Below are 69,057 nucleotides of genomic sequence, written 5' to 3'. Positions count from 1 at the left end.
TTGCACCAGGGGCTGGTCCTAACTCCTCGGGAGCGTCTTCTCCCTCGATTCCGGCTTCATTAGCCTCCATCTCCAAGTGGTGCATGTCCAAGTGGTCATTTCATTCTTCGAGTTCCCGCTGCACATCATGAAGCTGGTTCTCCAAGACATCAATAGTGTTGTCTCGGATCTCCACCTGCTACTCCAAGGTGGTGATACGCTGGCTCCGCCTTTCCACCTGTAGATCCTTCTCCACCAACTCGGTGGACAAGTCAACCACAAAATCTTCTCGGCTATCAAGGGTGAGCTTGGTAGTTTGAGCGATGTTAGCAAGATGTGCCATAGCATCGCTCTGAAGGGCCTGAAGGCAGTACAACGCACTCATGCACTGAACAGTGACCCTCCCAACCAAGTCAGGATACATTGCCCACACGTCCTTCGCGTGGCTCACACGGTTACACCACATGGGGTCATCCTTCTTCTCAGCAGGGAAAAGTCCCAAGGGTGCATCACCATCTCCAGGGGATGGTAGCCACAGAAAGTCGTCAGAGTCTTCATGGCTGCTGCTTCAGTGGTGTCGTCCGCCCTGAATCCAATCGTCTCGGAGTCAAGAGAACGCCAATTAGGCTGAAGGGAATGAGCCTCCAAAGTCAGCCAGACTCGACAACGAGGTACTCGATGCTCCTCATACAACTACACCGTGTACAGAGGGGGCGTAGGGTAACCCGTGGAGTTAAGCACTTCCCACAAGATGGAAGGGAAGCCATCATGAGAAAGGAAGTCAGAGCTAAAACGAGTGTCTCCTCCGCTGGCGGGGGTGGGTGAATTCATCTGCGGAAGGGTATCAGATGTAAAGATTATGGTGGAAGGAAGAAAATAAAAGAGCCTGGATGGTTTGAAAAGAAGTGGGTTAGCTTAAAAAAATCACTTCTTTAATTCTTAATCCTTCAAATTTTATAATGCATGCATGCTGAAAAGAATAATGACTCCTCTCCGAAATAAAGGGTGCTCCTAAGGCATCCTTCAAGAATCTAAGTACCAGCCCACAGGGCCTACTTACTTAGCCACCTATTTCTCCCACTATCCCTAAGGCCTTTCGTCCTAGGTCTAGCGGTCTAGTCCTGACGATTCTTAGCAGTTTTCTAAGCAAGTTTTAGATTTTGAAAATTGGTATTCATGGTTTATTGTCCTTCTCTATGGTGATATTTGTTCCAATACCAGCTATGGCAGAACCGCCCGAATTATTCCAGCTTAAGTGCCTAAGTCACGCCTCAATGGCCGCAACACACTTAAATCGGAATAACTCGTCAGTCCCTCAGATCTAGTCTGATAAAGCCACTTAACCAGGATCAAATACCACAATCTCACACGAAGGTGAGTCACAACAGAAACACAATAAAACAGGAAACCTCAATTTAAGTACTAAATTATTACATAGATCAGAGTTTTTCGAGTAGCGAATAAAAGTTCACAAAATAAAATGCAGCGGATAATCGATGTCGTCGATAGCGAGGAAATGGGCAAGGCCTAGCCCACTACTCCTCCTGCTCCTCTCCCATGGAAGCAGCATCCCACTCGGCCGTCCAACCCGGTGGCAGGGTGGTAGGCCAAGTCACACCATCAACCATATCCTGCAACATACCTGCAAAATTATGCCACAAGCAAGGCTGAGTATACTAATACTCAGCTAGACTTACCCGGTGTGAGGAAACTACTCCTCTACCTCTAGACCATGCAACTGTTTGGCTGAGGGGTTTGGTTTGCCAAAAGCACTAGCTGTATCTAAAATCAAGTTTTAGCTTTTCAATTTCTAGCATCATTAGCTTTACTAAGTTTGCTCCTTCTAAGCATACATGGTAGCAAGCATTTAGTACAATCAACAAATTATCTCATGTAACCTTCTTTCACTTCTTACTCAATGTAGTACAAGGGGTCAAGTAGTCTCATTAGCTGCGAGAAGCAGACGATTCGAATCGAATTTTTATCCTTGCAAGGTAAACCTAAACACACGATATGTCAGGGTATTCCGACCCCACACATGTCAACCGTCCCCATCGATTCCCCGTTCGCGGCCAGGGCTCACCGCCTTGGCATACAATGCTCCGCTGACCCCGGCTGCCGCCGTGCAGTGATCGCACTTGTACCCACCATAGCTAGCATGGGAGACCCAGTCTCAGGATGAGTGAGGGATAAAGCCTGCACCCGGCTTCACTCAGGTACTAGGTATACCGGTTACCATATTTCTTGACATGTGCTTAGTACGTTCAAACGCTTGACTCAGGTATCCACTCATTAATCCTTAATTCCTTTTTCCCCGTCTCATGGACAAGGCATCCTCCCTGGATCCAAGTCCATAGACCATTATAAATCCCGTTATCAAGATGAATACAATCAATTCCTGACCTCGCGTGAGTGCTAGAAAAATCACTCGACTTCTACCGAGATCCTGATTAGCAAATCAGCTACTCGACCTAGCATACTAGTATCCATCTCAAGAAGGAATCCTAAGATCATGCAACTAGAGGTTCCAAGCAACTCCTACACTTAAGTGCACATTACAATCCTACAAGCATTAAGTGTAGTAAAGTAGCATATAATAATACGGTTATGCATAAAAACCGGGGCTTGCCTTCAATAGCTGGGGCTGCGGGGAGATCCTTAGTGGCAGTCTCGGGAGCTGGCTCCTGGTCTTCCTCTTGGACAGTTCCTTGCTCGGGGATGAGCACGTACTCTCCGTCAGCTAGATTGCAGTCTAATGAATGCAACGAGTAAGATATATACATGATATGATAAGTGCTTTAGTAATTAAACTTGATGGTGAATGATTCACTTAAATTAGATAGAGTTTACTCTTGTTACTTAAAGATTCTTGTGATATATTTAGTAATTTAGATCACACTCAGTTAAATGAAGTGGTAAGTCTATCCTGGTGTTCCACTAAATTCTTTTTAAAGCCTTAGTGAGAATTAATAATATTTCTAGTTGAACTTATTGGAGCGAGGTTTATTATCCTTCTTTCCTCTTCTATTTCCTTTATACTTTTAAAATGGGTTTGAACTACAAGTTATATTAATAAATTTCCAAAAAATTTGAAAACATTACAGTGGCTTCTTACTGGTGTATGAGTCTCTGTCTCAAAATTTGGGGTTTAAAAAGTAAGTAGTTCTCTCTGGATAAAATTATTAAATATTAGGGCAGAAGGGGTGGTTTAAACTACAACTACCATTTAATAGAAGGTTATTGCTTAAGACATATTTTTTCTGGCATCTAGATGTTATAACATGACTTTGCATAAATTTCTAGCCATTAATACTTACCAGTTATTTTATTATGATTTTCCAAGGTTTCTAGCCAAAGGGGTGCTTTCTACTACAACTATATTTGAAAAATATCAAACAACAGATTTCTGATTTTTCCTAGCTTCTATTGTGTGCAAGAGCAATCATTCTGAAGTGTTGCATCTTTTTGCTTAAGGGGAAAGGTGGTAGGAATTATTTGAATTAAATGGTTTTTTATGAATTGTTGGTAATAATTATTATTCTACATCTTTCAAATGGATTTGCATTTTTCTCTGGTGGCCTATCTCATTATTGATCTAGCAAAATTTTGTTTGCCCAAAATTGCATTATTTCAGGGTTGCTCATTACTTATTTGGAATAGGACCCAATATCAAGTTTTATTTGTTTTCCTTACTTAAAATGATGGGCTGGGGTGATTATCATTTTTATAGTGGGGTTCTAGTGGTTACAAGTCCAATGGATTTTTATTAACAATTTTGGATTTATTTCCATGATTCTATTAATTGTTTTCTAGTTGGAATAATGCTAAATAAAACATTTCACTTTAAATCTATTCTGGACTAGTGGTCTTTTTATTTTACCTAGGTTCTCTGTTACTTAAGTAGGCTAGGAAAAATAATTGTTCATTATTTTCTAATGCCATTCTGATTTTCCTAAGTTTTGGGCAAAAATGGCTTTTAATAGATATCCCTACTTAAATTTTTAATACTGGAGTTTCTACTATTTTTAAACAGTGTTTAATTGAGGTTTGAACATCTACAAATTTTCTCAAGCCTAGCACAGAAGTATAAAAAATTTCTTTAATTAAATAGGGTTTGGTTAGTTTCTGTATTTAATTTCAAACTCTAAAAATTATAACAGAAAGCATGGGGTTCAGTATTTTTAATTGATAGTCCATAATATTTAGAATCCAGTAAAATTGGTTTGACAAATTTTGGTTAAGTATTTCTCAAGTTATGAATTTCCTAAGTCTTCTACTGAATAATAAAAGATTAATTCGAAATGGTTTAAATAAAAACAGTTTTGCACTGGGGTCCCTGACGAAAGTTCTTAAAAGAATTACAGACAGGTCCCCGGGGCACTATTCATTTGAGTCTACGGCTCTGCAGAAAACCCCATAGGGTTTCTGGAAATCGAACCCGCGGTCATGTCCCCAATTAAACAGTACCCGCGGCGGAGAAAAGGGCGGAGGGGCTTACCGACAGCGAGGCTGCTCCGGTGAGGTGGTCGAGGACGTAGGGGAGGTCTCGGGGATCACGGTGATGTGCGGGTCGCCGTCGGGGATGGTCGGAGTCGGCCGGTCCACGTGCGCAGGCGGAGATGCTCGTCAACGGCGAGGAATCCGGCCTACTCACGGCGCAATAGGTCAATTGAACGGGTCAGAGAGCTTCACTGGGTGCTAGGGAACACGTGGGTGCAAGAAATTTGAAAATGGCTTACCGGAGAGCTCGGACCACACGCGGCGGCGGGCGACCGAAGTCCGGCGAGGGCGATCTCGGGCTTCCGGTGAAGTTCTGTCGTGTCCGAGGACTTGGAAAGCTTCACGGGCTAATGGTGAAGCTAACCGAGGGGTTGGCGCGGCTTGGACGCGACTGGAGGGAGCTGGCCACGGCGGCCGAGGCTCGAAAAGCTTGGCGGGTGGTGGCGCGGCGTGCTCGGGGCAAATTTCGGTGATCTCTGGCTTGGGCAAGACTTGTGAGCGCGCGGGGAGGTATGGCCGAGGCTCGGGGCTGCTTTATAGGCACGGCGCGGCGCACGGGCGGCCGTGGACCGGCAAGCGCGCGCGGGCGTGCACTGGGGAGCGCGGGTGCGCGAACGGGCGTGAACCGGGGGTGTCAGCCACGGTCGAACACGTGGAACCGTTGCCTCTGCCCAAGTTCTAACGCCGATTGGGCGCAAATCTTTGTGAATTTGGGCAAGATCGCTATGAAGGATTTGTTCTCCTGACATTGCTTTGTCTTTTGTGTATGGACGTTGCACTGTTTTAGGCTAGGGACAGGGAGTTGTAGCGTCACCAAGGTGCCAGTGTCAGAAAGCCTGGTCCCGAGGTCAAACTGCGCCAAAACCGTGTCAAATGAATTTGGTTTGAGTTCAAATTTTTCCAGAGCGTGTTCAAGGAAATTTGGCACAACTTTGATATTTGGACTTCCTAGTTTTGAGTTTTGAAAAACAGAGAACGCAATTGATCTTTGGAAAGGGTTCTGAAATTCAGAATTCAGAATTCTGAATTTCCTCATGGGACCATGGTTCAAGGGCTGATTTGGGGATTTTGGAAAAACCAAATGGCCAAACTTTCTTACTATGATTTGTTAGTTATTTGGTGAACTAAAACTTTGTAATTTGTTCTTTACTAAAATTTGTATTCCCCCCCCCCAAGATTTCTCCCAATTACCCTTTATGCTTAATTTGCTCACTTAGGATTTATTAGGGTTTGAGAGTTTTCTTTCCTTAAGGTTCATGACAAGATTAAAGAGAATTTGAGGAGACTCATTATAAGTCTTTGTTCTTAATCTTTGATGTTCATTCCTTTACTAGGTTTACATGTGATAATAGGTTGGGGTTAGCTTAAGGAAGAAACCCTAGGTGACACTAGGGTGTCACAAAATTGGAGAGCGGTGTGGAGTGACGGCGAAGGATGAATAATTCAATGGAGTGGAGTGGAAGCCTTGTCTTCGCCGAAGACTCCATTTCCCTTTCAATCTATGACTTAGCATGAAATACATTTGAAAACCACATTAGTCATAGCACATGAAAGAGAGGTGATCAAAGGTACAAAAATGAGCTATGTGTGCAAAATATCAATCAAAATTCCTAGAATCAAGAATGTTTAGCTCATGCCTAAGTTTGGTAAAAGTTTTCTCATCTAATGGCTCGGTAAAGATATTGGCTAATTGTTCTTTGGTGCTAACATATGCAATATCGATATCCCCCCTTTGTTGGTGATCCCTCAAAAAGTGATACCGAATGGCTATGTGCTTAGTGCGGCTGTGCTCAACGGGATTATCCGCCATGCGGATAGCACTTTCATTATCACATAGGAGAGGAACTTTGGTTAATTTGTAACCATAATCCCTAAGGGTTTGCCTCATCCAAAGCAATTGCGCGCAACAATGGCCTGTGGTAATGTACTCGGCTTCGGCGGTAGAAAGAGCTACAGAATTTTGTTTCTTTGAAGCCCAAGACACCAGGGATCTTTCCAAGAACTGACAAGTCCCAGATGTGCTCTTCCTATCAATTTTACACCCTGCCCAATCAGCATCTGAATAACCTATTAAATCAAAAGTGGATCCCTTGGGGTACCAAAGGCCAAACTTAGGTGTATGAACTAAATATCTCAAGATTCGTTTTACGACCCTAAGGTGAACTTCCTTAGGATCGGCTTGGAATCTTGCACACATGCATACGGAAAGCATAATATCCGGTTGAGATGCACATAATTAGAGTAAAGATCCTATCATCGACCGGTATACCTTTTGATCTACGGATTTACCTCCCGTGTCGAGGTCGAGATGCCCATTGGTTCCCATGGGTGTCTTGATGGGCTTGGCATCCTTCATTCCAAACTTGGTGAGTATGTCTTGAATGTACTTCGTTTGGCTCATGAAGGTGCCCTCTTGGAGTTGCTTGACTTGAAATCCTAAGAAATACTTCAACTCCCCCATCATAGACATCTCGAATTTTTGTACCATTATCCTACTAAACTCTTCACATGTTGATTTGTTAGTAGACCCAAATATAATATCATCAACATAAACTTGGCATACAAACAAATCATTTGCAATTGTTTTAGTAAAGAGAGTAGGATCGACTTTTCTGACTTTGAAGCCATTAGCGATAAGAAAATCTCTTAGGCATTCATACCATGCTCTTGGGGCTTGCTTGAGCCCATAAAGCGCCTTAGAGAGTTTATATACATGGTTAGGGTACTCACTATCTTCAAAGCCGGGAGGTTGCTCAACATAGACCTCCTCCTTGATTGGTCCATTGAGGAAGGCACTTTTCACGTCCATTTGGTAAAGCTTAAAGCCATGGTAAGTAGCATAGGCAAATAATATACGAATTGACTCAAGCCTAGCTACGGGTGCATAGGTTTCACCGAAATCCAAACCTTCGACTTGTGAATATCCCTTGGCCACAAGTCGGGCTTTGTTCCTTGTCACCACAACATGCTCATCTTGCTTGTTGCGGAAGACCCACTTGGTTCCTACAGCATTTTGATTAGAACGTGGAACAAGATGCCATACCTCATTCCTCATGAAGTTGTTAAGTTCCTCTTGCATAGCCAACACCCAATCTGAATCCCTTAATGCGTCTTCCACCCTGTATGGCTCAATAGAAGACACAAAGGAGTAATGTTCACAAAAATGAGTGACACGAGATCGAGTGGTTACCACCTTATGAATATCGCCGAGGATGGAGTTCACGGGGTGATCTCGTTGTATCGCTTGGTGGACTCTTGGGTGTGGTGGTCTTGGACCCTCATCATCTTCCTTGTCTTGATTATTAGTATCTCTCCCTTGATCATTGTCCTCCTCTTGAGGTGGCTCCTCTTGATATTCATTTTCATCATCTTGAGCTTGATCCTCATCTTGGGTTGGTGGAGATGCTTGCATGGAGGAAGATGGTTGATCTTGTGCATGTGGAGGCTCTTCGGATTCCTTAGGACACACATCCCCAATGGACATGTTCCTTAGCGCGACACACGGAGCCTCTTCATCATCTAGCTCATCAAGATCAATTTGCTCTACTTGAGAGCCGTTAGTCTCATCAAACACAATGTCACAAGAAACTTCAACTAGTCCAGTGGACTTGTTAAAGACCCTATATGCCCTTGTGTTTGAGTCATAACCAACTAAAAAGCCTTCTACAGCCTTAGGAGCAAATTTAGATTTTCTACCTCTTTTAACAAGAATAAAACATTTGCTACCAAAGACTCTAAAATATGAAACATTGGGCTTTTTACCTGTTAGGAGTTCATATGATGTTTTCTTGAGGATTCGATGAAGGTAGAGACGGTTGATGGCGTAGCAAGCGGTGTTGATTGTGAAAGGATCACGATGCCCAAGAGGGGGGGTGAATTGGGCTTTTCTAAAAATCAACACTAATTAAAGCCTAAGCAAGAGCTAAACAAGAGCCCAACTTCACCCCAACAACTAGCACTAAGAAAATAATACTAGAAATGTAACAAGGCTAAAACAATGCTTCAAATACTTGCTAAACAAATACACAAAGTAAATAGCTTGAATTAAGTGCGGAATGTAAAGCAAAGTTTAGAAGACTCCTCCAATTTTTTCCGAGGTATCGAAGAGTCGGCACTCTCCACTAGTCCTCGTTGGAGCACCCGCGCAAGGGTATCGCTCCCCCTTGGTCCTCGCAAGAACCAAGTGCTCACTACGAGATGATCCTTTGCCACTCCGGCGCGGTGGATCCCTCGAGACCGCTTACAAACTTGAGTCGGGTCACCAACAAGATCTTCACGGTGATCACCGAGCTCCCAACGCCACCAAGCCGTCTAGGTGATGCCGATCACCAAGAGTAACAAGCCATAGACTTTCGCTTGACCAAGAGAAGCCTAATGCAAGTGGTGTGTGCTCTAGGTGGCTCTCACTAGCGCTAATGAGGAACAAACGCGGATTATGATTCTCTAATCTCCTCACTAGGCTTTTGGTGCTTGCAATGCTCTACCAAAGTGCTGGAATAAATGTGGAGTGCAAGGCATTGAATATGGTGGGTGGAAGGGGTATAAATAGCCCTCACCCACCAACTAGCCGTTACAGGAAACTTGCTGCGCGATGGCGCACCGGACAGTCCGGTGCGCCACCGGTGCGCCAACGGTGCGCCACCGGTGCGCCAACGGTCACTTCCAACGGCTAGTTCTGACACGGAGCCGTTGGACTCATGGCGCACCGGACAGTGAACAGTCCACTGTCCGGTGCACACCGGACAGTCCGGTCCGATGTCCGGTGTGCCACTAAAATTCATCTCCGAAGGCAGCGCTCTCGGGTTTCTGCGACTGGGAAGGCTCTGCTGTGAACCAGCCTGGTCCCACCTGGCAGAGGGTGCACCGGACAGTCCGGTGCACACCGGACAGTCCGGTGCCCCAAAGCCAGAAACCCTAAGTCTTGTTTTTCAGCTGATTTTCAAATCGGTTTTCGCTCTAACTTGTGTGTGAGTTCTAGAGTGACACCTAGCACTGTGTATGAGTGTGATTGTGCACCAACACTACACTAGAACTCTCTTGGTCAAACTACTCATCGACAACCCCTCTTTATAGTACGGCTAAAAGAGAATAAAAGACCTAACTAAATCGCGAGTGTCCACATCTCCTTGACACTCGGACTCCGTAGACCTTCACCTTTTGTTCCGTCGTTTTAGCCGTCGCTTCGAGTTCTTATCTCCGGGATTGCTTTCACATTGTAGTGCTTTTACCTGTCATGTGACCTAACTTACCATTTGTCTCTGCAAAACACACGTTAGTCACATATAATATTACGTTGTCATTAATCACTAAAACCAACCAGGGGCCTAGATGCTTTCAATCTCCCCCTTTTTGGTGATTGATGACAACCCTACAAGTTTTGTGAGAGTAGTTTGTTTTGAAGATTCTGTCAATAGAAAGAATGGTTAGTTATACTCAGTAATTTTTGACAGAAGGAATGTGTACCATAATAATAAGAGTGAGCGCATACACATCATAAGATTCTTGTTCATATAAAAGAGAAAGTAAATTAATGAAACAAGAGCTAGAAGACTGGTGATTTGAAATAAGGTGAAAACGTAATACACACAGTCAACCAAAAGCAACGAGAGTATATGACGAGTTTGTGAGCCAAAAACATAAAGCTAGTACAGAGAGTAGCAGGCACAAATATTACATCAAAAGAACACTGACTCTCTCTCTAACTCCCCCTAGCTCTCACAACTCATATCTCTCCCCCTTTGGCGTCAAACACCAAAAGGGACCTGAACCTAAACACCTGATGCAGGAGGAGGCGGCGGGGGCGCATCCGGTCGAGGTCGAGGTAGCAGAGCAAACGCCGACGGAAGGTCAGAGTCAGTCTCGGATCCAGGATCTGCGGTAGAGGCTGGAGCTGGTACTGACTCGGACGCAGGCAGCGCTGCAGGAGCTACCGGAGCAGAAGCAGTCACAGATACTGCCACAGCAGTAGTGGAAACAGCAGATGCTGGTGGCACTGGCGGCTGCGGGCAGACAGAGCTGAGAACTGGTGAAGTGAACGCCAAGGTGACCGGCCGGAGCGGAGAGGTAACAGCAGGGGGTGCAGACAAGATCGAAGGCACTACTGGAGCGTGAAGCGAAGAAGGCGGAGCAGACTGAACTGGAGACGCTGAGATACCAGAATGCTGAAGCATGAGGGCCATGAATGCCCTATTCTCTGCCCTATCCTGAATAAGCTGCTGCTGAAGTGAATCCTGCCTGTCCTGCATAGTCTGAAACATTGAGAGCATTCTCTCAGACATACGGGCCTGCTCGGCTGCCAGCTGAGCCTGCTGCTGAGTGAGAGTCTGAAGAATCGAAGCTAGAGCAGGGTCCATAGCCTGAGTGGTAGCAGGGGCAGCACTAGAGCTCCCAGCCTCATGATCATGAGAGCGTGGAGGCATAGGAGGCGGAGGTGGAGGAGGAATCCCAAAATCATCATCATCATCATCATCATCTGCTGCACCCTGGGTGTCAAACTGACGAAGTGCTGCATCCTCAGCCTGAGTGTCAAACACAGGAGCATAAGCTGGCACTGGAATCTCTGGAGCAGGACGGTAAGATCCAAACACAAGGCGAGAGGCCTCAAGGGTGCTCTGAAAGCGAGGTGGCTGGATCAGCTGCGCAAATATGTGGCATAAGTAGTGAGCATAGGGTAGCTGCCGCCGAGCACGAATCCCATCCAGAACAGTGTCCTCAATCTCACAGATCAGAAAGTCAACAACATCAAACTCAGAGTGGGATACCAGGGCACCAAGGAGCCAAAGCTGGATATGAGTGGTGGCCTCCCTGTATCCCATCCTAGGCAGGAGTGTCCGTCTGACGAGCTCATATAAGCACTTCGCTGCAGTAGTGAAGTCTGCTGGAGAACGTCGCGACCCATCTGAAAAAGGCGGGCGGAACAGAGCCGCGACGTGAGCTGTCCCTGGAGCTACACCACCGTGAGGGCGACGTGGAGGATCTGAAGTGCCATAGCAGAGACTGTGCAGGCGAGTCGTCGAATCAGGGAATCCAAAAAGCTGTCTGATCTGACTGGCAGTGATCGTGACATCCTCGCGCTCAAAGCGGAACCTCATCCACTGATGATCCGGGTCAATCCAAACAGAGGCATAGAAGACGCGGACCCACTCCTCAACGTATCTGCCGCTGATAGTCAGAAAGGACAGAAGACCTGGCAGATAGGTGAGATGTGCCTCAGACTCAGCACCGGCTGCTAGCAAGAAGGCTGGAAGATCCAAGAGGCGGTGAACTCGTAGCGCAATCTGAGCTGACATCTGAGCCCTGAAGAAAGACTCCTGAATCCGAGTGCTGAAAAGAACTCCTGCTGCTGGGTCTCTCTGAGCTGGCAGCCAAGACTCCACGGGTACGTACCTGAACCGACGTACCCGGGCTGCAGTGGCACGCTGAAGATCAAATAGACGAGGATCCGAACCCAGTGGACGGACCTCAGTCTCATCGCGCTCCCGGAAGCGAGGTGGAGGGACAGGTGGAGCTGAAGCGGGAGCGGGGGCAGGGGAAGCAGTGGAAGCTGGCGTGGTGCTGGTAGTGGGTATGGCGGTGGAGGTGGATGGAGCAATAGGAGTGACTGGAGCAGGCAGAGTGGGTGGCGGAGTGGAAGCGGAGGTGTGAGTGGAGGAGCGAGACCGGGAGGCGAGACGACGAGCACGGAAAGCAATCTGATCTGATGGAATATCCGGCTGATCTCCAAGTGCTGCCTGTGCAGCGGCTGCGGCAGCTGCGGCTGCTGCGCGAGCCTCTCTGTCTGAACGCCGCTTCTTGCGGCCTTCCTGCTGCTCCAGATACACAGTCTTGCCCTTCACCTGCCTGAAGGGGCGACGAGGGCCCTCATCGTCGCCACCCCCTGATGCCGACGCATTCTTCGTGCGCGGCATCCTGAACTAAAGTCTGCAAACGAGATAGAGAGACTAAGCACAGAGCAAAAAATGACTGATAGAATTAGCAAAGAGTGAGATGTCTACCTGGAAAGCGCACACTGGAGGTGACGATCCAGGCAGAACGGAAGACGGCACACACAAAGTCACTGAAATGACAGAAGAGGTGAGCACGTATTAGTCACATAGTCATAAGCATATGAAATGTGAAAAAATACATACACAAAGAGATATGGCACGAGACGGAAAGATCGATAAGTCAAAAGCCGTGAAAACGACGTTTTGACGGACAAATAGAGACATAGGATGATTGGAATTCAAATTGAGGCATAAAACGACATGGGATTGAGCCGATACTTCACGAATAGGTTTATATAGGTCAATATGAGTGAAGTGTGTGCTTGGTTTGAATTTAGGCGAAGAAATAGGGTTTTGGGCACTCGGCTCGGAAACGATCGTGCAAAACGAGAATTTTGGTTAAATTTAAGCCTGGGATCTCGGATTGGCGTGAAATTTGGCAAGTAGGTTACTGGAAGTGTGGTGAAGGTGCCTGAAAAATTTTGGTTCAATTGGAGCAAGTTTGGCTGGTTTGGGCATTTCACCGAACACTTGGTGGGCGGAGATTTAGGGTTTTAGGTATATGGCCATTTGAGGTGTGAATGCCCCCCCGAAGGAGCTAGGAACTTGCAAGGATACTCAAGAGAGATACTGAAACTCATACCACCAATTGGATTCACAGGAATTGACAGGAATTCAAAAGGATTTGGAAATGCATCAAAGGGTGGTGAACTGCTAAGAACACAGAGAGAAAGAGAGACAGGGAAGAAGCTGACCGAGAGAGAGAGGGAAGGACGAGCCCAAGCCGCAAGAGATCGCCGGAGCGCGGCCGGAGACGGAGGACGCCGGTGGAGATCGCCGGCGGGGGAGTCGGAGTCGCCAGGAGCAGAGAGAGGGCCGTGAGACAGAGAGCAGTTGTGCCTCTGGCTCGGTCGGGCTGGGGGCGATTTTTTTAAAACGCGAGATGGGCACACCGGACAGTCTACAGTGGCTGTCCGGTGCACACCGGACAGCGCACAGTAGATGTCCGGTGAACCACCGGACAGCGCACAGGAAAAGAGGAACTTCGCGCGCGGCTGCCGGTGCACCGGACATTGCACAGTGCAGTGTCCGGTGCACACCGGACTGTCCGGTGAGCCCAGACAGAGGGGAGTTTGGAAAATTTTGAGTTTTTCTATCTAACTCCTAACCAAACCAAATCCCAACTTATAATCACACAAAAGAACACTTGTTGGGACAGGTATTGGCACCCTCATATACTTTTCAAAATATTTTGCCATAGGCTAGATAATTTTTAGAGAAAATAGGCAAATGGTGAAATTTGCATTTGGGCTTGCGCTAGGGGTTTTCAAGAGTGATTTGAGTTTTGAATACTCCCCCTAAGTGCAGTACCTCATGCATATTTCAAGAACCAATAATTGCATGAAAGTAAGAATTTAAGTGCCAAAAGCTTAAAACTAAGACTTGTCAAGTTTGACCCGAGTTAAGCTTTTTCACTCGCTTTATTGGCGGTTATCTCAACTAGGTTAGACAAGCCCTAGATGCAATACAAGAAATTTAAATATGCGATGCAAGTGACAACACCATTTGACATTTCACATAAAATTTCTGAGATCAAGGATATTTAGTTCATTCCTCAACATGCAAAAGCGGGTCTTATCAAGTGGCTTAGTGAAAATATCCGCTAATTGATCTTCCGACCTCACTCCTTCTAAAATAATATCTCCTTTAGCAACATGATCTCTAAGGAAGTGATGACGGATATCAATGTGCTTGGTGCGAGAGTGTTGTACAGGATTATTAGCAATTTTAACAGCACTCTCATTATCACACAACAAAGGTACTTTTTCTAGAACTACACCATAGTCTAGAAGAGTTTGTTTCATATATAAAATCTGTGTGCAACAAGCACCTGCGGCAATGTATTCCGCTTCGGCAGTTGACAAGGCAACACTATTTTGCTTTTTGGATGTCCATGAAACTAGTGATCTACCAAGCAAATGGCATCCCCCAGAAGTACTTTTCCTATCAATTTTGCAACCGGCATAATCCGAATCGGAATAGCCAATTAAATCAAAAGTAGCTCCTTTGGGATACCACAGACCAACGCTTGTGGTGTGCTTGAGATACCTAAGAATTCTCTTAACAGCGCGAAGATGAGCTTTCTTAGGATTAGATTGAAATCTAGCACACATGCAGACACTAAACATGATATCGGGCCTAGATGCGGTAAGGTATAATAAACTACCAATCATAGAACGGTAGAGAGTTTGATTAACCGGGTTACCTCCCTCATCTAAGTCGAGATGTCCATTTGTAGGCATGGGGGTCTTGATTGGTTTGCACTTCTCCATGTTGAATCTTTTCAACAAGTCTTTGGTATACTTCTCTTGAGAGAGAAAGTTACCATCTTTCATTTGCTTGACTTGAAAGCCGAGGAAGTATGTTAGCTCACCAATCATTGACATCTCGAACTCCTTCGACATCAACTCACCAAATTCCTTGCAATGACAGTCATTTGTCGAGCCAAAGATTATATCATCAACATATACTTGACAAATGAAAATATCACCATTATGTTTCTTGGTGAAGAGAGTTGTGTCGACGGTCCCGATTTTGAAGCCCTTTTCGATGAGGAAGTCGCGAAGACGCTCATACCAAGCCCTTGGAGCTTGCTTTAGTCCATATAGCGCCTTGGACAACCTGTAAGCATGGTTAGGATATCTAGGGTCTTCAAATCCAGGCGGTTGCTCAACATATACAAGTTCATTTATGAAGCCATTTAAAAATGCACTTTTTACATCCATTTGATAAAGTTTTATATCATAACATGATGCATATGCAAGTAGGATACGGATGGCTTCCAGTCGAGCAACCGGTGCAAAGGTCTCTCCAAAATCTAAGCCTTCAACTTGAGAGAATCCTTTTGCAACAAGTCTTGCCTTGTTTCTTACAATCACACCTTGATCATCTTGTTTGTTTCTGAACACCCACTTTGTTCCAATGATTCTTGCATCTTGTGGGGGCTTCTCCAGGGTCCAAACTTCGTTACGGGTGAAGTTGTTAAGTTCTTCATGCATGGCATTCACCCAGTCCGGATCCTGTAGCGCCTCATCTATGCAAGTAGGCTCAACACAAGAAACAAAAGAGTGATGTTCAATAAAATTAGCATGTCTATGTGATCGAGTAATAACCCCTTGTGAAGGACTCCCGATGATTTGGTTTTGAGGATGAGCTTGAAGTAGTGATGAGTTTCTCCTGTTAACCACTTGGGAAGAAGATCCTGGAGCATCAACATCTTCGGCTTGTACCCTTGCTTGTTCATGAGAGACAAATGTATCTTCATTTGCATGCCTCTCATCTTTTTCATCATCTTGTGGTACATTTGATGAAGAAGGCCTGTCAATGATTCGCACTTCTTCTTCATCTTCTTTTGGTTTGATAGCTCCAATAGGCATGTTCTTCATTGCTTCCCTAAGTGGCTCATCACCTACATCATCAAGATTTTCAAGTGCTCCTTGGGAGCCATTAGTCTCATCAAATTCCACATCATATGTTTCTTCTACCACGCCAGTGGCATGGTTGAATACTCGATATGCTTTGGACTTTAATGAATAACCCAAAAGAAAACCAATATCACAACGTCTTTGAAACTTCCCTAAATGATGGCGTTTTTTGTAGATGTAGCATTTGCACCCAAACACCCGGAAGAAAGAGACGTCTGGCTTTTTCCCATTTAGCAGTTCATAAGGAGTCTTCGCAAGTAGCCGGTGAGGAAATAGCCTGTTTGATGCATAGCAAGCAGTGTTGACAGCTTCGGCCCAAAACCTCTCCGGTGTGTTATACTCATCAATCATTGTTCTTGCAAGAGTGATCAAGGTCCTATTTTTCCTTTCAACAACTCCATTTTGTTGAGGTGTATATGTGGCAGATACTTCATGCTTGATCCCAATTTCATCACAGTACTCATGAATGTTGGTGTTGTCAAATTCTTTGCCATTGTCACTTCTAATCTTCTTAATCTTGCAATCAAATTCATTTTGAGCTTTCTTGGCAAACTTCTTGAATATAGATGCAACTTCAGATTTGTCATGGAGAAAGAACACCCAAGTGTATCTTGAGAAGTCATCAACAATCACTAGACAGTAGAGGTTGCCACCGGCACTGACATAATTTGTAGGTCCAAATAAATCCATATGAAGTAGTTCCAGTGGCCTTGATGTTGACATGAAAGCTTTAGTGGGATGTGTATTAGCAACCTGCTTTCCAGCTTGACATGCACTGCATGGCTTGTCCTTTTCAAATACCACATCCTTTAATCCTCTAACCATATCTTTCTTTAATACCTTCTTGAGTGTGCTCATCCCAACATGTGCAAGCCTCCTATGCCAAAGCCATCCAAGAGAAGCTTTGGTGAAGAGGCAAGTTCTTAAGTCTGCATCTTCTGAAGTGAAATCCACTAAGTAGAGGTTGTTGTATCTAAAACCCTTGAATACCATTGATTCATCATCCATTTTTGTTACAATAACCTCTGATGGGGTGAATAAGCATTGAAGTCCAAGATCACAGAGTTGTCCCACTGATAATAAATTGAAGCTCAAAGGTGCAACTAAGAGAACATTTGATATTGATAAGTCATTTGAGATTGCCACCTTGCCAAGTCCTTGTACTTTTCCTTTTGAGTTGTCTCCAAATGTGATTTTATCTTGACCATCAACATTCTCATCTAATGAGGTGAACATCCGTGGGTTGCCTGTCATATGTTGTGTGCATCCACTGTCAATAACCCAATGGCTCCCACCGGTCTTGTAGTTCACCTACATTCACAGACAATTCAAGCTTGAGTTTTGAGAGCCCTATATTGCATAGGACCAGTGACTCTCTCAATTAAGGACTTTGCCACCCAGATTTGTCTAGGTCTACTCTTATTTGGTGGACCTAGGAATGTAACCTTAATCTTTCCATTTGCAACCTTTCTTAGAACATAGTGAGCATTGAAAGCAAATGGTCTTGAGTGCTTAGGCAAGGGAGTTGGTGGTTTAGCTTTGCAGTTGTGGGCAAAATGACCTTCATTTCCACACTCAAAGCATTTGATAGGCTTGTGAGTCTGCTTTGGCTTGTATTGAGTGATAGATTTCTTTTGCACAAAAGCATTGTATCCAATACCACTCTTGTTATTTTTCATAACAGTGTTCATAAGCAGCTCATTTTGGAGGTATTGACCCTTGTTGAACTTTTGCACACTTGTTGCAAGATGTTCATTTTCACTTTTTAGTTTCTTGACCTCATTCTTAAGCCTTTGATTATCCACTGCCAACTCATTGTTGAAATCATTGTTCTCAATAGCAACTTTTCCTCTAGTAGTTGCATCAGTCAAATAATTCTTCAATTTTTGGTTGTCTAAAGTCAGGACTTCAACTTTTTCAGTCAATTCAGCATGTAGACTAGTTTGCTCTTCTTGAATCAAATCATCACATGAGGTTGCTACATCAAGCTTAACAACAGGGTTAATAGCCTCATGTGTTTTGCAAGATAAAAGTTCATTTTCAACAAGAAGATTGTCATGATCAAATTTAATTTGAGTATAGTCTTCCTTGATCTTAACTAGTCTATTTTGCAACTCCCTATTAGCTTCATTTAATTTGTCATATTTTTCCTTAGCATCTTTTAGGGAGATTGTGAGCTCATTTACAGTTGATGACATAGTTTTATTTTCTTCTTTTATTTCATCACTAGCCTTTATAACTATGTCATACTTGGCATTCAAAGATTCATTTTCATTTTTCAACCTATCACATTTAGCTTTTGACTTTCTAATGATTTGAGTATATTCTTTAAGTAAGTCAGCTAACTCATCATATGAAGGTGAAGCAAATTCTTCATCACTATCACTATCACTATCATCATCAATATCATTTTGTACCTTTCGTTCACCCTTAGCCATAAGGCACAGGTGAGAAGTGGATGATGGCGATGGTGGTGGTGAAGAGAAGTCCCCGGCGATGGCCGCAACTTTTTCATCATCCTCTTCTTCACTTGAAGAAGATCCACTTGATGATTCGACGTCGGTGAGCCAGTCACCAACAATATAGGCCTTTCCATTCTTCTTCTTGTGGAACCTCTTTTGCTTCCCATCCTTCCTCTTGAAGAATTTCTTTTCCTTCTTTTCATCATCACTGTCATCTTCTTTCTTGCCCTTGAACTTGTTCTTCTTGGGCTTGTTGCATTGATGAGCAAGATGACCAAGCTCACCACAGTTGTAGCAGTCCATCTCAGAGATGGGCTTTCTTCTGTTGGAAAAGAACTTCTTCTTCCTTGAATCAAATTTGATGCCTTCTCTATTTAGCTTCTTCAACATCTTAGTGGTCTTCCTTACCATCAAGGCAATGTTTGCATCAAGGTCATCATCACTTGAGGATTCTTCCTCAACTTGTATTTTTGCTTTTCCTTTTCTTTCATGATTTGCTTTGAGGGCCAAATCCTTTCTTTTGGAAGATGATTCTTCTTTGTCGTTGATGTGCATATACATTTCATGGGCATTGATCTTTCCCAAAATTTGTGTAGGTGTGGTAACCGAAAGATCCATTTGATGTAGCACAGTGACAATGTGTCCATATTTGTCTATTGGGAGGACACTGAGAATCTTCCTCACAACATCCGGTTGTGAGATTTGAGTAAGCCCCAATCCATTGACTTCCTCTACAAGAATATTAAGTCGTGAGTACATAGCGTTTGCATTTTCATTAGCAAGCATTTCAAAAGAATTTAACTTTCGCATAGCTATGTGATATCTTTCCTCACGTTCACTTCTAGTTCCTTCGTGTAGAGCACAAATGTCCATCCACAAATCATGAGCATTTTTATGATTCCGAACTCTATTGAACACATCTTTGCAAAGGCCTCTAAAAAGGGTGTTTTTGGCCTTCGCATTCCATTTCTCATAATTGAACTCATCCCCTACAAGATTTGTGGGATCTCTAGGTTGGGGAAACCCTTGTGTGGCGGCTTTATAGACACCAATGTCTATAGCCTCTAAGTATGCTTCCATACGAATTTTCCAATAAGGAAAATCGTCACCATCAAAAACGGGAGGAGGTCCATCCCCACTGGACATCGTAACTCTAGCGGTTAAGCTAATCTATGAGCAACAAGGCTCTGATACCAATTGAAAGGATCACGATGCCCAAGAGGGGGGGTGAATTGGGCTTTTCTAAAAATCAACACTAATTAAAGCCTAAGCAAGAGCTAAACAAGAGCCCAACTTCACCCCAACAACTAGCACTAAGAAAATAATACTAGAAATGTAACAAGGCTAAAACAATGCTTCAAATACTTGCTAAACAAATACACAAAGTAAATAGCTTGAATTAAGTGCGGAATGTAAAGCAAAGTTTAGAAGACTCCTCCAATTTTTTCCGAGGTATCGAAGAGTCGGCACTCTCCACTAGTCCTCGTTGGAGCACCCGCGCAAGGGTATCGCTCCCCCTTGGTCCTCGCAAGAACCAAGTGCTCACTACGAGATGATCCTTTGCCACTCCGGCGCGGTGGATCCCTCGAGACCGCTTACAAACTTGAGTCGGGTCACCAACAAGATCTTCACGGTGATCACCGAGCTCCCAACGCCACCAAGCCGTCTAGGTGATGCCGATCACCAAGAGTAACAAGCCATAGACTTTCGCTTGACCAAGAGAAGCCTAATGCAAGTGGTGTGTGCTCTAGGTGGCTCTCACTAGCGCTAATGAGGAACAAACGCGGATTATGATTCTCTAATCTCCTCACTAGGCTTTTGGTGCTTGCAATGCTCTACCAAAGTGCTGGAATAAATGTGGAGTGCAAGGCATTGAATATGGTGGGTGGAAGGGGTATAAATAGCCCTCACCCACCAACTAGCCGTTACAGGAAACTTGCTGCGCGATGGCGCACCGGACAGTCCGGTGCGCCACCGGTGCGCCAACGGTGCGCCACCGGTGCGCCAACGGTCACTTCCAACGGCTAGTTCTGACACGGAGCCGTTGGACTCATGGCGCACCGGACAGTGAACAGTCCACTGTCCGGTGCACACCGGACAGTCCGGTCCGATGTCCGGTGTGCCACTAAAATTCATCTCCGAAGGCAGCGCTCTCGGGTTTCTGCGACTGGGAAGGCTCTGCTGTGAACCAGCCTGGTCCCACCTGGCAGAGGGTGCACCGGACAGTCCGGTGCACACCGGACAGTCCGGTGCCCCAAAGCCAGAAACCCTAAGTCTTGTTTTTCAGCTGATTTTCAAATCGGTTTTCGCTCTAACTTGTGTGTGAGTTCTAGAGTGACACCTAGCACTGTGTATGAGTGTGATTGTGCACCAACACTACACTAGAACTCTCTTGGTCAAACTACTCATCGACAACCCCTCTTTATAGTACGGCTAAAAGAGAATAAAAGACCTAACTAAATCGCGAGTGTCCACATCTCCTTGACACTCGGACTCCGTAGACCTTCACCTTTTGTTTCGTCGTTTTAGCCGTCGCTTCGAGTTCTTATCTCCGGGATTGCTTTCACATTGTAGTGCTTTTACCTGTCATGTGACCTAACTTACCATTTGTCTCTGCAAAACACACGTTAGTCACATATAATATTACGTTGTCATTAATCACTAAAACCAACCAGGGGCCTAGATGCTTTCAGATTGCTTCCGCCCAAAACCGGTCCGACGTCTTCTATTCATCAAGCATGGTCCTCGCCATGTCAAGTAGAGTTCTATTCGTCCTCTCTACTACACCATTTTGTTGTGGCGTGTAGGGAGAAGAGAACTCATGCTTGATGCCCTCATCCTCAAGAAAGCTTTCTATTTATGAGTTCTTGAACTCCGTCCCGTTGTCGCTTCTAATCTTTTTGATCCTCAATCCGAACTCATTTTGAGCCCGTCTCAAGAATCCCTTTAAAGTCTCTTGGGTTTGGGATTTATCCTGCAAAAGAACACCCAAGTGAAGCGAGAATAATCATCCACAATAACTAGACAGTACTTACTCCCGCCGATGCTTATGTAAGCTATTGGGCTGAATAGGTCCATGTGGAGTAGCTCAAGTGGCCTGTCAGTCGTCATGATGTTCTTGTGTGGATGATGAACACCAACTTGCTTCCCTGCTTGACATGCGCTACAAACCCTGTCTTTCTCAAAATGAACATTGGTTAGTCCCAAAATGTGCTCTCCCATTAGAAGCTTGTGAAGATTCTTCATCCCAATATGGGCTAGTCGGCGATGCCAGAGCCAACCCATGTTAGTCTTAGCCATTAAGCAAGTGTCGAGTTCAGCTCTATTAAAATCAACTACGTATAGCTGACCCTCAAACACTCCCTTAAATGCTACCGAATCATCACTTCTTCTAAAGACAGTAACACCTATATCCGTAAAAAGACAATTGTAGCCCATTTTGCATAATTGAGAAACTGAAAGCAAGTTATAATCTAAAGAATCTACAAGAAAAACATTGGAAATAGAATGGTCAGGTGATATAGCAATTTTACCAAGTCCTTTGACCAAACCTTGATTTCCATCCCCGAATGTGATAGCTCTTTGGGGATCATGGTTTTTCTCATAGGAGGAGAACATCCTTTTCTCCCCAGTCATATGGTTTGTGCACCCGCTATCAATGATCCAACTTGAGCCCCCGAATGCATAAACCTACAAAACAAATTTAGGCCTTGTTCTTAGGTACCCAAACGGTCTTGGGTCCTTTCACATTAGAAACAAGCACCTTGGGTACCCAAACACAAGTCTTTGAGCCCTTGTGTTTGGCCCCAACATATTTGGCAACTACTTTGCCTGATTTGTTAGTTAAAACATATGAAGCATCAAAAGCCTTAAATGAAATAATAGGCTCATTTAATGCAATAGGAGTTTTCTTTTTAGGCAATTTAACATGAGTGGATTGCCTAGAACTAGATGCCTCACTCTTATACATAAAAGCATGATAATAGCTAGAGTGAGACTTTCTAGAATGAATTCTCCTAATTTTGTGTTCGGGATAACCAGCAGGGTACAAAATGTAACCCTCGTTATCCTGAACCATGGGAGCCTTACCCTTAACAAAATTAGACAATTTCTTAGGGGCATTAAGCTTGACATTGTCTCCCTGTTGAAAGCCAATGTCATCTTAATCCTAGGGCGTCTCCCACTATAGAGCATGCTTCTAGCAAATTTAAATTTTTCATTTTCTAAGTCATGCTCATTAATTTTAACACTAAGTTGAGCTATGTGATCATTTTGTTGTTTAATTAAATCTAGGTGATCATGAATAGCATCAACATTAATATCTCTACATCTAGTGCAAATAGTAACATGCTCAACGGTAGATGTAGAGGGTTTGCAAACATTTAATTCATCAATCTTAGCATGTAACATAGCATTTTCATTTCTAAGATTGGAAATAGAAACATTGCAAACATTTAAATCCTTAGCCTTAGCAATTAATTTTTCATTCTCAATTTTAAGGCTAGAGAGAGAAGTATTCAACTTGTCAATCTTAGCAATTAAACTAGCATTATCATTTCTAAGATTAACAATTGAATCATTACAAACATCTAACTTCTCAACCTTAGCAATTAATTTAGAATTATCATCTCTAAGGTTGGAAATAATATCATGACAAGTGCTTAGCTCACTAGTTAATTTTCACATTTTTCTACTTCCTGAGCATAAGCATTTTTAACCTTAACATGCTTCTTATTTTCTTTAATTAGGAAGTCCTCTTGGCTATCCAAGAGTTCATCCTTCTCATGAATAGCACCTATCAATTCATTTAACTTTTCTTTTTGTTGCACGTTGAGGTTGGCAAAAAGGCAAGCAAATTATCTTCATCATCACTAGAGTTATCCTCATCACTAGATGTTGCATATTTAGTGGAGGCTCTAGATTTTACCTTATTTTTGTCGTCCCTTGCCATGAGGCACTTGTGGCTGACGTTGGGGAATAGGAGACCCTTATTGACAGCGATGTTGGCGGCGTCCTCGTCGGAGGAGGAGTCGGTGGAGCTCTTGTCGGAGTCCCACTCCCGACAAACATGGGCATCGCCGCCCTTCTTGTAATATTTCTTCTTCTCCTTCCTTCTTCCCTTCTTGTCGGCGCCCCTGTCACTATCACTTGATAATGGACATTTAGCAATGAAATGACCGGGCTTACCACACTTGTAGCAAACTTTCTTAGAGCGGGGCTTGTAATCTTTCCCCCTCCTTTGCTTGAGGATTTGGCGAAATCTTTTGATGATTAAAGCCATCTCCTTGTTGTCGAGCTTGGAGGCGTCGATGGGGAGCCTACTTGATGTAGACTCTTCTTTCTTCTCCTCTGTTGCTTTGAAGGCAACGGGTTGCACCTCGGGTGTGGAGGTGGCGCCTCACTCGATGATTTGTTTGGAGCCTTTGATCATCAACTCAAAGCTCACAAACTTTCCTATCAGTTCCTCGGGAGACATTAGTTTATATCTTGGATCACCACGAATTAATTGAACTTGAGTAGGGTTAAGAAAAACGAGTGATCTAAGAATAACCTTGACCATTTCATGGTCATCCCATTTTGTGCTCCCGAGGTTGCGCACTTGGTTCACCAAGGTCTTGAGCCGGTTGTACATGGCTTGTGGCTCCTCTCCTTGGTTGAGCATGAACCGACCGAGCTCCCCCTCGACCGTTTCCCTCTTGGTGATCTTGGTCACCTCGTCTCGTTCGTGCGCGGTCTTGAGTACATCCCAAATTTCTTTGGCACTTTTCAACCCTTGCACCTTATTATACTCCTCTCGACTTAGAGAGGCGAGGAGTATAGTGGTGGCTTGGGAGTTGAAGTGCCGGATTTGGGCTACCTCGTCCGAGTCATAGCCTCCATCCCCACGGATGGTTCCTGCGCACCAAATTCAACAATGTCCCAAATACTAGCGTGGAGTGAGGTTAGATGGTGCCTCATTTTATCACTCCACATACAATAATCTTCACCGTCAAAAACCGGTGGTTTGCCTAGTGGGACGGAAAGTAAAGGAGTGTGTTTGGAAATGCGAGGATAGCGTAAGGGGATCTTACTAAACTTCTTGCGCTCATGGCGCTTAGAAGTGACAGATGGCGTGTTAGAGCCGGAGGTGGAAGGCGACGAAGAATCGGTCTCATAGTAGACTACTTTCTTCATTTTCTTCTTCTTGTCGCCACTCCGGTGTGACTTGACGCGGGGAGGTAATTCCTCCCTCTTCTTGTTGCCGGACTCTCCCGATGGAGCTTTCCCGTGGCTTGTGGCGGGCTTCTCGCCGGTCACCATCTCCTTCTTGGCGTGAGCTCCCGACATAACTTCGAGCGGTTAGGCTCTAATGAAGTACCGGGTTCTGATACCAATTGAAAGTCAACTAGAGGGGGTGAATAGGCAAATCTGAAATTTATAAAGTTTAAGCACACTACAAGTCGGGGTTAGCGTTAAAAATATAATCGAGTCCAAAAGAGAGGGCGAAAACAAATCACAAGCAAATAAGAGCGGATGACATGGTGATTTGTTTAACCGAGGTTCGGTTCTTGCAAACCTACTCCCCGTTGAGGTGGTCACAAAGACCGAGTCTCTTTCAACCCTTTCCCTCTCTCAAACGGTCACCTAGACCGAGTGAGCTTTTCTCTTCAATCAAACGAGACACTTAGTCCACTACAAGGACCACCACAACTTGGTGTCTCTTGCTTTGATTACAATGATCTTGTGAACAAGAAAGGAGGAAGAAGAAAAGTGATCCAAGCGCAAGAGCTCAAATGAACACGGCAAAACTCTCTCTTCTAGTCACTAATTGCTTTGAGTGGAATTGGGACTTGGAGAGATTTTGATTCACTCTAATTGTGTCTTGTATTCAATGCACTAGCTCTTGTATTGAATGTGTTGGCTGAAAACTTGGATGCCTTGAAGTGTTGGTGGTTGGGGGTATTTATAGCCCCAACCACCAAAGTGGTCGTTGGGGAAGGCTGCTGTCGAAGGGCGCACCAGACAGTCCGGTGCGCCACCGGACACTGTCCGGTGCGCCAGCCACGTCACCCAACCATTAGCATTCGACCGTTGGAGCTCTGACATGTGGGGCCACCGGACAGTCCGGTGGTGCACCAGACAGATCCTATTCACTGTCCAGTGCGCCATCTGGCGCCTGCTCTAACTCTGCGCGCGCAGTCCGCATTGTTCACTGTTGCTTTTGCAGATGACCGTTGGCGCATTTAGTCGTTACTCCACTGGCACACCGGACAGTCCGGTGCTACACCGGACAGTCCGGTGAATTATAGCGGAGTGGCTTCCCAAATTCCCGAAGGTGGCAAGTTTGGAGTCATTCTCCCTGGTGCACCGGACACTGTTCGGTGGTGCACCAAACACTATCCGGTGGCACACCGGACAGCCCGGTGCGCCAGACCAGGGCTGCCTTCGGTTGTCTTTTGCTCTTTTTATTTGAACCCTTTCTTGGACCTTTTATTGGTTTGTGTTGAACCTTTGGCACCTGTAGAACTTATAATCTAGAGCAAACTAGTTAGTCCAATAATTTGTGTTGGGCAATTCAACCACCAAAATCATTTAGGAAAAGGTTTGACCCTATTTCCCTTTCAATTAGCTTATATCTAGGATCACCACGAATTAATTGAACTTGTGTAGGATTAAGAAAAACGAGTGATCTTAGAATAACTTTGACCATTTCATGGTCATCCCATTTTGTGCTCCCGAGGTTGCGCACTTGGTTCACCAAGGTCTTGAGTCGGTTGTACATGGCTTGTGGCTCCTCCCCTTGGTTGAGCATGAATCGACCGAGCTCCCCCTCGATCGTTTCCCGCTTGGTGATCTTGGTCACTTCATCTCCTTCGTGCACGGTTTTGAGCACGTCCCAAATTTCTTTGGCACTCTTCAACCCTTGCACCTTATTATACTCCTCTTGACTTAGAGAGGCAAGGAGTATAGTAGTGGCTTGGGAGTTGAAGTGCCGGATTTGATCGACCTCCTCTGAATCGTAGTCCTTGTACCCTACCTTCGGTACCTGCGCTCCATACTCAACAATATCCCATATGCTTTTGTGGAGTGAGGTTGGGTGATGCCTCATTTTATCACTCCACATAGAATAATCTTCACCGTAAAAAATAGGTGGTTTGCCTAATGGGACGGAAAGTAATGGAGTGCGTTTGGAAATGCGAGGATAGCGGAGGGGCATCTTACTATACTTCTTGCGCTCATGGCGCTTAGAAGTGACGGACGCCGATTCGAAGCCGGAGGTAGAGGGTGACGAAGAGTCGGTCTCGTAGTAGGCCACTTTCTTCATCTTCTTCTTCTTGTCACCTCTCCGTTGTGACTTGATGGAGGAAGAGGATTCCTCCTTGTGCTTGTGACCGGACTCCCTCGAGTGGGTTCTCCCCGAGCTTGCGGACTTGTCGCCGCCGGTCCCGATCTCCCTCTTGGCGGATGCTCCCGACATCACTTTGAGTGGTTAGACTCTAATGAAGTATCAGGCTCTGATACCAATTGAAAGTCGCCTAGAGGGGGTGAATAGGCAAATCTGAAATTTATAAACTTTAAGCACAATCTACAAGTCGGGTTAGCGTTAGAAATAAAAGCGAGTCCGAAAGATAGGGCGAAAACAAATCAACCAAAGAAATAGAGCGGATGACACGGTGATTTGTTTTACCGAGGTTCGGTTCTTGCAAACCTACTCCCCGTTGAGGTGGTCACAAAGACCGGGTCTCTTTCAACCCTTTCCCTCTCTCAAACGGTCACCTAGACCGAGTGAGCTTTTCTCCTCAATCAATTGGGTCACTTAGACCCCACAAGGACCAGAACAACTTGATGTCTCTTGCTTTGATTACAAAGGTGTTGAGAACAAGAATGGGGAATAAGAAAAGCGATCCAAGCGACAAGAACTCAAATGAACATAAATATCTCTCTCTCACTAGTCACTAATTGTGATCTTGGACTTGGGAGAGGATTTGATCTCTTGTTTATGTCTTGGAGTGAAGTCTAGAGCTCTTGTATTGAATGCAATGGATGAAAACTTGGATGCCTTGAAGTGGTGGTGGTTGGGGGTATTTATAGTCACAACCACCAAACCAACCGTTGGGGTTAGGCTGCTGTCGATGGGCGCACCGGACAGTCCGGTGTGCCAACCACGTCACCAAACCGTTAGGGTTCGACCATTGGAGCTCTGTCAGCCTGGGCCACCGGACAGGTACTGTTCACTGTCCGGTGCGCCTTCTGGCACCTGCTCTGAATCTGCGCGAACTGTCCACGCACTGTAGCGCTTTTTAGGTTTCCGTTGGAGTCGACCGTTGCGCTGTAACCATTGCTCCACTGGCACACCGGACAGTCCGGTGAATTATAGCGAAGTGGCTTTTCCAGAAACCCGAAGGTGAGGAGTTGGAGTCGATCCACCCTGGTGCACCGGACACTGTCCTGTGGCACACCGGACAGTCCGGTGCGCCAGACCAGGGCAGCCTTCGGTTTCTTTTGCTCCTTTCTTTTGAACCCTATCTTGGACCTTTTTATTGGTTTGTGTTGAACCTTTGGCACCTGTAGAACTTATAATCTAGAGCAAACTAGTTAGTCCAAGTATTTGTGTTGGGCAATTCAACCACCAAAATCATTTAGGAAAAGGTTTGACCCTATTTCCCTTTCAGTACCCCTCTACACAGAGTTTGAAACCTATTCGAATAGTACGTGTCCACTGGTATGGACGAGTCTGGTGTGGTATGGCAATTAGTGTTTTCGTCTTCGTAAAAGGGGAGGTGTGTGGGTATTTGTTTTTTTGAAATAAAAACAAAACCACGGGAGCGGGAAGCTCAGTGGTGGTCGAGTGTGAAAATGTGCTACTCCTCTCTTTTGGGTAAAACATCAAGTATCGCCTTTCTCTGGAAAGAAAAGAGTGACTTCAACTCCACCATACCAAGCATGTACCGTATAGGTCTCTCTCTCTCTTTACGGGTGGGATGGTCTTGCGGAATATATAAAGTATTCACCCAGATTTATTTATGTTTTTCAGCTACTGAAGACTTACTTTCTGCTATATTCGATTAGAAGGGGGCTATGTATGCACCCAGTATGCCTATGGCTTGGCGAGTTTTCTTCCACTGTGCTATGCTTCCAAGCTCGCAAGAGCTTGCATTTTGGTATTTTAATAACTACCATTTAAAGACTCTATACTATTTGAAGAAATGAATGTGTTTACTAGCCTCCTAGGACTAGTAATTGTATCACATTTGAGTCCCAAAGGATCGGGACGCTTCAGTATTGTGAGCCGTCCATTCTTGGACGGGCGAGCTAGATTAGTGACCCTATGCTCCATCGTCGCTTTAACTCAACACCGTAGATCCTTGATCCGAGCGTTGTGATTGGGTTAGGGTTTCATACAATCCCGGTCACTCATCACCGATCCTATGGTTCTTAGAGCATACCGGTTCATTATAAATACATGCTAATCTGGGCCATTGATGGTACATCGGGCGGTCTAGGATCAACCATACCCTTTAGCCATGGATTCTTACAAAAGAGCCCATGTGGTTATGCATAAATAACTCGCAGTTCTGAGCTAAAGGAAGATCATCACTAAGAGGTCCTAGAATTGACAAAATAGACCCCGAACTTATTTAAAATAGTGGTCATCGTCCATTGATTCATGTTTATTGATTAAATTAATTCGAAAATAGTTTTTAAATTCAAAAGTGATCCTAAAAACCTTAGAAAATGCATAACTAATTTATTTTAACTCCTTTATGATCCATTCCAGCTGCATTAAATTCATATTAATATTGTTCATCATCTAGTAACCTTATTTTGTTATGAAACATAGGTTAAAATTATGCACTTAATTTATTTTATATCTAACACTTAATTCTTTACAAAATCATAACTCTTTAACCATAACTGCGAATTTAGTGATTCTCGAACCTACGATCTCGTTGCGATTCATAGACCATTACTATGCAATATGTTCTCATGATTTGTATGATGTTAATTTTGCCTATATCATGTTTGTAGTATTGCTACGAGTAGCATCAATGTTACAAGTCACTTGAAGACCAAAGTTGGTGAAGTACCTGGGAATCTCAAGCCTAAGGCAAGTTGTTTCCTTGATCATTTTTCTTTACCTAATAATATTCTTGTTTATCACTGTGACATGCTCAAGATAATTTGATGGGACCTAATAGGTTTCTATAGTGTTGTTTACCCCACCCCTTGCAGACAAATGAATTATTAGGTAGACTTGCTATTGCTTTACCTAGTTTTGGGATTAATGTTACATTTGAATTATGATCATGTTTCAATTATAATGTTATTTTAATTATTGTTCATGACAAGATCATTGTGTTAATTGGAACATAGAGCTTAACTTGAGATAACTGTGCTACCATAAGGGTGGATTGGGACGCCCTTAGCTAAATAATTAGTAAAGCTAGTGTGAGTTAATCCTTTCCCGAAAGGGGCAAGCGGGGTGGAGTTGTGCGGGTGTAGGGAGGTCCTCGGGTTGGACTGTCTTTTTAACTTTTCGGACGAGGGATTTCTATATCTCCTTCGGTCCGGAAACCGTAGCGGGGTTTCTCCTCTAATGGAACTTTGTAAAGGTCTCACAGTGAATCCTTATTCATTCACCTTAGAAGTGTTTAAGGGTCTAGCTAACTCTGGTTAATCGGAAAACACGTCTTATGGGTAAAGATGTGCAAACTCTGTAGAGTGTGAAACTAGTATATTAGCCGAGCTCACGGTCAAGAGCGACAAGGACTCACGCATGATTAACTTATAGAATTAAACTTAACCTGTCATATGCATTTCATTGTGTGTTTTATTATTAATTTTGTTCTCTTATTTATTTGGGTTGGTATCTACTTACACTTAGTAACTGCTAATAAAACTTTGATAAACTTTAAAAGCAATGCTCAGCTTTAACCATCTTCTTTGGTGAGCCTTACAATTCAAATAAGCCCCACCGTAAGTGAGCTCATGCATATTATTTGCCACAACTTGTTGAGCGATAAACGTATGTGAGCTTTGTACTCACATCTACCCAAGTCAAAGACAGATACCACAGATGAAGAGGTCTAGACCGTCATCTCCCAGTCAACTATGGTTGATGAATCGTTGTCTTCATATAATATAATTGTTTAGCTATTTTATACAAAACTTAATATATTTATAGTAAATATATGACATTCGTTTCTGTAACCTGAGCCATCATATATATATAAGAATTGATTATACCACATATTTGATTCGCGTATGAATTTGCGCTTAAATTCGGACGTGACATTTTTTTAAGCGATTGAACAAACTCCACCCCGTTGTCCTTCTATGATCTTTCTCCTTTTGTGTTGTTGTGTTTGGTTGTAGGCGTTGTCGTGTTTTCTTTGGCCATGTGTGGCTCGTTTTGCGGAGTCGGAGCTGCTTGTCCCTTGGGTCGAGCTCGGCAACGATAACTCTGGATGAGTTGTGTATGTGAGCCTGTGAGAGGCTCTCGTTGTCGGGGATGTTTGTGCATTCTGTTGGCATGAGTGTTGTGCCAGGTTGATGTCCCAATCCAACCGACGAGTTTGGCGTGTTGGTATCCAATCCAATCGCATTTTATTTTATTGCTCTGTCCGATCCATATCCTTCTATTTTATTAATATAATCGGCAGCCCTGCCTGGTTCGTTTCAAAAAACAAACTCCACCCCGTCGGATCTGCTCTTGTCGGCGAGGTAGCGCACTGTCGGCCATGGGTGGTGACATGCCATCACACCGTCGACCCGATCGCCGCACGCCATCAGCGTGGGAGGCCTCCTTCTTGGAGGATCGACAGCTCTCCCTCGCCACGCTCGAGTTTGGGCTACCGTTCGAGCTCGCTTCATCCCAGGAGTTCCTCGCCTACGGGGCAGATGGGAAGCCCATGTCAGCTGTTTACTCTTCCAAGGAGTTTGGTCTTCTGCCGATACCGGAGGGTCCCCGCTACGGTAGCATCGAGTCCTACATTCTTCCCCACCTCCCGCTCGGAGATGCGGCTGCTCTCCGCGACGCGGGCGCGGGCGGCGCGAGGTTCCGCATCGCGAACCTTCCCCGTCTTGAGGCAAAGCTGGCGGCTCGCAACAAGCTTCTGGGGGTGACACGCGAGATGGTGCAGTTCCACGGCTCGCTGCAGCAACTCCTGCCGCAGCTCGTCCACCACCGAGCCAAGGTCGCTGGTCTTCTCAATGCGGATGCGGACACAGAACTTGGCAAGCCAGCTGCCCGCCTCGAGCACTTCCAGACCGAGGAGATGCAGGACATGATGTCGAGGTGGGAGCAGGACCTGCAGCGGGCTCGTGCTGCTGCCACAGCTGCAAGGCGGAGACTGATTCTGGCGGTTCACCACGCCACCATCCTCTTCGTTTCAGATAATGTTCATGCAGGCGAAGATGTTCACGACACATTGCTTATGCTTGCGCCAGAGTTGCATGAGAGGCTATTTGGTGACCCTTGCCACGCCGATCCCTGCTCAGAGCCCCTCGTGCAAGATGGCCAATGGAAGGTTCGAGAGAAACGTACAGATGTTGCCATTCAGCAATTCATGAGGTCTGTGGGCATGGAGATGAAACCTGAAGAGTTTGTGGTGTTCTCACTGGCCCGGAGTCGGCGTGATATTGTTGAGAGTGAGGGGGAAATCACCAGGCAGGAGCTCAGACTCTCCGTGATGCGCCCCATCCAGGATGTGATAGTCGCTGTGGGCTCACTGCAGGATGTCCGTAACACTTTGAAGGATCATTTTACATACCCAACCCTCCTTGGAAATCAGGGTACTACTTTACTACTATGCTTTTTAACTTATGGCGTTTATGTTTTGTTCGACCATTTCTACTTCACGATCAATTCTCAAGTGATATTTCAACCAAATCCTCTACCCCTGATGTCATCAGCCAATTGATAATTAATCCGAACTAGAGTTTCTCAAGCAATCATCACATACATTTCCAACCATTCTACTTGTTTCAAGATCTGTTATCATAGCATTACGTATGTGCAACTAATTAATTTATATGTGAACAGTTGATCCTGAACAGGAGAAATTACCTATGGACTTTCCTTTCTACCCGACATATGCTACTTTGTCCACCCAGGAACTTAAGCATGCTGTTAGGCGGCACCACACTCAGTCCTTTTGAGTATAGGTAACTTTTAGTTGCTATTCTCCCTTGTGACATTATCTTACTGAATTGGCAATTAGTAGCTGAGGATTAAAAAGATGATGGTCTATACCCAAATGTTATATGTTGGCAGCCGTCATTTGCCTCTGTCTTTGATGCATGTTTTTGTTGCATTTGCCTGTCTTCTGATGCATGTTTCTTCTATTATTGAGCTTAACTAGCCAGGTCCATTCCCTTGATTCTGGAAGTATAATACACTGCACACTTTCCCAACAACAAAGTTTAAGCTACTCAAGTAGTTGGCAAGTGCAGTGAGCATGTGGAGTGAGCTAATAAGATGAGTCACAGAAACCACAAGTCCACAAGGCAATGTGGTATCTTCTTTTCAAAACAAAAAAAAATTCTATACAAAAATATTTGGAATGGTCAGTTCACTATTGCATGACATTTGTTTGTCCCTGAATACTAAATAAATAATTCAGCTACACTGCACGGCGTTGACATGTAACTGAAACAGTATAACCACATGAATACAGGATGCTGGGAGTCTGTTTAAACAAAACAACAAATCCTGTGATTGGAAGATGCTAGAAATATTGAAACTAACCTGCAAGTTAACGATTTTTTTCTGGAAATTGCTGAGCTTAGAGTACACCGTACTCGCCTTCGTTAACGATTCTACTCGTATTAGTATTTTGCACTTTTTAAAAAGCGGACTGTTGACCTGTTGTTAATGGAAAGAATTGGTTGGGAATAATAATACTGTGCATCTTTATGACCTATGTTCTTTGGCGTTATATTTTCTTATTTTATTATGTTGGTATTATGATGAGAATAGGAAATGGCCTCTCCTTTACCAGAGTCGAAATATTCCGTGCTGCCATCTTTGGAATGGACATGCATATATAACTTGTTTATTCTCCGTGCTTACTCAAATAGCACAAAATGACAAAACCGTACATTCTTAGTCTAGATATTGAATTATTGATCACCATGTTTTCATTGCTTACTGCCAAGGTCGTCAACTCGTCATATTTTGCATTCTTTTATTTTTTTTATAAGGTGTTAAAACATCATTCTGAAAGAAATATTTTATTGGCTAGATTAACTGTTCTCCAGAGTTTTTGATAAAGCTAACTGGTGTCCTTTTCTTTTGTCTAAAACAATTGTAGAGTGCACTGAGAAGAGGCAGAGAACAAGTGTTGGTATAATATCTCCTTATACTGCTCAAGTGATTGCATTGAGAAGCATGACTTTCTATCTGTTAAGAGTAAAATCTATTGATGGATTTCATGGTGGTGAGGAGGACATTATTTTGATTTCAACAGTTTGGTCCAATAAAGATGGGAAAGTAGGCTCTCTGATTCTGAGAGAATCAACGTGGCTTTCACAAGAGCCAAGTATCTTGCCCTAGACTCCCTAGTATAGTGAAGTCACATTTAAAACACTCTTCCACTGCATTTTTAGTTCAGTAATTGCTATATTTCTGCCATAATAGTTCAGTAGTGCCTTTGGATTCTTGGAAATGGAACCACTTTACTGGCTAGCAATTCAATATGGGCTGATTTAGTCTGTGTCGTTAGCACTATCTTCTTGAATATGACAAGTGGAAGTGTGTTTTTCTTCTTCTAAAAGATAGAATGCAGATGCATTTTAGCCATGAATCAGTTGTTATTTCTGCCATATTAGATAGCACACTGAATGCATGATAGTCTTTGCCGAGTGTTTTTGACACTCGGCAAAGAACACGATTCCGGTAGTGATAGAATAACACAACATCGTGTTGTTGCCTATTTCTACTTTGATATGTTTACCGACAATTAAGTCAGGCTTCTGAACCGGAATGCTTAGTTAGCTATACATGTTCTGCATGTTGTCAACAAGACTCGCTAGTGGTTTGATTGTAATACCCCCATAGACCATAGTATGTTGTCAACAAGAGCCGCTAGTGGCTTATCTCTAGCTGTTCGTCGTCGAAGGACTTAGGTGCTGTTTGGTTGACGAAATGTAATGAAAATGGTAATGGTAACGATTGACACTCGAATACCGGCGCTAACAAATTTGAATAAGGATGTATTCATTTGTAGTATGATATTGATTACGGTTGAACTAAAATAAACATAATCTAATGTTATTGGTTACCCATTGCATTACCAATATATGAACCAAACGGCATCTTAGCTTGTTTAGTGGCTGCTATTAAAAAGACCAAAGTATATCCGGGTGCGGTCCAAACAAGCCATCGTTGTTTGTGTTGCCTGCTAGGAGTATTAAAAAGGGCGCAAATTAAATAGTGCTCAATAATACAGCAAGCACATCAATCAGTGGACTCCATTACTACTTGCATTGGTCCAGTCCAGCTATGGCCGTACGTACGAGATATCGCGTCATCATTTTCATGGGCGTGCACTCCTCTCCTATCAACTAACCGTTCCTTGTATATAATCATTACATGGCGACGACAGACAACACACGCTCCATATATCTCATCTGATAGAAGATGGAGGATGCTTAACCATGCGCCATGACGCGATGGATGTTGCTGTCTCGGGAAAAGCTGTTTTTGACTGAGAATATCTTGGAGATTTTTGGAGGCAGACGTTTTATTTATGGAGATGGCTATTATCTATGGAGGAGGTCAGAAATTCATCTCTCCTAAAATTGATTCACGGGATTGAAGATGAACTCGAGCAATTAATAATCTTGGTCATACGTACCATTTCTCGTACGGCGGGCGGATTAAGAGTGCAAGTCAGCCAGACCCGGCTGGCGTAAGTCAACTCGGAGGCTAGAGAGCCGATCGAGCTTTGAGTTGGAGTTTAGACTGTCTCTAGCAGCGTCCTCTATATACATCCTCTATATCCGTCCTTTACAGTCTTCTCTAAAAGATTTCATCTTCTATATCTACTTTCTCTCCAACGACGTCCTCTAAATCACGTCCTCTATATGTAAATATCTATATTAAAGACATTTTTAATTTTTAAATTTTTGTACATACGTATTTGTTATACTGTCAAATGTATTGCACATATTTTAGTTTTATTAAACCGGTTGTTTAAAGTATTCAAATAGATAGAGAACCGTTTAGAGAAACTCTACATATAGAGGATCCAGCAGCGTTCTCTAAATTTAGAGGACCGTTTAGAGGACGTTGCTGGAGGGAGTAGAGGACATCCTCGTCCTCTAAATTTAGGATACAGAACCCTTTAGAGCTCCTTGTTGGAGCTAGTCAATAACCAAACACCACCACTGTAGTACGCAGGCCGGTATCACTTTCATTCTCAGATCGCTTCCACTAGCAACAGTGCACGGCGTCACACGCCCACTAGTAGATAGGGGGTAATAGATCGACATCTAAATATTTCTTCATAAAATAACATAGCTTTAAATAAATTTTAATTCAAAAACAAATAGAAATAGATTAAAATTTAGAGTCTCGCAAGTCAGTCAACCGGACCTGGAAGCGGACCAGGACCGGCAAATTCACTCAAGCGGGCTGATGCTGATCTCCTTTAGCGGCTGCGTTTGCACTTCCACTTCCACACGGCACAACCTTGTCTTCGTCGCGGCTTCCTTGGCTCGGCACCCAGACCTCAGTGCGGTGCGGGGCCCTGCCGAGTGCCGCACGCGCACGCGCACGCACGCCCCGCCGGGCCTATAAATCCTTGTCGCCTTCGCCCTTACTCGCCGCCCCATCCCCATCCCCATCCCCATCCAAGAAATACTACGCCCATCGGATCCACCGCCGAGGCAGGCAGAGGAGCACACACCCCAGGAGCTGAGGACCGGTTTCGCCATGGCCGCCAAGGTAAACCAATCGCCCCAGTTCCGTCTATGTATGTGTACTGTGACCCGGGGCTCTAACGAGGTTCAGTTCATCGCCGCTCGTCATGCATGGCTGGCGCAGAAGCTGGTGCTCAAGCTGGACCTGCACGACGACAAGGACAAGCAGAAGGTGCTCAAGGCGGTCTCCACCCTCCACGGTACGTAGCATAATACCTCTGAATCCTATATGGCAAGGTCGACCACACGTCTGACCTGAGTACCTGACGACCGCACGTCACGCGCGCAGGTATCGACTCCATCTCCGTGGACATGAAGGGCTCGAATCTGACGGTGGTCGGCCTGGCGGACCCCGTCGACGTCGTGGCCAGGCTGCGCAAGGTCGCCGCCGCCGAAATCGTCTCCGTCGGGCCAGCCAAGGAGGACAAGAAGGAGGGCGACAAGAAGGAGGGGGACAAGAAGAAGAAGGACGACGAGAAGAAGCAGCAGGTCCTGTGGTACCCGCACCCGTGGCACGCCGCCGCCGCAGCGCAGCAGTACCACCCCCACCCGTACCCGCCCCAGTACGCCGTCCACAGCGCCGAGGAGGACCCCAACTCCTGCGCCATCTGCTGATCCGAATACCCGGTCCCGTCTTCTTTTTGTACATCTAGCTCGCCTGCCTACCTACCTACCTACCTACCTACCTACCTCAGGCTCGATCCACCACGTCGTCGGTGATCGCCGGGATAGGGGCCAGACCGCCAGAGCGGCTGTGTTGGTTGCCTGCTGCTCTGCTCATCTCTATCCTGCGGGCGTGGGCGGTGGGCCGTGGGGTTGGTCGTTGGCCCGTCCACAGGTCGTTATACGATGGCTCGTGCAAAATCATACACGCGACCCCCCAACCATAACCATCCAAGAGTAGCTAGCTGTTGGGGTTTTTCACTTTTCAGGCTGTTGCTCATCAGTGTCGTTGTATAGTGTGCAGTGCATATAATATATGTGGTTTGTGTCCTTGCTATTTAGGTGTTTGTGGCACGAAACTATATATATAGAGAAATTTTCTCTCGTTTATAAATGTTACCTTGTTATGTAAATCATACGCTTTCACTTCTATTTATTTCAAGTGCATGATTTTTTGAAAGTATATATTGGCGATTGATAGTTGCTTGCTAAATATATTTATAGTAATGTTCTGTTGCTCGCTACATTTTTAGTCGTAGGATCGATTCTTGTTGCCTACCTTTTTTTATTTTTCTAGCCATACTTATATTTTCTTTTGTCCCCAGCTACTGCTAATCGCTAGAGATCCGTTAAATACTAATGGTGAGTCGCTACAGAGGCTCACCAAAGTTTGCAACCACCTAGCCCATTAGGCCCAATTTGCCTTTCCTCCTTCATGGCTCTTGCCCGACTACACACCACATGTCGCCATTCTTCAACCAGATGTGGATATATTAGGGTCTGTTTGGTTGGGCTGTGGCTGTGAAAAAAGTTGCTGTGGGCTGTGAGCTGTGGAAAAAGCTGCTGTAGGCTGTCAGCTGTTAAAAAGCTAAAAATCGTTTGGTGGAAACCACTAAAAGTTGTTAAAAATTCTTCGATATATGTTTTCACAGTTCCATCCGAAAAGCCACTAAAAGCAGGTCCAGGGGTGCTTTTAGATTTGCACTACGAGAAAGTCGGCTTTTATAAAAAGCTGCTTCCTGGATCCACCCATTTGGTTGGCTTTTGGCTTTTAAGAGGGCAAAAGCCAAAACCAAAAGTCAAACCAAACACACCCTTAGTCGTCATCAATCCCTCAACCCTAGTGCTAGCGCCCCGAAGCCCAATGTTGATGGTCTACCACCGCTATAAATTCTGAGCGCGAGCGTCAAGCGATGGGCAGCGGCGGCCAACTGGGCACATCTGCACGATGACATCGTGCGAGTGTTGCACAGGCGGAACGTTTATATTATAAGTTTTCATGTCTCCTATAAGTATATTACTAGCGAGATAGAAAGTCTGTTAGATATAGCCTAATTACATTATTTACTTTATGATTTATTATTTATTTTTATGTCATAATAGTCCTTTTGGGGCTGTAGAAATAATTGTGAATGGTTTATTGTTATTGTGCCAATATAAATATTTTTCGGATTTATGATTTTTATTGACAAGGTTTTATTTTTAAAGTTGAAAGCCATAGAATGTGTGTCAAAAAACATAACATACTAAAACTAGAATTCTAATGTAAAAAATATATAATAACCATCAATTGAAAATAAAACAAAAAATTCAGGCATTTGAATCTTAACGGATTTTCATAAGTTTCAAAGATGTGAGATGCCCGATGCCTGATATTGAGCTTATTATTGAAATTATAAGGGGCACAAATGTCGTGACGATGATAGCGATGGTGACGAACGATCAGACCGGTGAACCCAACAGGGGCATACGATGATACTGTAATCATAAAACGGTTTGCTGTCTGATCCACATAAATATATATATGCAGAATTTGACGGCAAAGGTCAAGTTATTAAGTTTTTTACATTGGAAGAAATGTAAAGAGCCAGGTTACCATGGATGACCGTTGGACTACTTAAAGAGCCAATTAAAGTCTGCACGGTACTGAGTTTTTTTAGATAGAACGAAACTAAAATGTTAGGCTTTTTTTATATACATAATACTATACTAGTACTGCTAATAGGATATTTGGTTTTAGAGACTAAAGTTTAGTTTATGTCATATCGAATGTCTAAATATTAATTACGAATGTTCAATATAATCTAATTACAAAACTAATTACACTAGATTGAATGACGAGATGAATTTTAAGTCTAATTAGTTCATGATTAGCAAATGTTTACGGTGTCATAGCATAGGCAAATAATGGATTAATTAGGCTTGATAATTTTGTCTTGTTGTTTAGTTATCGTTTGTGTAATGAGACTATATTTAATATATACTTCTGACTAGCATAGAAACATCCAATTTGACATCAACTAAAAATTATCGTGGAGAACCAATCACCCCTAAATTGGCTCAAAAATATCTTTTGACGTTCCTTGATGCGATAGTGTCAATATCAATCTCATCCAATAATCACTTGTTAATGCATAATGTTGCTAATCTATTTAACCTCTCTTATAATATTGTAGATCTCAAATAGCTCTTCAACAATCTTAGCTTTGAATTGTTTTTTTTTCATGCTGATGACACAATCACTGCCATAGTAAGCAAGATGCGATAAGCGATGGAAGAACTAGAATAACAATTACCTTATGTAATAAACTAAATTTTTCCATATTTGTCATTTATCCATCTAGCAAAACGTAACGCATAACTTTTAGCTCGGAAATTATACCATTTAAATAAATGTTAGTTGTGCCATTTAGAGAGAGAGAGCTATATTCAATGTTGTGCAACACAAATATAGTTCGTGCTAGGGACTTCAAATATGTTAACTCATTCAACAATTTTAGTCTAACTCCCCTAACACGTGTTACACGATGACTCCATAGTTTGACCATCAACATAATCAAATAAAAAATTCTATATTTTGGTAGAACCAAAATATGTATACATGTTGCATAATTTAAAGAAAAAGTTGGTCAGCTTTAGTAGAAGATTTGGCCATATAACAAATAGTAAGACTAAGACTATGACAAACACATAGCATATATAAAGCTCTTGGCTTAATATCAAGCATGCAACTTTAAACCCCGTTATGTTTTCCATACATATTAGAACCATTATCATAACCTATCCTCTAATGTCATCAATATCAAGACTAAATGACTTAATGAACTCGATCAAAACACTGAAGAGTTCATAACCAAATGTGTCATCTACTGTTATCTATGACGATTTGCAGGTATCGTCACGGATTGAGCGTCATAGATTAACAAGTTTGTTGTAGTGTAAACCAATAATGTATTCCTCTATTTTAATTTTACAATCAACCATGTTAGCAATTGAACTAATAAACTCATTTATTCTTGATGACTAACATCTAGGGCGCAATCAAGAACACAGAAAAAATTGGCTCTTTTAACAATCTTGATGGCAGAATTTGTAATACTAGAGGTCGTAAGAAAAGTTAAGTCATTACAAATTTTGTGGTCAAGATAATGACAATAAATATCTTTCTATTGAATATATCCATGGTGGTCTTGTATTAACAAATAAAATTATGTAACCATCTCACAATAAGTTTTTTTTTATTTTGGCAGTTATAAAGTTGCTTATTAGATTTTCTAAAAGCTAAATTAAGTTTATCAAGAAATTTCATAATAACAATCATTATTAATGATGCTTTCCTTTAGAATCTCTTCTCCTTGGAGATTTGTTGTTGCAACTCTTTATCAATTGTTTGTTGTTTTCTCACTAGTTATCAACTGATTGCATGTGTGCTCAACACTAGTTTAATGCTCCCTCAACCTCTCTGACCTCCCTCCAATCTCTAAACCCATCATTCCTAATGAACTTTTGCATTTGTTAGAATTAAAAAGCTTGCAACATAAATAAACTAGGTAATGTGTTCAACACTAGTTTCATGCTCCCTCAACTTCTCATTGACATCCCTCCAATCTCTAAACCCATCATTTCCTAATGAACTTTTGCATTTGTTAGAATCAAAAAGCTTACAACAAAAAAATGTTGTGTTCAAGTGTTCTAAATAAACTAATTAATTTCTATTGTGTACTTCTCCATTGCTTGTTTTTTAGAGTAAAAGGGACATACTTTTGACACTGTTAACATTCAGAGTAACAACTTGTCAAACATTAAACATCTATATAAAGAGAAAATTCATTAAAAATTCATTCAATTATGCACTAAAAGAGATCATAGGACAAAGATTTCAGATTGTTCTGCCGTCGTCGCCTGCTGAAAGTGGAAGCCTAAAATAAGTAGCCCGCCGTTGCCGGCCGCTCGCCGGCTACTCGTAGTCGCAGTAGAGGACGGAGACGAGTCGCGTGATCGCGTCTGCGTCTCGCCAGGTCGCACGGAGTAATTATTATCCATGGCTGGTGATGACAATTGTGGACACGTCTGAAACTATGGACACACGCCATGGGTGAGGAAGAAAGCTTCTGATCAAGCTAAAAAAAAGTTTGGGTTGGTTAGTTATGCGGTGGGCAATCGCCGATGAGGCAGACGTTCTCACTGGATTTGCGTCGCTGCTGCAGCTCACCTGCCAGGCCGCAGAGGCCAGTGCCACTGCTGGCAGGCGCTGAGGCGCCCGAGGGCCCTCAAGTGGCGCGCGAGCCGCACGCCAACGCCCGCGACGCGACGAATTATCTTTATCCCCTTTCCCTCTGCCGTCCTCGTTCCCGGCCGTCCGTGCCGAAGGAAGTATCTGCTGAGTGCTGACCCAGCCCATGCCCATCCACCTCGCTCCCTCGACCGACCCACCCAGCCCAGCGCGCGCTCGCATGGCGATGCTGCTCCGCAAGGTGTGGGGCTCCGTGCTGGCGCGCGCCGCAGCGCCGGGGGCCGACCCGCGAGCCCGCCGCGCGCAGGCGCATCGCGCGGAGCAGTACCAGTACCACGGCTCGCTATCGCTGGGCGCGCTCGACGCCGTCCCCACCGACGTGCTCGCCCAGATCCTGCGCCTGCTGGGCCCGCTCGACGCCGCGCGCTCCAGCGCCGTCTGCCGCGCCTGGCGCGTCCTCGCCTCCGACAACGGCCTCTGGGCTTTCTTCCTCCGCCTCGGCCCCGAGCCCTAGGACCTCGTCGTCTTCGCCGAGACGCACCTCGCCGCCGGCCCCGCCTCGCACCCGTGGTGCGTGCCGTTCTCGCCACTCGCTACAGGGCTGCTTAGTTCTGCCCCCGCGCTCGGTGTTGTGCCTGACGTCGCTGGTCATTTTGTAGGCTGTACTACGATAGCTCGCCGCAGCTCTCGTTCAAACAGATTTACGGCCTCCGAGCGCTGGTCCCGGGTACTCTCATCGTGGATGGTAAGAGATTAGCATAACCCTGACACTTCCAATTTTACTTTCGATTTAGATGCCCAGCGCTTGCTCGATCAAAACAAATATTCAGGAAACTATTGAGTGAAGTAAAACCTTTGATGTTTGGATTGTTGCCTGATTGACTACTTAGTATTTCTGCATAACAAAAATGGACGGTACTACTGTTTGTACACCTTCAGTTACTATGAAAACTTACTGTACTAGAATGCTCTATTTATATCTTTAAAAGATTGCCATGGTACTATGATCAAATTCAACTCGTTCCATGTGTAGTGGGATGTTACTGTTTCTTCTTTTTATTCTTCTTTGTCTGCTGCTATAACCTCAGTTCTTGGTGTGTCCTCTCTCTTTCTTTTATTGAAGGTGGATCTGGTTATTGCAAGTATGGCTGGAGCAAGTATGCTGCTCCTTCCGGGCGTTGTGCTACATTCTTGGTAAGCTGTGGTGATCGCTGGCAAGGGTCACATCTTAATGGCACATGATGCCCATGAATGTTGTGATGACCAAGACCAATGCTAACTTTTAATCTCAAGATTGATGCTAACTGAATCATCAGAGCTCAAAGAGATGTTGCTAATTTCTATGTCTGTTGCGATTATCCTGCAGGAATTCGGTAACATTGAAGCACCTATGTATGCAAGGCTTCGTCACTTCTTCTCTACAATATATACGAGGTTTGAAACTAGACCTCACTTCCACAGTTCCATGTTTTTCCTTGGTTAAAAAAGGGCAGACCAGTGTCAGAGGCTCCCACATGAGTGGGTTCTAAGGAAGGGATAAAACAAAACAGACCTTTTTCCCATAAGTTCGGAGAGGTGGTTATTACAGCATTTTTTTCCCAGAATGCCCATTTTGTGTGTTAAACTGGAATTTTACCAACGATACTAGTGGCCATTGCTGCATTAGGTGAATTCATACCGAGCACCTTTTGCTATGTCCATGAAAACTTAGGCTCATTAAACTGTGTACTGTCCAAATGATCCACCATCTCTAGCTTTTCATGTCAGCATGAATGTCCGTTGCTATTCTACGATGTGTGCCCATTTATATTTCAGCTTGCATACTTGCTGTTGATTTCACTTTCTATATCTATCTTACTAGCACATGCTAAGAGATATTTGGCAACGATGACTCGGGATGGACATTGTGTGTGGGGTTGCTGTTGTTGTCTGGGTTGTTTATGCGCCCTGTGTAGGTTTTGGGCCCAGTTTCCCTTAAAATTGGGTCAATTCATTTCTTATTAATTGAGAGGCAGAGCTCCTGCCATTACGTTAAAAAAATAATGCTTTACATTTCCAATTATCTACAATAACGAAATTTTATGGGACACTCTATCGGTCTAACATCCTTTACCCTATTGAGATATAAAGATATGTGTTCAACACAAAATTCTAGCATATTCAAAGATTGTTGTTTATTGTAGTCTCTTTACCATAAAAAGCTGACAAATGAGAGATGAAAAGTTTACTTTAGTCTATTTTTCTTTACCTCTGTTTTGGTTTGAAGTCGTCTGAAGCTTGAGATTTATTAAGGATTTATTTTTACCTGATGTACCATCTGTTGAGATGCTTAGTGTAACTTTTTTGCTCCTTTTCATTGTATTGTACGTCCGATTCTTTACTTTTACAGGATGCAAATAAAGCCTTCGACTCAGCCAGTTATTGTTGTCCTTCCACTGTGTCACTCTGATGGTTTGTGTTATTACATTCTTACTTGATCCAACTTCCTAGTTTACCTTCTTGCATTTTGACCATATTACTTGACTGAACTTTCTATTTGTCACAGATACCGAGTCTGCTAGGGCCTCAAGAAAACAATACAAGGAGACGCTGTACTCTGTCTTGTTTGACATGAATGTTCCTGCTGTTTGTGCTGTCGATCAGGTATTACATTATTTGGTTACCGGTTAAACCAACATGATTCCTTTTTACTACCTCATGTTTTCTATTTAATCAGTTGTTGCTCCTTTCTTGAAGCACCTTTGTCCTAATGATTTTGCTTCCGTGAGTTAATATATGTAATTACACGACATCGGAACCATGAGTTTTAGTCAAAGCTTGAACTATCCAACTGTGACCTTTGTGTTTAAATAATATTAAATATCACATCTTAATGATAATCCATATTATGTTGTAGAAACACCATATTTCTTCATGCCCAAGTGTCAAATATTGTTTGATGTTCAATTCTTTGTAATTTGTATGTCATTCATTTGCACAACATATTTACAAACTATCTTTGAGTATACTTTTATGAGCATGAGCTCACTGGCATTTGGTTTCTAGGCAGTTCTATCTTTGTATGCTTCTAAACGGACCTCTGGTATTGTTGTGCACATTGGATTCAATACGACTTCTGTTGTTCCCAGTAAGTAATTGTCCATACCGATATTATTAAGTTTTTTCAAGTATTTACTGTGTGCTTTCGTGCGTGTGGGGAACATTAGCCATACTGTTTGGCGTCTGCATCTTTCAGCTGCACATATCAATGTCATTTACATTTTACCATTCTGATAATATGTTTTCAACAGTCTTTCAAGGTAGGGTAATGTATGAGATAGGTGTTGAAACTGTGGGGCAAGGTGCCCTTAAACTCACTGGATTTCTCAAGGAGTTGATGCAGCGGAGAAATATATCCTGTGAGTCACTGTACACTGTTCGAACCATCAAGGAGGTAAAATTTGTTTACGCTACAATGTTAAAGTTGTTTGCAGTAGAGATATTCTTTTAAGAATCTTACTAATAGCTACAGACATGATAATTATATTTAGACTGAAGCCAATCTCTGGCTTCTTCTGACTCTTTCTCTCTCATGTGAAGAAACTTTGCTACGTAGCTGCTGATTATGAAGCTGAATTGCGTAAAGATACACAAGCGTCCTGCGAGATCGATGGTGAAGGGTGTTTCACTCTGTCGGAAGAGAGATTCAAGACTCCAGAAATCCTATTTCAGCCCCATATGGGAGGAATGTGCGAAATATTCAGATATTGTTTGATTTGTGCATCGATTACAGTTTAGTTATGGTTGGTCAATGTTGATCTTGCCCTTGCAGGCGTGCTATGGGCTTGCATAAAGCAGTATCTCTATGTATGGATCACTGCTATGTTTCAGGAACGGTTGGTGATGACAGCTGGTACAAGACGGTCATTTTAGCTGGTGGTTCGTCGTGCTTGCCTGGTTTACCAGGTACTTTTCCTATGCATAATATAGGTCTGATATACTCTTTAGATGTTACTTGGTATCAAAACAAAAATGGAATAATGATTGGTAATGCTATTTATTCTAGATCTATTTTATTTGGGTCACTGATGGATATCATGTAATACAACAGAGAGGCTGGAGAAAGAGCTTCACCAACTTCTTCCACCTTATATGTCAGAAGGAATAAGAGTACTCCCCCCTTCATTTGGCACTGATTCTGCCTGGTTTGGTGCAAAGATGATCAGCAACGTAAGGACATGAAACCTCGATTTTTTATGTGTCAAATTTAATTTCATCATTCGTGTTAATTTCACTTACTAGTGTCTGCTTTAACTTTAGGTGAGTACTTTCACTGAGGCATGGTGTGCAAAGAAGAAACAATTCCGTCAGAAGACAGGCCGGAGTGGTACATTGTTTGCCAATTCCTGGTAATGAAAATCTCAGACACAAGTCACGAGCAAGAAACTTAAAGAGTTCCCCGCATCAAAAATACGGACATAACATCCGGTCCATGCTCCACTGAGCCTCCACCAGTATATAGAAGCATGAGCATTCATGCCCAGTATATATTCACGTCCATATCATGCATATATGGATTATGAGCCAGTGCATCATTTGGTGGTGTTGTTATAGGATGTTTTGGTAAGTTCGTTGTGGTTATAGGTTGTTGGCAAAAGCGCAGTTGTCTCGTTTTAATTTTAAGTGGAACGATTAATTAGTTATTGAGCATGAGTCTTTGTTTATAGCTATATATGTCTCATGAAATTTGGTACAGTTCTAAATGTTGTAAAACGCAATAAATCATTTTATAAATGAGATATGTCTTTATTGCTGTTGTTCTTGGATTGGTAATGGTTAGAGCTTGCAGTCAGTTTTAGGTGGGGGTTGGGGTCTTGGGGAAGGTTGAATACCACCCTCCGCAAATACAAGGAATTTAAATTTCTTCTAAGTCAAACCATTCTTTGGTTAAATTTACAGAAAGAAGAGAAATATTTATGATATTCTCGTAGTACATATATTCTTCTACAATGTATCTAGCTGTTAATATTCTCTATAAACTTAGGTAGTCCTTACTTACAAATTATTCCCTTCATTTTGGATTGTAAGTTGTTTAAATTTTTTGACAGTTAAAGCAGGCAAAGTATCTTAAGTTTAATTAAAATTATAGATAATGTTGTCTTATTATTTGAATGTGATAGAAAACTGGAGATGATTTAATTTTAAGTTGGGCTGGAGGAAAATTAGAATGTCTTATAATTTGATCTCGAGAAAGTATAAGTTAATTTTTATATTTGCAAGTTACCTAGACACATACACGTAGAAACCATATTGCTAATCTGTATAATTTTAAAATAAAATTTTATCATGTGTTTTCTCACACATGCCATCCATCCATTCGTGCATCTCGATCTGCGAGGAAATCAATATCATATCGCCATTTCGCTAAGTTGGTAGGCTCATGCCATCTCCGTAGACCGTGTAAACGATTGTGCAAGGTATGCAGAGAAAAGTTTAAAATGAAGTGAAATAGAGAGAGAAAATCTGCCATCCATCCGTGTATCTCGATCTGCTTTGAAATCAATATCATATCGCCATTTCGCTAAGTTGGTATCCTTACGTCATCTTCATCGCAGAGTAAAGTTTAAAATGAAGTGAAATATAGAGTGAGATAAAAAATAGGCTGGGGATTAATAAATATAAAAAAACAAATTTCTTTCCTCCTTAATTCTATTATCATATCGCTGTTTTCCCTAGTAACACCCATCCTTATTTCTATTATCGTATCTCACCCTAATTAATAAAAGTAGAAAACCATGTAGTTTCAGGGTTACGACATTCATACTCCGACTACGAGCATACACACCCCATAGTCATCGAACCCACCACTGAACCTGTTCACCTGTTCCACCCAGGTTTGATTCCTTCTGCTATCTGCTAAGCTAAAAGTAATTGCAACTTATCGCATAGTGATGACAACTTCTCAGCAAAACACAAAATACCATGCCCTACTCAGAACTCCAGCTTTGCCTCGCAAATCTGTAGTTATATAATCACAAGCATCTACCCACTTTGGCGAAATTCAGAGCATGTGATAAGGTTGTAACGTTTCTCACCGAATCACCAACTTTTTCTGCGCTCACTGGAACGTCTTTCTTTCAGTGAAACGTCAAGCAGCTGACAGATTAAACAAACAGCAACACCACAAACCATATAGAAGTATGGTTAATGAAGCAGCATCAGATATTAAAGAAACAGCATCAGATAACGAAACGGTCAGGTAGAAACCAGACACAACGGACTTCACAAGGTAATACATGAGTTCAACAGGGCACAATGGTCCTCAAAAGTCCATTCATACTTGCGACTTGACTGGTTATTTAGGTGATAACGATTTGGGGTCCGGCACATTCACCAGTTTGGCCAGCTTTTAGCCTTGCTTCTAGCCCATGGCATACTTCTGTGTCCAGGAGCGTGCGGTGGACTCATACTTGGCCCTGTCGGTCTTGTACATGTGAGCAATCTCAGGGACAAGAGGATCATCAGGGTTTGGGTCCGTGAGCAGTGAGCAGATTGACAGGAGAACCTGTTAATACAGAACAGAACAGATCAGTAAACAGACAAAACTATCTTGAACATACTGTTCTCAAGGAACATAACCACAATATCATATTAGCTAACCACAACTCCTCATGGAGTAAAGAAAATTAGTCCGAAAAATGCCAAGAACTTGTTTGGTTGCAATCCACTATCCGTCTCAGTTCTTGTTTGGCTACACCCAAATCCATCTCAATCCACCTTTGTTGGGGTGGAGCCAAAAGTAAGGCCTCAAAACCTCGGAGGATTCAGGTGGATCAGAGTGCAGCCAGAACTCACAATATAAACAATGTAGACAATTTACCTTTGAGATAGTTAAAGCAGGACTCCACTGTTCCTTAAGAATGTCAAGGCAAATGCTGCCGTTGCTGTTGATGTTCGGGTGGAAAACCTTGGTGCGGAAAGACACCTGCAGATAAGCATATCATCTTCACATTAAAACATTGTAACTGTTTCAAAAGTTACCATATGCACAATTGTAACTCTAGGAATCTAAATATACAGGTAGAGGTGGCATTAGAAATCAAAAATTAGAGAAAATACCTTTGGTGGCTTGAAAGGGTAATCCGGTGGGAAGTGAATGTTCACCAAGAATACCCCACCTGCAAATGGGCTGTCCGAAGGCCCCATGATGGTCGCTTGCCAATGGAACATGTCCTCACCAACAGGACCTGACAATTAAGAATAGTTAGTGCAACACACAGATAGGTGACTACAAATGTTAAGTAAAACAAATCGAGACTCAATGGTGGCTTTAGAATATGATTGGATCATATAGAACAAACATTTCAACAATACCAAGTTACCAACACATATGCAATATCCATATCAGACCAAATAAAAGACATCAGTATGCTTACAAAGTTATACATGAATAAAACAAATGTAAGGTGCATCACAACCTCAATGGACATCCTTGCTAACAAATCATGTCATGGGAAGACCCCTTGTGTTTATTTTAACTGACGGTTGATTCTACTATACATGAACCAAGTGGAGCCCAAAGTTTTAAAATTACTAACTAAAACCGAATAGATAAGATGCGACTTCAGCACTACTACAGATGAAAAGGCAGTTAGTTTGGAAGGTCAAGTAGTGTCCAGGAAGAATATCTTTCGGTATTTAGGATCAATGCTACTGAGAAGAGGAGACTAATGAAGATGTTAGCCATAAAACCGAAGCAGCATAAATGAAGCGGCTTCAAGCATATGGCATTCTATGTGACGAGGGTACCACAGAAGCTAAAAGACAAATTTAAAAACAACAACAATTAGACCTGCATGTTGTATGTACAGAATATTTGCCTGTGTTGCCTCAGATTTATGGCCATACAAGAAGAGATGAAAACCCAAAACGATACTATATATGATAGGCTAGTAATAGCACCGGTTGAAAAAAAAAAGGTTTGTTAACCAGTTAAGATGGTTTGGACATGTGCAGCGGAGATCTCTCTGGGTACATCATAATAGCATCATAAAAAGAGATAGTAATAGGAAGAGAGGCTGAAGTTAACATGAAAAGAGACAGTAAAAGAAGACTTAAAAGTAAAAAAGAAGACTTTAAAGTACAAAATATATGCATAGAAAATAGTTAAACGTGTCTGGACCTTGACTTGCTTATGTTAGATTTCAACTCAGTGCTGTGGAAGTGTGGAACATGTAGGCACAGCCAAGTAGTTCTGAATCAACCACGCAGAATATTAAAACAAACGTAATAAAATAACCACATCAGGGTACTCGAGAAAATTAGCATGCGACCGATACAATTAACTAGAGGTCTAACCGCATTAATCATAATCCGAGGACACAGACACCAACCTACAACTCAAGCACACACGGACGACGGGCGCATCGCAACACAATTCCGCAAGATCTGGACACAAACCAGAGCGCTAGAGAGTAAATCACCTGCGCTGCAGGAGGTGGGCGGGTCCTTCTGCAGGTCCTTCAACTCCTTCAGGATCCTCTTCGACGCCATCGATCAAACCCTAAACAAAATCCCCCAAAATCCACAGATCAAATCGAACCTAGGGTAGGGTTCCGTAGTTAGAGCCAATCGAATCGAGGGAGGTGGCCGTACCGATCGGTGCCGGGGGAGGCAGGCGGGGGTGGCGCGGGGTCGATGCAGCGGCCGCCTCTATCTCTTCTCCGAGGCGCGCGGCGGCGACGGAACGGGAGGAAGCGAGGAGTCGGGGGATTTGGGCCGGGTCCTAGATGTGCCCATGGGACACTTTAAAGGGCAACGGACGGATATGGGCCGTCCGATCACGGATCCGCCGGCGCCGACAACTCGCGTGATGCTTACGCGGGACGCGAACAGTGGGGGGTCTGCTTTTCCGGGTTTCTTTTGTGTGCGGAAGAGAAGGGGTGGAAAATCCCTTTTATTTATTTTATTTTATTTTTTATTAATAAAAGTGAGTGAGATTCTCTGCTCCTGCGGATGGCCACGTTAGTAGAAATAACTCCCACCGTCAGATTGCAATTTCACGGCTAGATCGCTCTGTCGCTCTCGTCTCGCAAGTTGCAGCGCCAAACCCTCCTCCAGAACCACCGACCTCCGACTCGCCTTTGGTCTTTGACAGCTCTTACTTCAAGTGAGTCTATAGCTTGCTTAATGAAGTAATTATAATTAATTAAGAGATGCTTTGTAACTACCTTTGTTATCTCATCTAGGCAGTTGAATGTCATTGGACACTAAGGTCCTATTTGGAAGAGCTTTATTTCAATAATTTCAAATCTATTTCAGCTTATTCTATCTAAACAGGTACAGCTCTACGAGCTCTAGTTAAAAAAAAAACTAAAACTAAAGATCAATTTTATGAAATTTTTGAAGCTTCTCAAAGGGTGCTAAAAAACATTGTTTTCATATATCCCCGTGAATTTGCACAAAAAATATCCACCATGTCATTGGTTACATTACTTACGGATTTAGATCTCTTTCTCCACCCACTAGTCATTAAGGGTAATTAAAAAAAAATCATAAAAATTAATTATACTATAGAAGCTATAGTCTATGTGCAAGTCAAATACTCTTGAACCCCGCCTCACCAATCTATTGAAATTGTTTCACTGTGAAACTGTAAAACTGAAGCTACAATTTTTAAAGTGAAACCCTCCCGGACCTAATTATTTATCCGATATTTTTATTGGGAACTTGTGAGTGGTGACGAGGGCCTTCTTCAGCTCCCAAGTGAGAAATATGTTGCGGTATGCCTCCAGTTCAATGCATCTAGAGTTTGGAGACATGTAAGAGAATGCTAATTGTTGGTCTCATTATAGGATGAGAAGGCTTTCATTGATGACTACACGGAGGCACATCTCAAGCTCTGTGGAAGTGCAAAGCTGTATGCTTCTCGGTCATTTTTTTATATAAATAATGGACTTAACAGAGGTGCTGTAGAAAATAGATGCTCTTCCTGGCTGATCTTGCACCTGCTTGACAGCATCGAGACATGCATCTCTTGCTTTACTAAGTTCCAGGCCCTGACTGCAGGAAATGGCTTTTTTGATTAATGTAGGTGTACTATCCCGAGAATATGAACACTCCAGAGATGCAATATTTGAGGCCAGTATGCAGTAGTCGAGCCTGTTCATATATTATTGTTCCTATTTTCTAATCAGGGCCTTTTTGCTAATAGTTTATAATGAGTAATTCTAACTAGGCTGCTTCCAAATGTAGTCCATTGGCTAAGCCAAAAACTCAGTCAGTGATGAAAAGGAGGCAGCCAATTGCATCCCTGCATCCTGAATTGCCTTTCTACCTTCCACACATCGTCCATCCGTCCAGTTACTGCAGATTGTCAAATTGATGCCTCTATTACATTTTCACCGGATTTCTTATATTACATCTCCCATAAATTGATTTAAAAATACCCTAAAATTAAGTTTAGGATATAGAAGAACACTGCTACAATAAATTACATAAAACTTGTCTTCTATAAATTACGTATAGGTCTATAACTCTATAGTCGATTCCAGTATGTAATCCGAAACAATTTTAGGTAACTAGAGTTCAATAATCCAATAGCAAAATAGATGGTCAAAACTCTGCAAACTATATTTAACTAGAGACTAGGTCCAAGACCACCTTGCTAGACCTTAGTTTATTAGCAAGTCTGTTTCTTACGTTGCATAAAAGAGGCGTGGTTCACTTACCACCAATGACACATTTGTTCTCTCCAGCAATCATTCTCATCATAGAACTGAATACTCACTTTTATGTTACTTCTAAGGTTAGAAATCTCACTTTGGTTCTTTAGAAGAGGGGCCATCCTCATAAAAATATAATCTATCAAGAAGAGAGAGCTTGTAATATCGGACCACCTTGTCTGTAAGCTTTCTTGCATGTTTTACAAAACTTTAATACAGTCATATACTATAACTAGGTGGATACCCGTGCGTTGCAACGGAAACATATTGTCGGGATAGGGAACGTGGCTCCTACCAATTTGGTATCAAAGGTCTCGACGATCATGAGCTCTGTCGTTGCCCCCAGGCAGCAGCCACCGCCAGTATCAGACAGCCCCCAGCAACGTCCAACGCGCTAGTCGCAGCCCCTGCTTCGTCGGGAGCCATGATGCTTCGCCAATAATCCCCCAAATACCCAGCCTCCTTGTCGGGCAGCGCCACTGGAGGCATGGCGGCCCCGCAGCCAATGGCGGCCACATCTTCTAGGTGGAGTACGCTCTTGAGACCGTCCGCGGCATGAACACTGTTGTCCTCGACGTCGAGAAGAAGTCCACACCCAAGCTCGATTACTCCAGGTAGCAAACCCTCCGCCCCTCCTTTCTATCATCCGAGCAGATCTCGTGATCGTCATCCTCGCCCGACGCGGACAGAGGAGGTGCGGCGACACTACGAAGTGCTAGTGGATGAGAAGAGGGAGAATTGAGCTGATCTAGACGAGGAGGCCTAGGACGGGCTGTCTTAGCCCACACAAAACTTTAGTTTTTCTATATAAATGAACATTAGATATAATAGGTTTTAAAAATTGAGTGGGGCATGATCCACTTTGCCTCCCCTTGGTCAACTACTGGTTTTATTAAGAATAGAATTATACGATATAATTATGAGAGTCCTCATAACACAAGCTAAAAACGAATAAAGCTTTGTTCGATTGCATGGGGCGAAGGGGATCTAGCAAGGGATTCAATCTCCTTCGATCCTTTTCAATCCGCTCTTAATCGAACAAGCCTGACAATCCAAATAAATCTAGAATAATATAAAAAAGCAAGGAAAAGATGATCCTCAAACAAGCTGTCTAAGAAAATTAAAAAAGTGGACACGAGTTGTGTACAGAGAAAAAACTTATTGTAACATACATCCACCCAAACGAGACAAACTTCGGTCGCAAGGCATCTGCATGGGATGAGACCAACAACAACTAATTTATAATAGCAAAGAAATACGTACCATTTTAGATAGATAATGGAATATATTTCTCTAGCTAGTTACTCTATTCGGTGCCATAGATAAGAATGATTCTCTCTGTAGATGCCTTACTTTGATTATACGACTCAGAACAAAACTGAAATGTCGTACTTTGTTGGACGGAGATAGAAATACTTATGCTGCATTGGATCTGCTTTGAGCATTGTACCGATCTGTATAAGACAATTTAACACGGATAAATGCAAGCGAGCATCGTGATCCATTACATCATGATCTAAACATATGTCACATTTAACACTTAAATATTTCCACCAATTCGTATAGATTTATAAAGAAGCTACTAAAAAACTATAACTATATATACAATTAAATCATGATCAAACAGAATAGGATGCTCGTTTGCATGCTTGTACCTAAGGTCTAATTGCATATTAGTCGTTACCGATTAATACAAGGGATCAGAGGCAATGTAGGAAGGAGGCGAGATCGGGTCAGCTCAAGTGTTGAGTTGAGACAGCAGAAGGCACTGTCAATCAGATCATCATGTTGGAAATTCAGCTGCAAGCTCTACAGCGGTGCTACACAATAATATCTGCCGAATTAAATATCTGTTTGATCCTATCACTATCTTTTCCTTTGTGTTTGTTTATTGTTGCATGTATGAATGCTACCACCAATGATTTATTTTTCTCTGACTGTATGAAAAGATAGACTGGCTGACTGAATGAATGAAGTGCTACGGAACTTTAAAAGAGAAGAATCTTGAAGAACTGGTGTCAGGTCGTTCCATTCCATCGCCTTGTTTGCTTCCTCCTGTTACTCGGCAGGAGATCGCGTAATGTCAGCCAGCATCTTGAGCGCAGGGCAAGGGTTGTCCAGAGGTACCTGTCCATTGTTGCCATCAGCATGAAAACAGGAAGTGGAACATTATGCAGAAAACATTTAAATCTTTTTCTCTTTAGGTGGACAGAGAAATGAAGGAGATCTATGAAGAAGGAATCAAAATTGAAGAGCGAGGAGATTCCTTTCCCATAAGCTCCTCCATTCCCCTGTTCACCAAATCAGTCCTAATAAGTCCAGTCTATATAAAGACATTCAAGAAGACAGCAAAGCAGTTCCCTGCCTGATGCTGTCCTAGCTAGCTGCCTACAATCTAGGAATCTGTCTGTCTACATATCACTGTTGGTGCATGTGTGTGCCCGGCTGGCCTGTGGCCGGAGTCTTGTCTCTCTTCATTGAGAGAGGAGAGGGAATCATGAATGGAGCAACAGGCAGATGCATGGAGCGTTTCTGGTGCACGTGGGCACGAAGAAGCTATATCTCACCAACTGCATGAATGCACGCTATTTCCAGCTTATGCACTCACTGGACGAGCGAGTATGCATCAGGGTGGATGGCGCGTCACCTTCTCAGCTTGGTCACGGCGATATATATGTGAGTGCTAATGCAACAACCAAAACAAAGGGGTGCGTGGGTTACCATTCGTTAATTACCATGTGTCCGGCTTCGAGTATCCAGTAGAAGTTGAGGTTCTTGTAGGACTTGACGAAGGCCTGGGTGCCGGACTGCCCCTCCTTGTTGCAGTAGATGGGCGTTCTGGGAGAGCTCAGGAAACTGTTGAGGCCGTCCAACCTGATGGATGACAAAAGCAGCAGCAGCAGGAGGCATCGGATCAGTAAGCTAGGAGGCTAGGCCACTTGTGTTGTGAATTGTGACCAGAGCTAGATGCTAGACAGAGTGCACATTGTGCGTGTGAGATCAGAGAGACTACACTTACTTGAGCTTCTGAACCCAGTCCATGGTGCCTTTGGTCGCCCAGATGAGGTCGACCTGCAAGAGAGAGAGAGAGAGAGAGAAAGAAAGACTTGTTAGTACTATCTAATGGCCAAGTTATTTTATTTGCAAACAATAAGGAGATCCATATGTCCAAGAAAAAGCAGAGCAGATCAAACAGGCAAGCTTGTGGTGGTAATGCCAACCATGGATCAGTTTCGTCAGTCACTCGTTCAGTGAGTTTGTTTGGTTCAATCAGTCAGAATACCTGTCCGCTGTAGACGGTGACATTGACGCCGAGCTTGAGGAGCTGGTCCACCTCCTGTATCCTGGGCTTCATGAAGTCTCCAGCCAGAGCATCGAACACGTCGTCTGACTGCTCGCCCCACCTGCAGGCACACATACATTCTAGTCATTCCTAACCAGCTTGACCTTTCACACAAATGGCTTGACCTAAATACAGAAACATCAAATGGAAAGTGCAACAAATCATGTCCATCAGGACAACACCAAAAACAAAACCTATTATTCCCGTAAAGTTAGGGTAAGCTAAAATCATATTCATCACACACAAACAAATTATTTATGCTATTTAGTCATGCATAAAATGTTGTGACTGTTAATGCACAAAATGCCCCCACAACAACGCGTGAATTTTTGCAGCCACAGGGCATCCTTTGCATGGAAATGAGCACAAAGCTAAGGGATATTAAATCAAATTCAGTACTCACCAATGTGATGCAGCGACTCCTGCTTCCAAAATCTGACCTGCCTCTGCAAAGACAGATTAAAAAAATCAGTGCATACCATAGTCAAGACTCAAGAAAGATGATCAAATAACAAAATGATAGGTATCGAACATGAACTAAGACAATAAAGGCATCACTGGTCTTAGCATAAGCTAACAAAAACAGAAAAACAATAAATGGGGCAACAATTCTGCAACTGCAGATTATTACCTCTGTGGGAAGGCGAAACTGCTCCTCAGAGAAGGAGGACACAACCACGGTTGGATTGCTGAAGCTTGTGGTGGTAATGCCAACCATGGATCAGTTTCGTCAGTCACTCGTTCAGTGAGTTTGTTTGGTTCAATCAGTCAGAATACCTGTCTGTTGTAGACGGTGACATTGACGACGAGCTTGAGGAGCTGGTCCACCTCCTGTATCCTGGGCTTCATGAAGTCTCCAACCAGAGCATCGAACACGTCGTCTCACTGCTCGCCCCACCTGCAGGCACACAAACAATAAATGGGGCAACAATTCTGCAACTGCAGATTATTACCTCTGTGGGAAGGCGAAACTGCTCCTCAGAGAAGGAGGACGCAACCACGGTTGGATTGCTGAACTGGGAGAGGTGGCGCCTCGGATCCATGACTTGAGATGGCATCTTGCAGGCGTCCAGAGCATATAACATGTTAGGCACAAACCTTGACAACAACATCGTGCCTAAATTGCTTGGGATCAAGCCAAAACTGATAAATTTTGCGGAAAAGATTGAAGTGTAGATGGGGGTAAACATGGTGAATCAGAGCAATTTTACACGCAGAAATCTGTGAATCTATGGCAACCGAGCCAACGGGCAGCAGAGAGAAAAAAGGATTTGTGAGCTTCCAAAGTCAATAAACTGTGGAGGATCATCGATGCTAGAAGAGCCCAAACGGACAAAAGGTGATGGTTTGTTTCGTCTGCGTAGGGGACGTGGCGTGGGCGGTGTGCCCCAGGGATCAGCGTGGCGGCGCTGGCCCTGCTCGCCGTCGCGGCTGCCGCAGGAGCCGCCGCAGGGGATCCCGATCTCGACGACCTCGAGCGCGCGTAAGTGTCTCCGCTCTGCGACGCCGACGGAAGCAAGGGAGGCCCTGGATGCCTGGACTTCGACTTCTCGTCTCGCTCCTCGCCACCCTCGGTCGCTTCGATGTCGTCTGCGCATGAGCACTTCTGCAATAGACAGATCTGCCACCCAAATAAAAGATCCTATATAGGAGGAGCAACGAATGATCCACGACGAGGAAATAAAAGATCATGTATAGGAGGAGCAGGAGAGAGGAATACCTCCGGTGTCATCGCGTTGCGTCGCGCGGACGAGTGGAACCTGAGAGGAAGAGAGGCAACGACCTAGGGTTGCGGGGCTTCTCTTCTCTCCTGCAGTTACGCTAGAGAAAAGTATGTCTCAGGTGTGTAGCAGCAAACCTACAATAAGATAAAACAATGGTGGAGTATTTCTTGTATTACCTGAATATATACGCGTTCACCTTTCCAGCTGTCATCATTTCATTCGGTCCACAAAGTATGGCTCCTGTAGAAGATGGATTTATTGTGTTCTTGCTTCTAAAGAATGCATGTCACAAATTTAATATCATTAAAAGGATGTCTTGGGTGTGTAGCAACAAACATGCAATAAAGATAACACAATGGTGGAGTATTTCTTGTATTACCTAAACATATCCTCATTCACCTTTCCAACTATCATTTAGCTAAGGCTGATATTATTTTAATTCCAGTTGACTCCCAATTACTGAGTCATTCCTGTCAAACAGAAAGTTATATATCTTTCTGATGCGAGCTAAAGGCTTCTCTAGCAAATACACGGTTTGCATACAACACATAGGGGAATTTTCTCCAACCTAGTATGCCATAGATTGCAGACCTGTATCACCATGATAAAGCCTCACATCCGCTCTTTCATTGGTAGTAAAAGCAAACTCGACAAGTGAATAAAATCATGAATCGCAGTGAAAATACAGAAGAATAATGTGGGCAAGATTAGAGGAGGCCCAAAACTTAAGAGTAGAAGTGCTTCGACTTATCACGAGGAACAACAAGAAGTGGCTTCTGCTACTCATCACTGCAGCAACAGAGACCAGCTCCGCTCTAGGATGGTAAAACAATGTCCAATCTTATTTGTCGATTGAGCAAAAAGCAATGTTTCCTTCATTTAAAAGTAACTATCAATTCCGGTGTCATCAAAGAGTTCCTCAGTTCGAATGTGAGAGGTACCAAATAACTCTTCGTAATTCTCGAATGTCATGTTAGCATGACCACACATAAGTCTTCATAATAAATGGCATCATTGAACTTATTGTCATCTCTAGTATAAGGTACCTGAGAGTATAACCAGCATCTGATAAGTATACAACGGCAATAGATTGTATTTTTCTTAAAAAATGGCTGATGGTAATCAAGATCTGAAAATTCTGAACCAATGCAACTTGCAACTGTCCACTGACACAAATGTATTCAATAACTTGTTTCAAAAATGAAATTTTCATTGTAAAATAAAGCTACTTGAGAATTGAGAGCCCAACATGAAAAAACATACATACAATGTTAAATAGAGAAAAATGGATCATCACTAAGGAATAAATTCCATGTGCTACTTTCCTGAAGATAAACAATAAATGAATTGTGTTGATGCAAGACTGAAACAGTAACCAAGCTACATGACTCTTATTGTGTTATATTCATATGAGAATATTCTTTATTTTATATGTTTAAGTAACTTGCATGCCATAACAACAAGTCTTTTGACATGCAAAAACAAAGCACAAAGTTAAGGAATATTCTTGTAGGAAAATATGAAAAGGCACATCACACCTTAGGTGTCGCTGAAACTGGTCCAGCAGGCTGATCTGTGGCTAGAAGAAGAGCCTATTAGAGGTTTAAGCTTGTCGGTTAAAGGTGTCCCTGATCGCTGCAGGAGCTTTATGGCTTCTAGCTGTTATGTTTCAGGCCGGGCACTTGAAGATGCTCGATGGCTACATTGATTTCTTCATGGACCCCAGCCTGTCTGAATGCTACCTGCAACTTAAAGAAGAACTCGATAAACTTATACAGCAGAAGGTGAGTCATGCAGTCAAATCGGTTCACTTTTCAAAGTTCTCTAGATTGTCGATATGCATTTCCATTTTCTAGTGAACGATAATAACAAACATTTTCTAGTGAACGATAATAACAAACATTAGTAGAAACCCTTCTGGTATGCAATAAAATTGACAGTCTTTGAGCAGTGATATGTGCTTTGTTTCAGTCAACAGTCTGAATGTGATACTTGTTGCGTGATCCGACAATTTATTTGTTCGAGTCCAGCTTGAAGACCCAAACTTCGACATCCACAAGGAAGGCAAGTACATCCTATTCGCCGTACAAGAGCTCGCCGCCGGCGACCTGTGCGAAGGGAGGTTCGTGTTCGGCCGCGAGACGAGCCGGGCCAGGCTCCGGAGCCCCGAGGACGACGGCAAGAGCAACCTCATAAAGGACGGGATGAACCCCAAGAGCCTGCTGCATACGCTGCTGATGCGGGCCGGCCACACCCCGCCCAGGTACAAGACGAAGCACCTCAAGACGAACGAGTTCAGGGCCGTGGTGGAGTTCAAGGGGATGCAGTTCGTGGGGAAGCCGAAGCGGAACAAGCAGCTCGCGGAGCGGGACGCCGCCATCGAGGCGCTGGGGTGGCTGACGCAGACCTCCGGCGTGAATGCCATCGAGGCGCTGGAGCGGGACGCCACGGATCAGGGCATACTCCTCTGCGAGGAGGGCGTGGATTTCGTGGAGCGCTCAGCTAGGCTAGGGCACGCGCGGATCGCGGAGAGGGGGAGGCGGGGCCATCCTGTGCACTGGATCTGGGCGTGGATGTTGGCGTGGATCTGGTGCGCGGAGGTAGTAGCTGGGCGAGGGATTTCGCAGAGGTAGCAGCTTGGCATGCGGCGGGCGGCTCGCGGCGGTTGAAACGGTCACGTCGCCATTCGCGTAGGGATTTGCGTGCTTGAGGATCGCGGAGGCGGGGTTTCCGGAGAGGGAGACGACCGAGGGGACCGGGGGCGACGGGATTTGCGGCGTGCGGGCGTAGAGGAGGCGGGGGCGGTCTACAATTGGCTCTTAATAGTTGTAGAGAAAAAGGAAGGAAAATTCGGATGGTTACTTTTAAATTAAGTTAATCCTGTGGAATGGATTATTTTATGTAATTATGTATCCTATGTTTCCGTTCCATTCAAAGGCGGATTCACATTCAATTGCGTCCTGAGCTGATCTAGATAACTATAGATGAATGTGTCATGCTCTAGATAATAGAGCGGGTGGTCCGAAGCTTGTATCCATCCCTGGTTCCAATTTTATGACTGCCATCTGCAGCGACTTCCATTAGTCTCTGTATATACGAGGTCTCAGCCTTTTTCTTTGATGATGATGATGATAGGTGTAAATGTCTTAGTTAAGGTTTTATTTAGAATCTCTCTAGAGCTACTAAAAGTAGTCGCAGTCTGCAGAAGGTTCCAAACAACCTCAGCTAATTGTTACCTACCCCTAGCTAATAATTTATTAGCTGTCTAATTGTTAGCTCTAGAGGTACAAACAGGACCTACATATGATTCTGTCATGTTATGTTCTAAACAAGCAATCATTATTATTAGGACAAGTGATATTGGTTATGCGTACTTTGTGATGTAGCTAACCACAACAGAAGTACAGGACATTATCTGTGCTTTATGATATGTTTACCGGATGAATCAACTCTTTTTTTACCTAAATAAACATGTAATAACACCAACAAAGCTTTTATCACATCCCCGATCGCGTTTTTAGACAAATGCAAAATAAAAAGAAACAGGCCTATTATAAAACGCTCACGTAGTCATCTCTAGCCCCCACCCACATGTTGCAACCTAACATTGTGTCCCTAGGACCTAGGCTAACCAGGTTGAGAGAAGGACGAAAATATGGGAGCCAAATTGAGGGCTCAGGGCCTCGTTTGGCACGGCTCCGGCTCCTCTAAAAATAACTCTGGCTGTGGCTTCTCTTCAAAAACAGCTCCTCTATAAAAACTCGTATTTTTTAACAAATCGTTTGCCAAAACGGCTCCTCTTGACCCGAGAGAAGTAGAGTGAGAGGAGCCGCTAAGAGCCATTTTTTTGGCTCCGGCTCCTCTCTATAAAAATGATTCTAGCTCCTCAGTGCTCTTTGTTGGAAGTTCTTTTTTTAAAACCGTTTGGGAGGGCTCCTCCAAGAGCCAGAGCCGGTTTGGGAGCCCTCTCAAACAAGCCCTCATTTGAAGCCCTAAATTCTATTAAGCACGTGTGCGCAAGGGACAAGCCCAGGTTTTGAAGTTGGGCATTTAAAAAAATTACACACAAAAGACTTAGGCTGTCTTCAGCAGCTACCACATCTCATTCATTGTTTCGTCCTCTATTTCAAACTTCACTCTGTAAACATTTTTATAGAACTTTTTGATCTTTGGATTGGTTTGTACTTCCCGGCCATATCAACCACTTTAACTTCGTGTTTCACACAAAAATCAAGTGCCCTTCCCTTAAAATTCTTGCCATCCGCAATCATCTCTTAGAACATCAAGTTCTAACTCTGTGAACTCAAATAAGATCTATTGCATTCACAGTGTCGTGCTCTCTCTCCTTTGTAAAATATTGCATAAATTATTTGTCTATCCAAATATTTCAGTCGTCAAATGTAGGAGTAAAACAAACTTAAATGACTTACATACATCTAGCATAATCTGAGCTCCTAAAGCCTCTCCTCCTTTATAATAATATTTCCCGATCTAGAAGATATTTTTTTATTAAAGGATATAGAGCCATAACATGCACAACAGTTTATAGTGAGAACCTCAAAGTGTATCACCTGACCTTGTTAATCCATCTCTTCATTCAATCCTTGTCTGCTTTCAATTTCACCCAATCTTAGGCCATGTTTGGTTTCTTTAGTCTAGGGACTAAAGTTTAGTTAAGGAACTAAAGTTAAGTTTAGTCCCTAACATGTTTGGTTCTAGGGCTAAAAATAGTAAGAATATATTAAATGACTCATAAGAAGACTAAATTGGCCTTTAACATTCTAATGCTATTAGTACAATTGAACTAAATGATGGGTAAATGTGGAATTAATATGGTTTAGTCCCTTTTAGCACATATATGAAGGACTAAAGACTAAATCATTTTAGTCCATGTTTTAGTCCTAGTGTTTGGCAAAAAAGGGACTAAATGAGACTAAAAACTAGAGACTAATCTTTAGTCCCTCTAACCAAACACCCCTTAATGCTTCGGTCGTATACTCAACTTGGCATATCTAAATACATAGTAAAAATCTATTTATATCTAGCAAAAAAACATCTAATGACTTGAAATAGAACTAGTACTTTTATTGACATGTATCTATAAAAACAACAAAAAATATAAATTAAGACGGATGAAGTATTTTAGGTACTTGTTTGTTTGGGTTAATTTTAACTAAACTTTTCGTATTAAAATCGGGAAATCGTTTGGCTACGCGGCAATCCACGAAGCTGTCCGTGGAGACCGTAGGAGACGGTCACATGGGCAGTGCGCACCGTCGCGTCGCGATGGAGCGAGACCGACCAGGAGCCGACCCATTTGAACCGGAGCCGGAGGTCACCGGCTCACCGCTGCGCCCCGAGGCCCTCCTCGCTCTCCACCAGCTCACGAACACAGAGAGAGAGGCCGATGGCGAGCTCGCTGGCCCGCCTGGGAGCGGCGCTGCCACGCGCCGCGGCCCGCGCCCTGCCACCGGGGCGGTGGGCCGCCGCGGTGCTCGGCATCGGCGCCTCCCGCCGCGCCGAACGGTAAGAGCAAGCTGCCCACCCACCAATTTCTCTGCGCTAATGGTGAGGGAGAGGGGGATTGGGGGGATCGTCGTGCAGTGCTTACTCATGAAATTTCTTGTGATCAAGTCGGATGCTTCGATCGGAGCTAGTAGGTACAGACTTTTGGTGTTGTTATGGTGAGGGCTGAGGCCTGAGGGGGGCCTAGGTTACTTCTTACTTGTTATTCTGTATGCCTTTGATCTCACAAATTTTACTGCATTATGTCTCGTTGGGAAATAATCAAATAATGCGTGTGCATGTGCATACCCAGTTGGCATACCGCATACCAGCGGAGGGGGTGAAAATACAGAACAAAAGGAAGAAAATTACAGATTTTACAGCATTCCTGGAAGAAATACTTCCATTGCTGGACCATGGGTTACTTAATAAGTAGAATTTCTGGGCTCCTAATAAAGTACCAGAATGTTCTGTTAGGACTATGTTTTTATGCAGCATAATCAGGTTATGAAGCACGAATTGTACATCAGCTTTCAGGTGCCAAGTTCATTCCGACATTAAAGTAGCCCCTACATCAGACGTGAAGGACGATAGCAAATCTGAAACTAGGAGGATCAAGATGCTCTATGACGGTGATTGCCCTCTCTGTATGCGTGAGGTATGTTGCGCTAGAACTCTACGATGCAGCTTCTGGAAGAAGATAGCCTTATTTTCCAATAAGGCAGTGATTAGTAAGCATGTTGAATTAATGGGCACATGTCACTCGATGATGGCATTGCTGATTGTATAGCAGGCAGTATGGGTAATTCATACTGCATTCACTACTTTTTTTCTCACCCGGTTGTGGAAACTAGATCTTCTGCATCTATTTGGTATCCCAGGGGCACCATTCAGTTACCTTGAATATTTTAAGTAATGGTATGTTGATTCCACTTTGATTAGTTCTTTGAGTTCCATTTCCAGCGCTGATCTTGATGCCTAATCAACTACTGACTACTGAGAGTAGACAGCCATGAGCCTGAGACAAATGGAAAGTACAGATTATTGCATGGATTATTAATCATCACATGCCGTAGATAAATTCTTGTTGAACTCATGTGATATTTATGTTCTGAAAGATGCTTTAGCTTTCAGTTTGTATACCTGAGCAGATACTTCCTGATTAACTTTTCCCATGAAATCTTCACCAGCTCTATACTTTACCTTTTATATCAAAGAACTTCAGTTGTGATATCGGAAACCCATCTTTTCAGTGGCACTCGGTGCAGACCATGGAGTTCTTCACCATGAACCTTTCCTGTATATTTTAGGACCCTATCACTAGTGCTAGTCATGTTAGAGCTTTATGTGCATCACTATCTCATGAAAGGCACATGCCATTTGACTTATTTTTACTTATTCAAGCCTGGATGGATTTTCTTAACTTATGTTGTTTATAGCTGAAACAAAAGGTGACCATCATACTGATACCATTGCAGCTAAACTTCCATGTAATTTCATGTCTGTGCAGGTAAACATGCTGAGGGAAAGAAACAAATCATATGGGGCAATAAAGTTTGTTGACATAAGCTCTAAAGATTACTCTCCAGATGACAATCAAGGCCTTGATTATGAAACTGTGCGTATCACTTCAATTTATTTCACTTTTCTTGCTCACCCACTTTATGATTTCTCGTTAATGAAATTGGTCATGTCGTGTTTTGTTTCCCAAAGGCTATGGTGTAAACATTGCTTTTCATTAGTATAATGGCACACACAGAGATAACTCTTGCAATTTTTGGCAAGTGCGTTCCACTGAAAAAATATTGAATCATGATCTTTTTCTTCCTTGCTTAAACACTTGGTTTTGAATATTTCATGGCTGCCATTTTGTACTGGGCACTTCTATTCTGATAATTCAATTGCTTCCTCATGGTTCCTAGCTTGTTTGCATTTGTGCTTCTAAGCTTTGTCAAAAAGTTCTAAAAAAATATTAAAATCATGAAGAGCCTAGTGTATGACCACCATTTACTCCACTGCTAGAGTGCCATTTATTCCTCAGTTCCTGCCATTCACTTTCTGGGGGAATATAGGACTTCTTATTAGTAATTTGTTTACTGGGACCAGATTGAAAGTTCGCATTCTGTATTGTGGCCAGAGAGATGAATACGAGAAGGTAGGAGATCATGTACAATGTTTATTTAATTTTCTAGTAAATATTTTTCCTTCCTCTTCTCAGGTCATGGGGAAGATACATGCCATTCTTTCAGATGGAACTGTTATCACAGATGTTGAGGTAGAACATTAACATCATGTCCTACCAAAGTCGTCGGGGATTTAACTTTGCAATGGGCAGTCTACTTGCTTAATGCCAGATAAACTGTTGGATAGTTAAATCAGACTAGGCTGATTGTCTGAAATTTTTTACATCAAATGAAGGAAATGACCAATTGAGCTATACATGTTATGCGAAAGGGCCTCTAGCGTAATGGTTAAGGCTTCCGAGTAGCACCTCCAGGTCCTGGGTTCGATTCCCCTCGGGGGCGAATTTCTGGCTTGGTTAAAAAAATCCCCTCGCTGTGCCCCGTCCGCTCCCGGGTTACGTCCTGCGCGCCACCCTCCGGCTGGGCCGTTGCAGAGTGGGCGGTGACGGCCCGCTAGTGATGGGGGCCAGGGTTCGGGGATTTTCTCGGCCGGGACCATGTTTCGGTCTCTTCTTAATATAATACCGGGAGGACGGTCTTTCCCTCCCCGGCCGAGCTATACATGTTATTTATGAATGATTAGAAGTTTCTTTAACATAATACTGTGATACAGCTGTTTCCCTTGTGTTCACTTAACTATGTGCAACTGTTAATGCATAGATGAGTTTGTACAAGCCAAAATCAATGCTGTTCTCTTCCAGCACCAAGCAAGCTATGTTTTCTTGACAGGATTCAGGACAGCATTACATGCATAGCTTATAATCACTAAACTGTCACAGTAGTTTAACCACAGTAAATCATTCTAAAGCAGCGTTTAAAAGTTGACTAGGATCCAGGCTAGTGCTGGGTCCGCCTACACGCCTAGGCGATGCCTAGGCCACATGCCGCCGCTGTTTCCCAAGGGGAGCTGCGTACGTCTTGGTGCCTAGGCGACACCTTCGAAACAATGTTCTAAAGAACTTGATGTAGAATACTCTGATCTATCAACATAGTTGAAACACTGTTCTAACAGAGTATGAGTGTGATGCCAAGGCAAATAAAAGACCAAGTCAGAATTTTGATTCTTTTTAGTCTAAGCATCAGGTATGTTTCATGCTAATATTTATTATGTTATTATTGCAGGCATTTAGAAAATTGTACGAGGAAGTAGGACTCGACTGGGTTTATGCTGTTAGACTGTCTCCAGCAACGTCCTCTATATACATCCTCTATATCCGTCCTTTACAGTCTTCTTTAAAAGATTCCATCTCCTATATCTACTTTCTCTTCAACAACGTCCTTTAAATCACGTCCTCTATATGTAAATACCTATATTAAAAACATTTTTAATTTTTTAATTTTTGTACGTACGTATTTGTCATACTTTCAAATGTATTGTACATATTTTAGTTTTATTAAACCGGTTGTTTAAAGTATTCAAATAGATAGAGAACCGTTTAGAGAAACTCTACATATAGAGGATCCAGCGGCGTTCTCTAAATTTAGAGGACCGTTTAGAGGACGTTGCTGGAGTGAGTAGAGGATGTCATCGTCCTCTAAATTTAGGGTACAGGACCTTTTAGAGGGTCTTGTTGGAGCCAGCCTTACTAGGTTCAACCTGTAAGTCACTACTTACAGAGAGAACATATGATCGTCTTGTTCCATTCACTTCATGCTTTTTATATAAGCAGAACATTTTCCAAATGAGATAAGTTTTACCTTCTTGCTGACACCTGTACTTCTTTGTTCATCTTCTAATTCTATGCAGGTAGCTACGATGGCAAATGCAATATATGGCGTGTGGGCGAAATACCGAATGCAAATTACAGGTATAGGTGCTAAGAACTTTGCACATGGTTGACTTATGACAGTGTACTTCCATTTGTTGTGGTAGTTGGATCAAAACTTCAACGAAACTTAATGCAAATGTGCACTGAATATTTCGCATTGGGTGAGCAAATTTGATCACTCTTTTTTCCTACCTACGATAGGTCGACCTCCGCTAGAAAAGCTGCAGTAAGTTGTCCTTCTGATCATCAGCTCACTTCTTTTGCCTGATGCTGTGCTCAGTACCAATCAGTAATCATACTGGTTGCGAGTGAACATTTCAGCAGCTTCAGTTTACTGACTGCATTTCCCTTCCGCAGGGCGAATGTAAAGATGACAAAGTATGCAAGATGTGAGCATAAAAAATGTTCTACTGTGCTACATACCTCACTCACCTATATTCATGCTTAGTGCTTAGATAGGCTCATATACATAGTTTTAACACAAAAAATAATCACAATGGTATTGAAAAGGGCGAATAGCTTATGTAATGGTTTGTCGAAGTAAATATATACATTTTCTGAAAAAATGTAAATATATACATTTGTATGTACACTGTGCTGGTTTGACGGCAAGATATTTTACGGTGAAAACTTCCACGGAATGTGCTGTTGTGACTGGTGGGATTGCACGGTGCCTCAAGTCCTGATCATGGGATTTGTCTATACTGCTTTTTGGACACTGCATTCGTGAGTATACGATGCAACAAGAATGCAACGTTTTATAAATCATATCCACAGCACAGCAAGCGACGAGGCAATGCTTCACAGCCTGAATATTCTCATATCTTCAATGTTAGATATTTGATTCTGTTGCATAATTGTATCTACACTGACTTCTGTGTGATATATGACCCGGATTTTGCTTTAACAAAGATACACAGGAAAAAAGAGAGGATATCATCCAGAATTTGTACTTTTGTATACTATGATGCCTGAAAACACACGAAAGAGGATTCTACATACTATTTACTTTGTAAGGGACTTTTTGACACAGTCCACAATACCTTCACAATCGTTTTCAGGTATTACACATTCTGTAGCAGCTTCTAAGCAGTTCGGCATTGAGTGAGGAGAACGAAGAGTTCCATGTGTTTGACATGCCTTCATTGTCTTGCAGTGCTCTGCCTCGTCATCTCGTATATTGACGAATACATCATACAAGTTATCTGCATATGGGAATCAGTGAGTACTTACAACAGTCTTATGGCAGAGAAATAGAAAGGCAGTACAAATGGTTCACGTCAGGAGGCCAGAATCCAGTAAACAAGGAATCAAAATCGAGATTTTACGACTCCATGATGGAGCAGCCAGTTAAATTTCACAAACGCAGCTAACATGTTTAGTTCCAACCTTCCGAAGAAGTACAAAAAAAAGGAATACACACCTATTGAGGGGACAAAAGAGAGAACAGCAAGTTTACCTATTTTAGGCCTCCTAGAACATGGAATTCTTGTTGTCTGAAACTCATCTGAGGGGCAAAAGAGGTATGTAAACAATTAGAATAGGTATCAACTGTTCATGTATAACTTTAAGATTTTAAGAAACATAAGCGAATACCAAATAAGTAAAGGTCCTCATTCAGGTAATAGTTCAATGCTGCCTCTGGAGCTGGTAGTGTTTTCAATTCCTCTGTTGAAAGGAAACAGAAAAATTACATCATCCAAGTGGAAGTGCAGGTAAAATGAATTAGCAGCTTCTGTAATTACAAGTTGGGTCTCAACACTATTAAGACATAAAAATGTTTGAATAAGAATTTATGATAGGAAATGATTTTAGAGTTCTGGATGGTTTCTGAGAACTAGAAACTGAAAATTTTGAAACATGACAGCAATAGCATAAAATAAATTGATTTGACCTTTACTGGCCCACTGATTTAAAGGGCAGATCCATTGTCGGAGGCTCCCGCACTAGTGGAGAGCAACTCTCAGAAGTGCACTAGGCACTAGCTCACTGCCTTACATGGATAAAAATCCTAAGCCAGGTTCAACAACCAGAAATCATATAAATCTATACTAATCTATTAAGAATAAGAACCTAATGTGAACACCTGGTGCTACCACGGCTTCACCCTCCGTGCTACCACACCGCGTAAATAATAGTGCAAAGCGAGCACTCGAACCCACAACCCCTTGCTCCAAACATTAGAGTGTAACCACCAGACCACACATATCTTAGTGTTTATAAATAAACAATAATTATATTTGAATAAATATCTCAATACCTATTTATCTATACTACTCTATTAATAACTTAATGTAGGCAACTGGTGCTACCGCAACTTCACCCTCCACACTGAC

The 69,057-nt window shown here is 43.1% G+C and overlaps 8 protein-coding genes across 25 annotated transcripts in view; 5 read left to right on the top strand and 3 right to left on the bottom strand.

Moving 5' to 3' along the window:
* Positions 1-31,031: 31,031 nt before the first annotated feature.
* On the top strand, positions 31,032-34,202 carry LOC100279956 (uncharacterized). The gene is made up of 3 exons (NM_001152906.2): positions 31,032-32,187; positions 32,438-32,559; positions 33,708-34,202. Exons 1-2 carry the CDS (start codon positions 31,134-31,136, stop codon positions 32,551-32,553), a joined length of 1,170 nt encoding a protein of 389 aa, NP_001146378.2. The 5' UTR covers positions 31,032-31,133; the 3' UTR covers positions 32,554-32,559; positions 33,708-34,202.
* A 2,010-nt stretch (positions 34,203-36,212) lies between these two features.
* On the top strand, positions 36,213-37,423 carry LOC100284646 (metal ion binding protein). Of its 2 annotated transcripts, none has more exons than XM_008669864.3 (3): positions 36,213-36,343; positions 36,410-36,518; positions 36,608-37,423. In XM_008669864.3, exons 1-3 carry the CDS (start codon positions 36,332-36,334, stop codon positions 36,931-36,933), a joined length of 447 nt encoding a protein of 148 aa, XP_008668086.1. In that variant the 5' UTR covers positions 36,213-36,331; the 3' UTR covers positions 36,934-37,423. The 2 variants fall into 2 exon arrangements, with proteins under 2 accessions (XP_008668086.1, NP_001359138.1); NM_001372209.1 differs by having other exon boundaries at positions 36,237-36,343; positions 36,443-36,518; positions 36,608-37,375.
* A 4,060-nt stretch (positions 37,424-41,483) lies between these two features.
* LOC100273116 (uncharacterized) lies at positions 41,484-46,281 on the top strand. Its single transcript, NM_001147565.1, has 12 exons — positions 41,484-42,064; positions 42,154-42,239; positions 42,618-42,688; positions 42,861-42,928; positions 43,884-43,945; positions 44,040-44,137; positions 44,540-44,621; positions 44,785-44,927; positions 45,074-45,222; positions 45,306-45,439; positions 45,585-45,703; positions 45,794-46,281. The coding sequence occupies exons 4-12, from the start codon at positions 42,885-42,887 to the stop codon at positions 45,884-45,886; spliced, it is 924 nt and encodes a 307-aa protein (NP_001141037.1). The 5' UTR covers positions 41,484-42,064; positions 42,154-42,239; positions 42,618-42,688; positions 42,861-42,884; the 3' UTR covers positions 45,887-46,281.
* Positions 46,282-47,560: 1,279 nt separating this feature from the next.
* LOC100281830 (ubiquitin-conjugating enzyme E2-17 kDa) lies at positions 47,561-50,253 on the bottom strand. The gene is made up of 5 exons (NM_001154750.1): positions 50,129-50,253; positions 49,957-50,036; positions 48,593-48,720; positions 48,354-48,458; positions 47,561-48,038 (listed from the first exon to the last, which is right to left on the bottom strand). The coding sequence occupies exons 2-5, from the start codon at positions 50,024-50,026 to the stop codon at positions 47,895-47,897; spliced, it is 447 nt and encodes a 148-aa protein (NP_001148222.1). The 5' UTR covers positions 50,027-50,036; positions 50,129-50,253; the 3' UTR covers positions 47,561-47,894.
* Positions 50,254-54,150: 3,897 nt separating this feature from the next.
* Positions 54,151-55,615, bottom strand: LOC103648337 (serine carboxypeptidase-like 51). Its single transcript, XM_020549417.1, has 4 exons — positions 55,481-55,615; positions 55,217-55,269; positions 54,933-55,071; positions 54,151-54,324 (listed from the first exon to the last, which is right to left on the bottom strand). The coding sequence occupies exons 1-4, from the start codon at positions 55,613-55,615 to the stop codon at positions 54,256-54,258; spliced, it is 396 nt and encodes a 131-aa protein (XP_020405006.1). The 3' UTR covers positions 54,151-54,255.
* A 1,236-nt stretch (positions 55,616-56,851) lies between these two features.
* Positions 56,852-60,054, top strand: LOC103648336 (uncharacterized). Its single transcript, XM_008672823.1, has 4 exons — positions 56,852-57,023; positions 58,906-59,048; positions 59,295-59,864; positions 59,959-60,054. The coding sequence occupies exons 1-4, from the start codon at positions 56,852-56,854 to the stop codon at positions 60,052-60,054; spliced, it is 981 nt and encodes a 326-aa protein (XP_008671045.1).
* A 2,476-nt stretch (positions 60,055-62,530) lies between these two features.
* LOC103645790 (uncharacterized protein At5g50100, chloroplastic) lies at positions 62,531-68,540 on the top strand. 17 transcript variants are annotated; one of them, XM_020548068.3, is made up of 7 exons: positions 62,539-62,790; positions 63,300-63,427; positions 64,280-64,387; positions 64,988-65,044; positions 66,700-66,760; positions 66,923-66,947; positions 67,079-67,362. In XM_020548068.3, exons 2-7 carry the CDS (start codon positions 63,389-63,391, stop codon positions 67,167-67,169), a joined length of 381 nt encoding a protein of 126 aa, XP_020403657.1. In that variant the 5' UTR covers positions 62,539-62,790; positions 63,300-63,388; the 3' UTR covers positions 67,170-67,362. The 17 variants fall into 17 exon arrangements, 9 of the variants coding, with proteins under 9 accessions (XP_035821028.1, XP_020403657.1, XP_035821033.1 ...); XR_004856060.1 differs by adding an exon at positions 67,878-68,540 and having other exon boundaries at positions 62,558-62,790; positions 64,280-66,760; positions 67,079-67,782; XM_035965138.1 differs by lacking the exon at positions 62,539-62,790 and having other exon boundaries at positions 62,800-63,427.
* LOC100273671 (alternative oxidase) overlaps positions 67,536-69,057 on the bottom strand; it is a 3,385-nt gene continuing 1,863 nt past the window's right edge. The window contains exons 7-9 of the mRNA NM_001365750.1: positions 68,318-68,389; positions 68,181-68,228; positions 67,536-67,926 (exon numbers count right to left, since the gene is read on the bottom strand). Of these exons, the coding sequence (NP_001352679.1) occupies positions 67,727-67,926; positions 68,181-68,228; positions 68,318-68,389 (320 nt within the window). The 3' untranslated portion in view covers positions 67,536-67,726. The remainder of the gene's footprint in view (positions 67,927-68,180; positions 68,229-68,317; positions 68,390-69,057) is intronic.

The sequence above is a fragment of the Zea mays genome, chromosome 2, assembly GCF_902167145.1.
Source record: "Zea mays cultivar B73 chromosome 2, Zm-B73-REFERENCE-NAM-5.0, whole genome shotgun sequence".
NCBI lineage: Eukaryota > Viridiplantae > Streptophyta > Magnoliopsida > Poales > Poaceae > Zea > Zea mays.
Note: the sequence above shows the minus strand (reverse complement) of the source record. Positions and strands in the feature narration are given on the sequence as shown.

What these genes read in the sequence shown, in the direction of transcription:
- LOC100273116 (NM_001147565.1), top strand. Translation starts at nt 42,885, where the DNA reads ATGTATGCAAGGCTTCGTCACTTCTTCTCTACAATATATACGAG. An exon ending in TTCTCTACAATATATACGAG is followed by an intron (nt 42,929 to 43,883) that starts GTTTGAAACTAG and finishes TTACTTTTACAG; the next exon opens with GATGCAAATAAAGCCTTCGA. An exon ending in CAGCCCCATATGGGAGGAAT is followed by an intron (nt 45,223 to 45,305) that starts GTGCGAAATATT and finishes TTGCCCTTGCAG; the next exon opens with GCGTGCTATGGGCTTGCATA.
- LOC103648337 (XM_020549417.1), bottom strand. Translation starts at nt 55,615, where the DNA reads ATGTGTGCCTGCAGGTGGGGCGAGCAGTCAGACGACGTGTTCGATGCT. An exon ending in TCACCGTCTACAGCGGACAG is followed by an intron (nt 55,270 to 55,480) that starts GTATTCTGACTG and finishes TCTCTCTTGCAG; the next exon opens with GTCGACCTCATCTGGGCGAC. An exon ending in GACTGGGTTCAGAAGCTCAA is followed by an intron (nt 55,072 to 55,216) that starts GTAAGTGTAGTC and finishes GTCATCCATCAG; the next exon opens with GTTGGACGGCCTCAACAGTT.
- LOC100279956 (NM_001152906.2), top strand. Translation starts at nt 31,134, where the DNA reads ATGGGTGGTGACATGCCATCACACCGTCGACCCGATCGCCGCACGCCA. An exon ending in AACCCTCCTTGGAAATCAGG is followed by an intron (nt 32,188 to 32,437) that starts GTACTACTTTAC and finishes ATATGTGAACAG; the next exon opens with TTGATCCTGAACAGGAGAAA.
- LOC103645790 (XM_035965135.1), top strand. Translation starts at nt 64,766, where the DNA reads ATGACCACCATTTACTCCACTGCTAGAGTGCCATTTATTCCTCAGTTC. An exon ending in CTGTTATCACAGATGTTGAG is followed by an intron (nt 65,045 to 66,699) that starts GTAGAACATTAA and finishes AATTCTATGCAG; the next exon opens with GTAGCTACGATGGCAAATGC. An exon ending in ATACCGAATGCAAATTACAG is followed by an intron (nt 66,761 to 66,922) that starts GTATAGGTGCTA and finishes TACCTACGATAG; the next exon opens with GTCGACCTCCGCTAGAAAAG.
- LOC100281830 (NM_001154750.1), bottom strand. Translation starts at nt 50,026, where the DNA reads ATGGCGTCGAAGAGGATCCTGAAGGAGTTGAAGGACCTGCAGAAGGAC. An exon ending in ACCCTTTCAAGCCACCAAAG is followed by an intron (nt 48,459 to 48,592) that starts GTATTTTCTCTA and finishes GCTTATCTGCAG; the next exon opens with GTGTCTTTCCGCACCAAGGT. An exon ending in CTGCTTTAACTATCTCAAAG is followed by an intron (nt 48,039 to 48,353) that starts GTAAATTGTCTA and finishes CTGTATTAACAG; the next exon opens with GTTCTCCTGTCAATCTGCTC.
- LOC100284646 (XM_008669864.3), top strand. An exon ending in GGCGGTCTCCACCCTCCACG is followed by an intron (nt 36,519 to 36,607) that starts GTACGTAGCATA and finishes TCACGCGCGCAG; the next exon opens with GTATCGACTCCATCTCCGTG.
- LOC103648336 (XM_008672823.1), top strand. Translation starts at nt 56,852, where the DNA reads ATGCTAGAAGAGCCCAAACGGACAAAAGGTGATGGTTTGTTTCGTCTG. An exon ending in ATAAACTTATACAGCAGAAG is followed by an intron (nt 59,049 to 59,294) that starts GTGAGTCATGCA and finishes GTTCGAGTCCAG; the next exon opens with CTTGAAGACCCAAACTTCGA. An exon ending in CGTGGATCTGGTGCGCGGAG is followed by an intron (nt 59,865 to 59,958) that starts GTAGTAGCTGGG and finishes CCATTCGCGTAG; the next exon opens with GGATTTGCGTGCTTGAGGAT.